The sequence below is a fragment of the Plecotus auritus genome (assembly GCF_963455305.1).
Source record: "Plecotus auritus genome assembly, chromosome: X".
Classification (NCBI taxonomy): domain Eukaryota; kingdom Metazoa; phylum Chordata; class Mammalia; order Chiroptera; family Vespertilionidae; genus Plecotus; species Plecotus auritus.
In genome coordinates, this window is record NC_137784.1 from 139,578,094 (window position 1) to 139,640,545 (window position 62,452).

At 48.8% G+C, this 62,452-nt stretch overlaps 4 protein-coding genes across 6 annotated transcripts; 2 read left to right on the forward strand and 2 right to left on the reverse strand.

Moving 5' to 3' along the window:
* Nucleotides 1-1,263: 1,263 nt before the first annotated feature.
* CFP (complement factor properdin) lies at nucleotides 1,264-8,547 on the forward strand. 2 transcript variants are annotated; one of them, XM_080652901.1, is made up of 10 exons: nucleotides 1,264-1,372; nucleotides 1,573-1,635; nucleotides 1,722-1,872; nucleotides 3,556-3,731; nucleotides 4,197-4,367; nucleotides 4,499-4,690; nucleotides 5,270-5,443; nucleotides 5,695-5,886; nucleotides 6,044-6,155; nucleotides 8,305-8,547. In XM_080652901.1, exons 1-10 carry the CDS (start codon nucleotides 1,312-1,314, stop codon nucleotides 8,468-8,470), a joined length of 1,458 nt encoding a protein of 485 aa, XP_080509027.1. In that variant the 5' UTR covers nucleotides 1,264-1,311; the 3' UTR covers nucleotides 8,471-8,547. The 2 variants fall into 2 exon arrangements, with proteins under 2 accessions (XP_080509027.1, XP_080509028.1); XM_080652902.1 differs by having other exon boundaries at nucleotides 1,273-1,372; nucleotides 1,528-1,635.
* Nucleotides 8,548-12,595: 4,048 nt separating this feature from the next.
* On the forward strand, nucleotides 12,596-46,302 carry SYN1 (synapsin I). Of its 2 annotated transcripts, none has more exons than XM_080652170.1 (13): nucleotides 12,596-13,157; nucleotides 21,668-21,725; nucleotides 21,827-21,918; nucleotides 23,817-23,973; nucleotides 24,146-24,235; nucleotides 39,856-39,918; nucleotides 40,641-40,783; nucleotides 40,873-40,947; nucleotides 41,045-41,147; nucleotides 42,672-42,812; nucleotides 43,135-43,222; nucleotides 43,311-43,902; nucleotides 45,271-46,300. In XM_080652170.1, exons 1-13 carry the CDS (start codon nucleotides 12,781-12,783, stop codon nucleotides 45,296-45,298), a joined length of 2,007 nt encoding a protein of 668 aa, XP_080508296.1. In that variant the 5' UTR covers nucleotides 12,596-12,780; the 3' UTR covers nucleotides 45,299-46,300. The 2 variants fall into 2 exon arrangements, with proteins under 2 accessions (XP_080508296.1, XP_080508295.1); XM_080652169.1 differs by having other exon boundaries at nucleotides 12,653-13,157; nucleotides 45,233-46,302.
* On the reverse strand, nucleotides 30,759-34,566 carry TIMP1 (TIMP metallopeptidase inhibitor 1). The gene is given in 7 exon segments (XM_080652383.1): nucleotides 30,759-31,032; nucleotides 31,885-32,009; nucleotides 32,214-32,340; nucleotides 32,507-32,586; nucleotides 33,328-33,456; nucleotides 34,362-34,368; nucleotides 34,370-34,566. Coding segments are annotated over 7 exon segments (786 nt in total). The 5' UTR covers nucleotides 34,517-34,566; the 3' UTR covers nucleotides 30,759-30,861.
* Nucleotides 46,296-59,504, reverse strand: ARAF (A-Raf proto-oncogene, serine/threonine kinase). The gene is made up of 16 exons (XM_080652171.1): nucleotides 59,442-59,504; nucleotides 57,506-57,660; nucleotides 57,236-57,339; nucleotides 56,370-56,472; nucleotides 56,118-56,272; nucleotides 55,902-56,000; nucleotides 52,966-53,107; nucleotides 52,839-52,866; nucleotides 52,617-52,762; nucleotides 52,322-52,524; nucleotides 49,633-49,809; nucleotides 49,485-49,531; nucleotides 48,857-48,975; nucleotides 48,518-48,649; nucleotides 47,077-47,211; nucleotides 46,296-46,874 (listed from the first exon to the last, which is right to left on the reverse strand). Exons 2-16 carry the CDS (start codon nucleotides 57,599-57,601, stop codon nucleotides 46,740-46,742), a joined length of 1,821 nt encoding a protein of 606 aa, XP_080508297.1. The 5' UTR covers nucleotides 57,602-57,660; nucleotides 59,442-59,504; the 3' UTR covers nucleotides 46,296-46,739.
* Between the last annotated feature and the right edge of the window lie 2,948 nt (nucleotides 59,505-62,452).

A 62,452-nucleotide genomic window follows, 5' to 3' on the forward strand; every position in this document is an offset into this window, starting at 1 on the left:
ATATAAAAAGGGTACCTGGGGAAAGCCTCTGTGAGGGAGGCGGTGTTTATTATCTGTGTCTTTCAGAGTGTAAGCCTCTTGAAGTCCAGGATTTGGGGCTGTCATTCTCTGCTACATCCGATGCCGAGAACAGCATCTGATACCCAATAGGTGCCCAGTAAATGTTGGATAAATGTATTTAACAAACAGATCATCTACTCTATGCCAGGCACTGTGTTAAGGACTTGAAAAAACCTTAGCGCCCAATCTTTGCAACAAACCCTATGATGTAGGCTCAGGGAGGGGGAGTGTCACCTACCCAAGTTGGCTCTGCTTGAACATGACCAGGCCGGTTCCCTTCCAACCACCCCCTCCGCAGGCCCTGAAGGTGTCCCCAGCTGGGCCCCTGGGACTGGATATTTCCAATTCACTCCTGAATCTTCCCCACACTCTTGTCACTTCCCCTTCTCACTTCCCTTATGCTGAACTCCCTTCCCCATGCTGACCACAGGGGACCTCTCTTTCAGGAAAGAGGAGGGTGGGTTAAGTCAGGATGCAGAATGAAGCAATGATCTCAATGCCCACTGCACCCCGTGAAGAGGGACAACCTGAGCATGCCAGTCATTTCACCCTTGTTCACCGGTGCCATGAGGTTGATCCTGTCATGGTAGAAAGTATGCATTTTACAGGACTCAGCCCAGCCGGAGTGGCTCAGTGGTTGAGCATCGACTTATGAACCAGAAGGTCACAGTTCGATTCCAGTCAAGGCCACATGGCCGGGTTGCGGGCTTGATCCCCAGTAGGGGGTGTGCAGGAGGCAGCAGGTCAATGATTCTCTCTCATCATTGATGTTTCTCTCTCCCTCTCCCTTCCTCTCTAAAATCAATGAAAAGATATTAAAAAAAAAAAAAAGATGCCCTGACCAGTTTGGCTCAGTGGATAGAGCGTCGGCCTGCGGACTCAAGGGTCCCAGGTTCAATTCTGGTCAAGGGCATGTACCTTGGTTGTGAGCACATCCCCAGTGGGGAGTGTGCAGGGGGCAGCTGATCAATGTTTCTCTCTCATCAATGTTTCTAGCTCTCTATCCCTCTCCCTTCCTCTCTGTAAAAAATCAATAAAATATATTTAAAAAGAAGAAAGAAAGAAAGAAAGAAAGAAAGAAAGAAAGAAAGAAAGAAAGAAAGAAAGAAAGGCTCAGAGAGGTTCCAGTGACTTGCCCAAGGTTACACAACTAGGAAGTTGGTCTTGCTCCAAAGTCCAATGCTCCGTTTCCCTTCACTAGAATTTGTTCAAAGAGCATTCATTGAGTGCTGAAGGGCTGCTAGGTGGGGCATGGGGTGTGGGGACACAGTGATAAAAACAGGACTGAGACTGAGACCAGAAGTAAGGAGAGGTGAGTAGAGGAAGGTGGCTCGTAGACAGAGGTGACAAGGGAGAGGTGGGAGCTAAAAAGTCCTTCCCTCCCCCCGGCCCCACTGCTGCCCTTTGCCCTCCCAGTTCCCCTGCCCCTGGTTCCTCTTTTCCCACTGACTCCCAGTGCACATAAAGCCAGGCGGGGCTGCAGGAGTTCAGTGCACACCATGCCCACCCCAGCGCAGGCCTCCTGGCTGCTGCTGCTGCCGCCACTGCTGCTGCTTCTCACCCTGCAGGCCACAGGTGAGTGGGTGAGCCTAGCTGGCCCAGGGTGCCCGGGCCCACCAGTAACACCCCTGACCATCCCTCCTCCCTCGACCCTGGTACAGGCTCAGAGCCCGTCGTCTGCTTCACCCAGTATGAGGAGTCCTCAGGCAAGTGCAAGGGCCTCCTGAGCGGAGGTGTGCGTGTGCAAGACTGCTGTCTCAACGCTGCCTATGCCTTCCAGGAGCCTGGCAGCAATCTCTGTCAGGCGTGCAGGTGAGGGGGACCCTGGGCTTGGGGGAGGCGGGAAGGACTGTGCAGGGCGACCCTGACCTGGACTCTTTCCTTCTCTGGGGTTCCCAAAGGTAGTTCCGAGGCCCTGATCGTGACCATAGCTCTGGGTTTCTCAGCTTCTGTTCTATGGACTTTTGAGGCCAGAAAATTATTATTGGTTGGGGCGGGGCGGGGGCAGGGGGTGGGGGGGACTGACCTGTACATTGCAAGGTATTTTGCAGCAACTCTGGCCTCTAATTAGGTGCCAGTAGCAACTCCCCACAGCAGTTGGAACGACGAAAATGTCTCCAGACATTGCTGAATGTCCCCTGGGCTACAGAATCACCCCTGGTTGAGAACCACTGCTATAGCTTGCATGTATTGAGCATTTCCTGCATACTGGAAGCATGGCGGGTGGGCGGCAGCCCAGGTATTTCTGAAGGTGGCTCAAGTCCCCTAATTGTGATGACAGCTTATATTGAGTGCTTTCTATATACAGATGTGTTATGGAGGCGGGAGAGTTTGGGGGATTCTAAGGGCAGCTCCAGGCCCTAATTATGATGACAACTTCACATTCATTGAGCACTTCCGGCATAACAAATGCATTGCGGAGGCCAGGGGCAGCTGGAGGGTTTCTGAGGGTAGCTCTAGTCTCCTAATCATGATGCCAGCTTGCATGTATTAAGCGTTTACTGTATGCCAGACATATTTTCTAACTGCTTACTGTATGTCCCAGATACACTGTGAAGATGAGGAGCTTGGGTCCTAGCCGGTGTGGCACATACCTCGGTTGCAGGCTCCTCCTCGGCCTGGGCCCTGGTCGGGGCTTGCGCAGGAGGCAACCAATTGATGTGTTTCTCTCACATCGATGTTTCTCTCTGTCTTTCCCTCTCTCTTCCACTCTCTCTAAAAATCAATGGAAAAAATAGCCTCGGGTGAGGATTAAAAACAACAACAAAAAGATGAGGTGCTTGGGGATTTCTTGAAGGCAGCTCTGGGTCCCTAGTCATGTCAGCAGCTCTCATCTCCTTCACATCATCCTGTGCAGGTGTCTAAGGATAGAGCTCGGGTATTTCTTTCTTTTTTTTTTTTTTTTAATATATTTTATTGATTTTTTACACAGAGGAAGGGAGAGAGATAGAGAGTTAGAAACATCGATGAGAGAGAAACATCAATCAGCTGCCTCCTGCACAGTCCCTACTGGGTATGTGCCTGCAACCAAGGTACATGCCCTTGACCGGAATCGAACCTGGGACCCTTGAGTCCGCAGGCCGACGCGCTATCCACTGAGCCAAACCGGTCAGGGCGAGCTGGGGTATTTCTGATGGGTTCTCTGAGCTCGTTGGGATGATGGCTCCTATTGAGTACTTCCTGTTTGCACAGTGGTTGCCCAGTGGGTTTCTGGCAGCAGTTCTGGGCCCCTGGTCCTTATATTTGCTTACTGCATGCCTGGCACTGTCCTTGGGGGGCTGCCAAGGGTCTCTGATCGTGAAGGTAAATGATATCTATTAAACACTTACTGTATGCCCATTCTTCCCATTTGGTCCCCCAATATCCTTGAGGTAGGTACTCTCATTGTTTCACACATATTTCTCCCACACCCCCGCCTATGCCCGCCCACTCTCACCTGTCCTGTACACTGTCCTTGCCAGCTCACAGATGGGGCATATGTGCTTCTCTCTGCAGGTCCCCGCAGTGGTCACCATGGTCCAACTGGAGCCCCTGCTCAGTGACCTGCACTGAGGGCTCCCAGCTGCGGCACCGGCGCTGCATAGGCTGGGGGGGACAGTGCCCAGAGAAGGTGCAGCCTGGGACCCTGGAGTGGCAGCTGCAGGCCTGCGAGAACCAGCCATGCTGTCCTGGTGAGGAGGATCAGCAAGGCGGCCTGTTCCCCGGCCCTGGGAACAGTCGGGACAGAGGCCCTGAGGGCGGGATCATGCCTGACGTTTGTGAGGCTATAAGGAGGAGGCGGAGTGTGGCTGGAGGATGGTGGTAGGAGGTGAGGTCAGAGGGAGTCTTATCCTTGTGGGCCATGGTGAGGATGTTGGCTTTTATTTTGATTGACATGGGGTTATGGGCAGCGGAGAAATGTGATCTGACTTGGGTTGTGACCCCCTCGCTGTCAGGAGGAAGACACACTGTGGTGAGGGGTGAAGCAGAGGTTTCCGTGTGCAGGTGACTGCAATAGTCCAGATGGGCAACGATGATGGACCAAGTGTGACAGAGAACGTGGGGACAGGATTAGCTGATGTGGGCTACGAGAGGAAGCGAGCACCCCTGAATGACACCCCCACCTCCATCCTGTCCCCCTCTCTTCTCTCCCACAGAGATGGGCGGCTGGTCCAACTGGGGGCCCTGGACACCTTGCTCTGTCACCTGCTCCAAAGGGACCCGGACCCGTCATCGAAAATGTGATGAGCCCGCCCCCAAGTGTGGGGGCTTCTGCCCAGGAGAGGCACAGGAGTCAGAGGCCTGTGACACAAAGCAGGTCTGCCCCAGTGAGTGAGGGCAACCACAGGGCACAGATGCAGACACCCTGGGTGGCTCTGAGGGTTATGGAGGGAGCTGCCAGTACAGGAGGACTTCAGCATGCATGACCTCACTTGGCCTCTCTCTACCCTCCCCACAGCACATGGGGCCTGGGCTGCTTGGGGCCCCTGGGGCCCCTGTTCAGGCTCCTGCTATGGTGGCTCCAGTGTACCTATGGAAAGACGGAGCCGCACGTGTACTGCGCCTGAGCCCTCCACAAAGCCTCCTGGGAAGCCGTGCCCAGGGATAGCATATGAGCAGCAGGCCTGCAGCGGCCTGCCACCCTGCCCAGGTACATAGGGATAAGGCCTCTGACAACTCTGCTCTTGATTCAGACACAGATGCTCTGCCATTTCATGGGATAAATCTGAGACCGTGTGACCATGTACCTCTTTGTTTGGGGACGGCCTGCCTCAAGGGTCTAAGGCAGTGGTTCTCAACCTTTTTAATGCTGCGACCCTTTAATACAGTTCCTCATGTTGTGGTGACCCCCAACCATAAAATTATTTTCGTTGCTACTTCATAACTGTCATTTTGCTACTGTTATGAATCGTCATGTAAATATCTGTGTTTTCCGATGGTCTTAGGCGACCCTGCTAGCGGTTCTCAGGTCGCGACCCACAGGTTGACAACCGCTGCTGTAGAGCCTAAGACCATCGGAAAACACAGATATTTACATTACGATTCATAACAGTAGCAAAATAACAGTTATGAAGTAGCAACAAAAATAATTTCATGGTTGGGGGTCACCACAACATGAGGAACTGTATTAAAGGGTCGCGGCATTAGGAAGGTTGAGAACCACTGGTCTAAGGGCTGAAGCAGGGAGATTGAAGTGGCCTTTCCTCACTCCTATTCCCCCCCCCAACAGTGGCTGGAGGCTGGGGGCCATGGGGCCCAGTGAGTCCCTGCCCGGTGACCTGTGGCCTGGGCCAGACCATGGAACGACGGACATGTGATCACCCTGTGCCCAAGCACGGGGGCCCCTTCTGTGCTGGTGATGCCACGCGGACCCACGTCTGCAACACGGCCAAGGAATGCCCTGGTCAGCACCTCAAGAAGCACCATTTCCATGCCTAAGCCCCCCACCCTTCTCTGCTGCCCTGTTCCTGCTTCTAATGCCTTGGTCTTGCCTTAATGCCTCCACTCCTGGCCCTGATGCCTTAGTTGCACCTCTGATCACCCATTCCCACGACTGATCACCGCCACTCTGCCCCCCAGCACTCATTCCTTCCTTTCAGCCTCCTTGCTGTCTCCCTTCTTTGGTGAGAGCCCCTGCTACCCCTGTCTCTGCAGTGAATGGAGAGTGGGGGCCGTGGGAGGAATGGAGCACGTGCGCCCGCCCGAAGATGTCACAAATCAGATGTCAGGAGATCCAAGGCCAGCAGATTCGCTCAAGGGACTGCAACGGCCGCAAGTTAACTGGACTTCGCTGTGCCGGGAATCAAGAGGATATCCGGTACTGCTACAACATTCAGCGCTGCTTGTGTGAGTGCTCTCCAGACTGTGCTGTGAGGGTGGGCAGCCTAGGAAGCGATGGGGGTTTCTGACTCTCTGCCATGGACCCCGTGTCCCTGCAGCCTCTCTCTCACTAACCCCCTGAAACCACTAATTCTGACTCAGTAACTCCCTCTTCTCATTGCAGTGGATGGCTCATGGTCAGAGTGGAGTACCTGGGGGCTGTGCACACCCCCATGTGGACCCAGCCCCACCCGCTCCCGCAAGCGCCTCTGCAAGGCCCATCTCCCCAACTTCGCGTGAGTGAGGAGGCAGAGTATGCCTAAGAAGGGGCAATGATACCGCTATGTATGTCAGCGTTTGGGGCAGGAGAGTCAGCTATCCCCAACCAGGGCTTCTACCACTGAGCCTAAGGTGCCTTCCTTGCCCAGTGCCATTTCCCAGCTTCAGGAAGTGGGGGAAACTAAAGAAGAAGCTGAGAAAGAAGATACTGATGGGAGAGTTAGTAGCCTTTGTGCCCGTAAGTCACACATTCAGTCACTCAGCCATTCCCCCATTCACTCAGTCTTCAGTGTGTTCATTTGTTCTGCTTTGATGGGCTTTGTTCAGTCACTCATGCCTCCATTCACTCACTCCTTCAGTCACCCATGTCTCAATGGGTGGCTCAGTGTCTCACTCAATGTCTCACTGCCCCCAGATACTATAAGGCCTTTTTGGCAACAGTTGCAGACACACACATCCCAGATCCCATGGATCTCCCAAGAGATCTAGGTAGACAGGGCCCTGATAGAAGGCATATGAGGAATGCTTGGTGTGTGGGAAAGGGTCTGCCACCTCAGCCTGGGTCTAGGAAACTGATCAGGCCTCCCCTGACAGAAAGGGGTCAAGACTGTGTACGCAGATTCCTGGACACAGGTGATCAGTTACTCAAAGTGTTTCCCAATGGCCAGAGTAGCCCAGGTTTGGGAGAGGGTTAAAATACCCACGCATCCCTTCTTATTTCCACACTAGAGGCCTGGTGCATGACATTCATGCACTGGAGGGGTGCGGGGGTGGGGGGCCTCAGCCCGGCTTGTGCCCTTTCTCAGTCCAAGAGCCCTCAGGAGATGTCCGACTGCTGCAGAGGCAGGAGAGGCTCCTGCCACTGCCACTGCGCCCCGCCAGCCATCAGCCCGGCTTCTGGCTGAGCAGCGCTCCCCCTATGGGAGCACACTGACCACCAGGGGGCAGCTCTGGCGTTGAACGTCTGCCCCCTGGTGGTCAGTCAATTTGCATATTACCCTTTTATTATATAAGATAGCGTGCATCAAACTGCTAGATGAAGTGGCTTGTTCCCATCTCATGGAAGGTCTACAATCTGGAAAGTGGTCTCCAGCTGTGGGGTTTAGAGTGGGTCCTAAAGATGCATTAGGGGTGTTAAGTGGAAGCGTGAAGGACTTGACAGAGTGAGGGAATGAATGGAGAAAGGGATGATTGAGAAAATCAGGATATGAGTGAATGGAGGGCTTGCCTAGTGAGAGAAATAATCCAGGCAAAGACCATTCTGGACATGGAACTGAGTCTGGATAAAGAGGAAGAGAGACAGACATTGCCTTGGGGCAGAGATTTGGGCACAAAACAAGGCCCTGAATGCTAGAGCAAAGCATTTTTTTTTTGTTTTTCCAGTGGGCAGTGGGGAGAGAAATGTAAAGAGTTTTGGATGTAAGAGAAGGTAGCTAATGTCAACTAGTAACAATCATTGGCATTTATTAAGCACTTTGTACCAGACACCACTCTGTAACTTATTTATCCACACTCAACCCAGTTAGGTGGGTGTTTTTATTATTATTACTAGAGGCCCGGTGCACGAAATTTGTGCACTGGGGAGGGGGTGTACCTCAGCCCAGCCTGCACCCTCTCCAATCTGATATCCCTGCGGGATCGGGCCTAAACGAGCAGTCGGACATCCCTCTCACAATCCGGGACTGCTGGCTCCTAACCGCTCGCCTGCCTGCCTGCCTGATTGCCCCTAACTGCTTCTGCCTGCCAGCTTGATCACCCCCTAACTGCTCCCCTGCTGGCCTGATCGCCACCTAACTGCTCCCCTGCTGGCCTGATTGCCCCCAACTGCCCTCCCCTGCAGGCCTGGTCACCCCCAACTGCCCTTCCCTGCAGGCCTGGTCACCCCCAACTGCCCTCCCCTGCCGGCCATCTTGTGACAATGTGGGGGTGGCCATCTTGTGAGGGTCCATTTGCATATTACCTCTTTATTATATAGGAGGATTGTTGTTTCCATTATTCCCATTTTTCAGATGAGGGAAAGTGAGGCACAGGGAAGGTAAAGAAATTGCCCAATATCTCACAGTTAAAAATAGTGTTGGGCACATAGTATGCACTCAATAAGAGTTTGTCGAATGTATTCTTGCCTTCCCTGAGTGTCTCCCCTCCATTCCCCCCCTAATGCTTCAGGCCCACTATTACCATCGTGGAAGGTCAAGGTGAGAAGAATGTGACCTTCTGGGGGACACCATTGGCAAAGTGCGAGCTGCTACAGGGGCAGAGGTTGGTGGTGGAGGAGAAGCGGCCATGTCTACACGTGCCTGCCTGCAAAGACCCTGAAGATGAGAAGCTCTAACACCTCTCTTCCATTCTGACACTCTGACTTCCCAGACCTCAATAAACCAGCCTCTTCCTCAAGAATGGGGCAATAGTATCTTCTAGGTCAAAGGGCACAGCATGTCGTAGTGGCCTGTTGTGGAAAACTATATTTTCCACTGTGGCCAGTTTGGCAGGAATGAAGGCAAGTATCCATCCCTTCACTGCTGCTGAAGCCCCAGTGTCTGCCCCACACACCTACCCCCCAGTGCCTGGAGTCACCCAGCATGTCCTTCTGCAGAGCTCCATGTTATGGGTTTCCTGTTTGGCTGCTCACCCTGCCAGGCACTTTCCGATTGGCTGGTGTGCTTGTTATCCATCTCCCCGCCTCCTACAGCTCCCTAGGTTCCCACCTACCAGAGCCTCTGGGCTGGCAGATTCCACATCAATCCCAGGTAAACAGCAGCAGGCAGCAGAGGCATGGCTGGGGTGGTGCCCCGCTGCACCAGCACCTGCACCCACCCACTCCCAACAGCCCAGCTCCAAGGCTACAATTAAGGGCAACAAATAGCTCTGGAGGAGTGGGGAGGAAGTGCCTATGAAGTGCTCTAAGCTGGAGCGGGAGGGGAGAGGGGAGGGAGAGATGCTAGAGTCAGCATCTGCCAGGAGGAGCCCAAACGCAGACACATATTCCTGTTAGCATTTGTTCATTCCTTCAACACTTATTAGTGTCTACTGTATACTAGAATTAAGTCTGGGCATCCGGGGTGGAGAAGGGCTGGTAGAAGGAGAGGACATCTGAACAAGGTAACAGACTCAGAGTAGGTGACCCTTTCCTTTGAACACTTATTCAACACTTCTCAACACCTACTGTACAGTATACTAAAAATAGTCCTGGATACAGTTAGGTAGAGGAAAGAAGAGGAGTTGGAGTGATACCTGTCTCCACAGTGAAGGGAACAAACCCAGACATTAATACCCTTAGCACTTGCTTATTGATTTACCACTTATGAATGCAGGGGCCCTTGTAATGAGACAAAGCATAAGAATCATCATAATTACGGTAATAGCTAATACTTAGAGAGTACTTGCTCTGTACCTGGTAGTATTTTAAGCCTCCATAGCATGAATTCACTTACTCTACAATGAAACTATGAGTGTCACTATTATTATCCCCATTTACCAAGGAGGAAATAGACACAAAAGGTAGTGGGCTGAACATTTCTGAAGCACTATGTCAGGAGCAGAGTTTAGGACTTAGTGCTGTGAGTGGAGGGGCACCTCTGTGAAGGAGGGTTCACATGGAAGATTTGCGACACCCTGAGTATGTCAGAATACTCAGTTCTCTGGGTTGGTTTCCTCTTGTGTAAAATGGACCAGTTGATGGGTTGGGATGAAGAGAAAGTTGATAATCATCTTGGGAGGAATAAGCCAAAATGAGGGGTTCTGGTTGCTAATACAGAGTATGAGAGAGGTATGTGTTTGCAAGAAAGTGTAAGTTTGTGTGTGTGTAGTGTGAGGCACATATCTTTGTATATGTGTGATATGCAGACCTATGGGTCTGTGCAAAAATTAAGGATGTGTTGAGTGGATGTGCAGTGAATGTGAAGTTACAACCGGGTGTGCACCATAACAATGTAAGTTATAGAAGTGTGTATGTGCACGTATGCACATTAGGGCAACATGGATATGTGTGTGTGAGTTATAAACGCAGGTACACACAACAACAACAAAAGCATTATTGGAGCCACTTCTTTTAAATTCCTGCTGGAGAAGATGGAGACAGTGCAGAAGAGCCTTACCTCTGCCTCAAGGAGTTGAGATACTCCTGGGGTGAATCTTCATTCTTCTGTAAAACAATCTATTAAAAAATTAATTTCTAGAAATTGAACCACCTGGAGAAAGGGAATGATGCTGGGGTCCACAAGTACTAGGAACCTAGAAATGGGGCCCCTGGGAAGAGGCAATCTGGTGACAGATTCCCAAGGAGCCAGAAAGTTCTGTCGACCTGCAGCTACTCCTTTTCCCCAGAGAGGGCACCATATGTCCAGCACAACTTGTTTGTTCCAGTTATTGAGCAAAAAACGGGACCACATACTTCAAAATATTGAGAAATACCTGATTCCTGGGTAGTTCCCCAAAGTGGAGAAAAGGGATCTGAAATGGCAGAGAAGGCAGGCATCCAGGGGAGAGGGGCAAGGAATGGCCAAAGCAAAGGCCTGGAGGTGAGACGGAAGCTGGCTGGGATGGAGGAGGAAGTAGAGGACGGCTTGGAAATATTTGACTTGACGACTGTGGGAGCCTATTGGAAGAGGAGATGGGATCTGAGTCGTGGGGGAGGGGACTTCCTGAAGACCTTGATCAAAGATGATCTTTGAAGGGGCAGGGGACATTCCTGGCAGAAGTCATAGCACATGCAAGAGTGGAGGTTGTCTCTTCCCCACCACCCTTAGAGGTGAGTCAAGATCATTTTTAGTTTGAAGGCAGGCACTCTGATTCCAGATCCCACACCATTACTACGTTGTTTAAACAAGTCAATGAAGTAATGAATGAAGAATGGACACATGGATAAGTAGGTGATTCACCTGAAAATCCTGCAGGCAGAGGAGACTCCACATCTGCCTGTTTCTTGCCATATCTTCTACCTACCTTACTTGGTCCACCATCATCACTCACTATGGCCCATCCAGTCCCTGCTAACCTCTCCAACCCCATTTCTGCCACAATCCCCCTTGATCAATTTGTTGCAGCCACACTGGGACCTCTTTCTGGCACATTCTTAAAACGAGAAAAATGTATGGATCACATGACCCTTTAGGAATGAATTGGAATTGAGTCCCTTCGTGTGTAAAATGGAAATGATAATAACCACCCCATAGGATTGTTGTGAGGGTTGGATAAGACAATACATGTAAACAGCTCAGTTAAGCATGGGGTATAGTCAACAAATTATTCTTTTAAAATGAATTTGTACTTTCATTGTAATCAGCATCTTAATAGGGGCTGATGGACTGGCTTCCACAACCCACCTCTGTCCAGACTATACTAATAAAGGTCATTTGATCATGTGGCAAACATTTGGCACCTACTGTGTCCCTACCCTAGTTTGAATCTGCCTCTGTGGTGCAAAGGGTACTAATTATGCCAGGTGGGTATTGTGGGTTTTGGTTGTGCCCATGGCAAATGATTGGGGGTGTACGGACCCAGTGTGTGTGTAGAAGGGGATAGATGGACACATATCAGGGCTAGAGTTCAGGGAATATGTGTGTGGCTGATCTAGGTTTGTCCATCATTGTCTGTGGGTATGTGTTTTGTCTGGGTGTGCATACTTGTGTGAGTTTCCCTTATCCTCTGTGTGTTGGTGTGGTGCCTGTGTGCATGTGTAAGTGTATACGTGTGCATATATGCCCATGTGTGTTATCCTGGGCTTGTGTGTGTGTATAGATACCTAGATTGGTGTGTGTTCTCTCTCTCTATGCCTTCGTGTGTTTCCTTACTTTTGTGTGTGTCTACATGTATTCCCACATGTGTGTCATTCCCTGTGTGCCTCCAGCCTCCTCTCAGGTGTGTACCCCACCCAAGTGTCCACTTCCACCTGTCTAATGCTATCTAGGCCTCCCCCATACCTCTCTGCCTAGCTGAGCCTGTGTGTACCTGGGAAACTGATCTCCCCGCAGGCTACTCCCACCCCTCGTCGTGAGGGAGTTATTTCTCTACTTTTGTGTCGCGGGGTGTGCCTCCATTGCCACCCCCACATGCCTTCTGTGGTGACTATCAACACTGGAAACCAAGTATCTGCGGAGGGTCCTGCGTGTGGGTACGATTGGGTGTGAAGACCAGAATGAAGTGGGGTGGGGGGCTTGCCTGACCACCGACTCCGACTCTCCCAACAAGCACCCACCCCACCCCCACTTCCCAAATTGCGCATCCCCAATCGGATTGGGGGGGAAGGGAACAGGATGCGGCGTGGCGCGTGCGCACTGCCCCCTTCAGCACCGCGGACAGCGCCTTCGCCCCCGCCTGCTGGCGTGCGCCACCGCCGCCCCAGCACTGAAGGCGCGCTGACGTCACTAGTCATTCCTCCTCAAACCCCCCTTCCCCGTAGCCTTGGTCGCGTCCGTGCCACCGCCGGCCTAGCCGGACTGCACCACGCAGGGCGCGAGATAGGGAGGCACGGGCGCGACCATCCGCGCTGCGGCGGTGGCGACTCAGCGCTGCCTCAGTCTGCAGCGGGCAGCGGAAGAGTCGCGTCGTGCGTGAGAGCGCAGCTGTGCTCCTGGGCCCCGCGCGGTCCACCCCCGCGGCTCCTGACCAGACTGCTCCTAGGACCCCCTGCCCTGCGCCGCAGCCATGAACTACCTGCGGCGCCGCCTGTCCGACAGCAACTTCATGGCCAATCTGCCAAATGGGTACATGACAGACCTGCAGCGCCCGCAGCCGCCCCCACCGCCACCTGCTGCCCCCAGCCCTGCAGCCACGCCCGGTCCCGCGACTGCCACTACCGAGAGGGCCTCCTCAGCCGCCCCCGTGGCCTCTCCCGCCGCCCCTAGCCCTGGGTCCTCGGGAGGCGGTGGCTTCTTCTCGTCGCTGTCCAACGCAGTCAAGCAGACCACTGCGGCCGCCGCCGCCACCTTCAGCGAGCAGGTGGGCGGCGGCTCTGGGGGCGCAGGCCGTGGGGGCGCCGCCGCCAGGGTGCTGCTGGTCATCGACGAGCCCCACACCGACTGGTAAGCCACTGCCGCGGACGTCTCCCTGCGGGCCTGGGTCCCCAGATGGTTCCGTGACGAGCAATTATTGAGCACCACTTGCGTGCCCAGCACTTGACCCCCTCACCCAAACCCTTTTTCTTTTTTTTCTTTTCTCTCTTTTTTTTTAAAATTCAAACCCTTTTTCTTAAATTATTATGCTGGGTGCTTCCCTGTGCCCCGCCCTTACTCCCCGTCACCCCCCCCCCCACCCCCACCCCCGCCCAACCACTACCACCAAGGCCTCCTCGATCTATACAGGGAGCAGTTATCAGGCACCTGTTGTATACCTCCTTCCCAAAAGCCTTGGCTTCCATGTATCCTGTGAACATTTGAGAAACTAATGTGCCCTTGCCCCCCCCCCTCCCCTCTGCCACAACCCTCTCGCCAACGGCCTTGTCCTCTAATGAATCTTCTGAGCATTTATCATGTACCTGCAGTGTACCTCAACGGGAGCCCTTCCCCAAGGCCTTTGGCTTCCATGAATTTTGTGAACATTCATTGAGAGCTTGACATGTATCTTGTGCCCTCAACCCTTGCCCTAAGGCCTTTTCTCTAATAGATCTTGTGAGTATATATCCAGAGTGAGTTATATGCCCACCCCAGCCCTCTCCTCAAAGACCACCTCGACTATTCAGTGAACATTGATTGAGTGCCTGCTGTGTATCCCACCCCCAGCTTCTCACCAAAGGTGTTGCCTTTAATGGATCTTGTGAGCCTTTATTGAATGCCCTCTGTGTGCCCCAACCTCAGGCCCCCTCTCCAAGGGCCTATTTCTCCAAAGAATCTAGAAACCATTAATTAAGTGCTTGATGTATGCCCCATCCCCAAGCCCCTTTCTCAAAGGTATCATTTTCTTCAAATGAGTTCCATGATCATTTTTGAGCCTTCTGTGTGTGATACATCTTCAGACTCTCCCCCAAATCCTTTTCCTACAATGAATCTAGAAGGCATTTATTGAGTGTCTCTTTTATCCCCCATCCTCAAGCTACTCCTTCAAAGACCTTTCCTTTGGTAGACCCATCTAGCACTTATCAACTGCCTACTGGGTGAGCCTTCCCTAAAGACTCTTTCCTCCAGTGTATTCAGCAAGCATTTATCGAGTGTCTGCTGTTTACCCCAAACCCTTTTCCCAATGCCTTTCTTCCAGTGGCTTCAATCAGCAGGTATTGAGCACCTTCTGCATGATCCAAAGTTAGACCCTCTCGCTAAAGGCCTTTGCCTCCAATTAATACAGTAATCAGATATCTGGCACTGTGTGCACCATTTCAATCCCTCTTTCCAGAGCCCCTTATCTTTTTAGTCGCTCCTTGGAGCATTTGTGGAGCACCTGCTGTGCACTCGATTCTGTGCCTTCTCCACAAAAGTCTTTCCTCCCCGTGGATGGAGGATCAAGCTTACATAGATCAGGTTTCTGCATCCCCACTCCCCTTCCCCAAACGATTTTTCTCCAGTGATCCAGTGATGATGTGCCCATCCCTAGCCCTCCCTCCCCAAATACCTTTTCTCTGAATGGATTCAGTGTGCACTTATTCCCTGTCTGCCAGGTGCTCAATTCTAATCACCTTCCCCCAAAGGCCTTTTCCTCCAATGAGAGCGTGTATGGAGTCACTTCTGTATACTCTATGTTCACACCTCCTCCCCAAAGCCCTCTTCTTCAAGTGGATCCAGTGAGCATGTATGTGTATAGGGAGGATGTGCCTGTTGTATTTAGGGAGTACATTCCCCTTCATTACTCTTAGGATAACCTGCACCAATCATAAAGCCTCTCTCCAGGGTCCTTCATTTGATAAGTCTAGAGCCCCATTTTTAAGGGTTACCCTCTTTCCACTCCCTTCAATGTCCTTAGGATTCCCTCTCTCACTCTTAAGTCAATACCCCAAAGGGTCTTCTTTCTATTTAAGCCACTAAACGTTTATTGAGAGCCTATTATATAAAGGTCCTTCCAAATCTGGAAGTTCTGCCCCTGTCTCAAGTGCTACCCCCCAAAAAGGGTCTACTTCAGTCTAAATATATTGATTACCAGTTCTTTACTAGTTAGATAACCACACCCCCAGGAACCCTTACCCAGCAGCCTTTCTATTCAGAGCCATTTATTCATTCTATAGATATTAAATGCATAATTTTCATGTGTCAGAGTGTGGGAGGCATTTATTAAGCACTACTATATACTAGGACAACCCCTCCTTCAGTTCTTCCCTCTAATCCTAAACATAAACTAGATTCTCTATCTTTTCCTCCATTTAACGCCACAGTTCTTTAATGAGCACTTACTGTATACTTCTAAGAACTCCTTATTCAATGCCCCTTCTCCTACCCCTCTTGTAGCCCTAATTCCCCCTTTCAATAATCTTCACCCTGCCTTCCGCACTACACAATCCTGAAAGCTCTTAATGTGCACCGACTATATTCTGGCCAGGTCCCCTCCCCTACTTAGTAACCATCTTCTCAACTGCCCCTTTCCCCAATGAATCCAAAAGTCAGTTATTAATCTCTTACTGTATTCTGTTCAAACAACCACATTCCCATCCCTGCAGCAGGCCCTCCCAGTCTTTTCTCCAACAATCCATAAAGCATTTGTTGAACACATGGTATAATTCCTTCACCAACACCCACTCACACAGATGCCATCTTTCTGGCTAAATTTGCTCCATTGACGTCAGCAAACCTTCATGAGGCCCCTTCTGAATATTGCTAACCACCCTCCTTCAGACTTCCCTTCTCCACTCTGACCCTTCAGACAGGTGCTTTGCTGCTTTTTTCTTCATTCCAGCAAGCACTTATTAATTACCTACTGAATACTGACAAGACCTTTCCCCTTTCCATAATCACAACTCTAGTGTTTCTCTTTTTTTCTTCTAATTTGTCCAGCAAACATTTATTGAGAACCTGCTGAATTCAGTGAAAGATTCTTCTCTTCCCCTTCTGCATCCCAGAACCACCTCCCCTTTATCCCAGCAGCTGCTGTGGTCTTTTCTTCCAGTCAATCTAGCAAATATTTATTTGGTATCTACCATAGGTGGAGCAGAATGAATAAAGGGAGAGACCCTGTGTACACCAGGCTCAGTGTGAGGAACAGAGACCTCTGCATCACCAACTTGGAGACATTCATGCACGTTTTAGGGATCTCAGCCTGGAATAAAGGAGGAATTGTGCAAACTCTACGGGATTATACACCTAAGTACAGTCTGACACCTTTCCCGCCCAACTTCACCACTCTCATTCTTTTTTGGGTCTTGAGTCCTCCGTGATTTAAAGTTGAGACTCATCTACTTTTTAGAAATAATTTAGTTCAGTGTTTTCCAAACTGTGGGCCACCTATTTATTGGCTTGTGACCAGCATTTCATTTGCTTCATGAAGTAGGATAAATTAAAATAGAAAATAAAAGAGTATATTGCACATAGTAAGTGGAATTATTATTTAGTAAAACTGTTACTCCAATAAGAAATATAATCAATAATATATGCCACATATTATATATGACATATACTATATAATACATTTATTATATAATGGGTTTATAGTATATAATGCATATATGTGTGTGCTTTTCTTCATGAAATGAAATAAAATAGAATAGGAAATTTCAGACTCCATTGCACAGAGTAAAGATAATTATTTACTGAAACTTTCATTCTAATTATCCTATATAATAAAAGCCTAATATTCAAATCGACTGAACAGTGGAACAACTGGTTGCTGTGATGCGTACTGACCACCAGGGGGCAGACGCTCAATGCAGGAGCTGCCCCCAGCCTGCAGGCCCCAGGCCAGCCAAGGCAGGTGCCAGTGGGCAACCCCCGCCCCCGCCATTGCCCCTCCGGTTGCCCCACAGATCGGCCCTAATCGCCGGCCAGGCCTAGGGACCCTACCCATGCAGGAATTTCATGCACTGGGCCTCTAGTATATGTATATTTAAACACATTCTAGATACATCTACACATAATATGTAATATGCCATATATTGTATGTTATATATTATATAAGACATCCTATTTTATGTTTGCTATATAACATATTATATGTGTCTTATATAATATGTATTACATATATAGGGTGGGTTATTATGTAAATATTTATATAATGGGTTATATAAACTATATTTCTTATCATGGCTCCTTTTATGTGACTTCCCTAGAAGTAGATCTTGAGGCTGAGATCTGCGTGCAGATTTCTTGGGGAGAGCTCTGAGGAACAACACCTGTTACGGGGGAGGTGTAGGGGAAGCAAGAGTTGGCAGAGGGAAAGGTTGAGCTATGATGCAGCCATGATAGAGGCCTCAGACGATCCTCTGGGAAGCTCTGGAGCTGGGAGGACACTCCAGAGTTACCCCAATGGAATTGGGGGTAGCCATGGTTCTGAATTCCCGCATCAGTCCGTCATTGACCACAGGCTGTCCCCTGGGAGGAGGAACAATCTTGGGGAAGGCAAATTCGTGCTACAGAGGGCAATTCCCAGGGCGGGACAGCACTGTGAGGCTTCAACAACAGCTGTTCCCAGAAGCTGGGGGATAGATGTGAAGGCCTGAGGAGAGGGGGGTGAGGATCTGGATGGAGCACACAGTCTACCCTTTGTACTACTCAGATTCACTTGCTTCTTAGAGTAAGTTCACCCCATCTGAGAACAGCATTTCCAGGATTGTAACTGACCTTGTTTTCTGGGAGAAACCTGAAAGAGCATGGTGGGTGGGATGAAATGCAGCTTCCACTGCCACAGTTGATAAATGCAGCATAAATAAATGATGTGCATTGTCTTCTTCTAAATTCCCCTCACCCTCAGATGGAACCTCTCTTGGTCTTGGTGGCTTACCTGGTGCATGATCCATTCCCTCATCCTTGAGAGATCTCTGAGCCCTTGGTCCCCATGCTCTCCTCAGGCTGTGGCTGCTATACTTGTCCCTTTGCCATCAAAGTTGAGCAAAGAATACCAACAGATACCCAAGCAGATCATCTGGGTTGCTCCATGCCCCCACTGTAACACCAGCCCTGCCCCTTCTGGTGATCAGGGTCATGTACCCCTGCCCAGATAGTGACTCCTCTTCATATCCATTGGCATGCAAAACCTGAAGTGTCCAGGTAGCACTCATGACTTAGAATGTAATGGGATTCTTGCTGTGTTCCCTGGTAGTAGTGTCCCGGCTTAGAGAACCAGGACCTCTAACCTTGCAGAGCTCTGAAGGAACAGGAGACACACATTCCAAAAGTGGATCGCTGAGATTGATGGTAAGCTGGGCCACTCCTACTTTCACCTCTGGGTTCCCAGACCCATGTATTTTACCTGTTAGAAACACAGCACAAACAGTGGCCATTGATTTAGGGTGCACACTGGGTTTTGGATGATGGTGCCCCATTCGTGCACGGTATCACCTCCAAGCTGGGGTCTTAGCTGTGGCTGCAAGAAGTTGTTCCATAACTCTATGAGGCCAGCAGCTTCTGGGTGCTGCGGTATATAGGTCATCTGTTGAGTCCATGGTCATGGGCCCACTTTTGCACCTCCTTTCATGGTTGATGTAATGTTTTGCGGGATCCAATACTGTGTAAGCCCTTGAACAGTGATGCTGTCTCAGGTCCTGCAGTCAGGAAAGGCAAACCCATACATAGAATATTCTAGTCAAAATTCATCATTACTCTTTCCAGGGTGGAAGAGACCACAAAGTAGCTGATTGGTCTTCTTGAGGGATGCTGCCATGTCAGGGATTCAATATTGGTCTCTGTTGCTGGCAGGTTGAATATACTGCAGTAATTCTGTAGGCCCTCACATACAGCCTCTATCTCTGTTCCTCTTGCCACTTTGTACATGTGCTCATGTGCCAGCGCTAGGGCGACTGATTCAAGAGGCTGGCTGACATCATCTGGCTGACTCATTCCGTCTACCTGATTGCTTAGTGCCACTTCTGTGGCAGATGCTGTCTGGTGGGTGTTAACACACAATACAGAGATCTTTTCTCCTCTTTCCACTTCATCTCCACTCCCATATGTCCACCCACATTTTTGTGTCCTAGACCTCCTTGTTCTAATCTTTCAATATATTTCTTTCAAAGCCTCTGGCAAAGCAGCCAAGCCATTCACCATCAGTGAATATATATTCTAATCTTTGGCCACTTCTCTTTCCCCAAAAAGTAGACGGCCAAGTGTACAGCTCACAGCTTTGCCCATTGGGAGCTCTGCCACTTGTTTTCAAGACCACTCTGAGTGGGACTATGGTGCAGCCACTGTCCATTTTTGTCTTCCACCCACATACCAAGGCAACCTATTTGTGAAGCAAGCTCAGACTTTTTCTTCCTTCATCCACTGGTTGGATAAAGGAGTCCCCTTAGTGAGCTGAGGGAGGCAGTAGCAACAAGGTGGATGACATGGGCATCTGGCTTACCTGCTCAGGCAGCTTGCTTGGTTTTGCCTGGGCTCAATCCTGGCTGCTGGACCCGTCTGACTGTATTACTTGGCAGGCCTGGCAGGATCTAGCTTATAATGGACACTTCTGGGTACACAGTTACTTGGTACCTCATGGTCAAGTAACTGTGTAACAGGGCCCAATATTACACCAAGATTTGTTTCTCAAAAGGCGTGTAATTCTATGCTGCAGATGGCATGGCCTTGCTCCAGAGCCCCAGGGGCCTCCCGCTCGAGCTTCTCTTAAGCTCCACACTGTATCTTTTTCCACTGTTGACACCTCTGGTGTCATAGGATCTGATGGTTCGTATGGCCTGAGTGGCAGGACTGCTTGCATCACAGCCGGGAGCTGCTGCCGAGCACTTGGAGTCAACACAGCCTGTCAGGGGCTATCTGTGCTCTCCCCCTGACAAATGATGGTTTCGCATTGCCTGCTAGCTGCCAGGTGACTCAGCTCCAGAATAGCATTCGATTCTTTGTTGTTTGACGTCTCTGGCCCACTGTTTTAGGTTGGGTTCTCTGGAAACAGGTTTGGAAGTAGAAATTTGCATGTAGGAAGCTCATTGCAGAGTGCCTTTGGGATCAACACTTGTAAGGAGGACAGGGTTGGGCAGACAAGAGAAGTTGGTCCATGATGTGGTTGCTTCCGAGGCCTAAGCTGGTCCTAGGGGGAGCTCTGGGGCTGGTAATGGTCCTTCAGAGTCAGCCTATATTGAGGCAAACAGGCGGCCTTTGTACTCACTCAGACCAGATATAAGCCATGTGCTGCCCAAAGTAGGTATAACCTTGGCTAAGGCAGTTCCCTGTAACAAAGATAGTTCCCAGTTGGACACAGCCATGAGCTGTCAACAACTGAGATTCAGGGAGCATTGGCCCTGAAGAGAAGATCTGAGCAGAGTACCCACTATACTGACGGTGAAAAATAAAAAGGTTTGAAAAATAGTAATATAGTTTGCACTTGTCAACATTTTATTTTAAAAAATGCACATATCTAAAAAAGATTCTCTTCCAGCACTTGTGAGGGGTCATTGTCAGCAATGGAGGGTGTGTGTGTGTGTGTGTGTGTGTGAGAGAGAGAGAGAGAGAGAGAGAGAGAGAGAGAGAGAGAGAGAGAGAGAGAAATAACTGTGTTACTGTGTTTGAGGTCTTTGGGTATGTCATTCAAGGCACAAGGGCCTGTTGCATTGTGTGTATGTGTTAGAGACCCTGATTGTGTGCATGTCAATGACCCCAGGAGTGACTTCTCCCCTTGTCTCACTTGTATAAAAAATTGATTGGGGATAAGCTTCTGTCTGTGGAGAAGCTTATCAGGTAGGAAATCCTGGGACTGGGGGAAGAGGCCACTGGAAACTTAGCCCAGCTGGGGATGGGCATAGGGACAGTGACATAGCAGTTCATGATGTGCCTACTGCTGCTCCTACCCCTCTTCCCTCCTGTGGTTTCTACTCATCCTCAGTTGAATTCTTCCCCACCCCACCGTAGCAGTCTCAGCTTCTGTGGAACCACCATCAGCCTGCACCCCTCAATCTGCTCCTTCTTTTCTGATACCTGTGCCCACCCATGGCTGTTCTGTCCTTCACGGCACGCGGCCATACATGGTGAATCACTCCTCCTTGGGAAAGGGCCAGAGAACAGAGAGATGCTTCAGGCTGTATAAGCAGACACAGCCACTGAGCCATACCCAGGCACACTTCATCTATTTGTACTCCCCAAGGTTCTCTGCCATTATAAACTCCATGCAATTTCAAAGTATGTTACAGTTTACAAAGCACTCCTTATTTTTTGAAGCTTTCCAAAAACATTTATGATAGTAGTGTGACAGGCAGACCATACTTTAAGAAATATCTGCTCTCTGGGGTTTAAGGACTTCTTTAAAAATTTGCAGTGTTCTTTGACATTTATACACCTTCATGAGGAATACTTTATTGTTTCTTTATTGTTCACAAAGCACTGTTTGAGTTTTCAAAGTATTTCAACCATCATAACAATCACTTTATGGTTTCTCTAGAGACGCGGCAGGGGCAAAGGGGTCAAAGGACTGGCCTGGGTTTTGTCTTCCTGAGATTTGAGCATTGATGGATGTGCTCTGATTTCCTCTACAGGGCGAAATACTTCAAAGGGAAAAAGCTCCATGGAGAAATTGACATTAAAGTAGAACAGGTTAGTTGGGACAGGCGGACCTGGGGATCAACTGTCCAGATTGCAAACTGAGTGGTCATTTTTGTATGATATAAATGAATCACTGATTTTTTCCTTTCCAGGCTGAATTCTCTGATCTCAATCTCGTGGCTCACGCCAATGGTGGGTTCTCTGTGGACATGGAAGTTCTTCGGAATGGGGTGAAGGTGATGAGGTGAGTATAAGAAGGGTACCTTGGTGTTATGGGAGAGGTATAAGGACTCCCTTACATCTGAGGGAGAATCTTCACCTCTTCACCCATCCTGCTGTGAGCAAGAACGTAGGCACATTGCAATAGACAAGCTATGGACACAACTTAAGTGTCCATTGATGGACAAATGGATAAAGAAGATGTGAGATGCGCGCGCGCGCGCACACACACACACACACACACACACACACACACACACAGGAATATTATTTAGCCATGAGAGAGAAGGAAATCCTGCCATTTATGACCACATACTAGTATATGGACCTTGAGGACATTATATTAAGTGAAATAAATCAGAGAGAGAAAGACAAGTACCATGTGATATCACTTACATGTGAAATCTAAAAGAGCCAAACTCATAAAAACAGTAAAATGGTGATTAGTAGTGGCTGGGGGCTGGGAGAATAGGAGAGATGTTGGTTAATGGTACAAACTTGCAACTGGTAGATAAGTCTTGGAGATCTAATGAACAGTGAAGTGATTATAGGCAACAATGTTGTATCATAATCATCAAACATTCTAAGAAACTAGATCTCAATTATTCTACCACAAAAATGCAAGTATAATTATGTGGCACGATAGATGTGCTAACTAATGCTGCAATGACAATCACATTATAATATATAAATGTATCAAATTAACACATCAGTTGTACACCTTAAATTTCCACAAAGCTATCTGTCAAATATATTTCCATAAAAAAAAAAAAAACCTTAAGCACAGAATGTGGGAGATAGCTTCTCTTCTGAAGAAGCGTCAAGTATTCCAGCAGACCACAGACCAACTTTTCAATTATTGACTCAAAATTTATTTCTTGAGCATCCACTGTATAGCAGGTGCTGCTCTCAACATTTTACATTGAACAGACATTTATTGAGCACCCTTTGTGCACAGGCACTGTTCTACATGCTGAGGACCTGGCAGTGAACAAAACAGACACCCCCGAAGACCAAAAAACCCACAAAACCTCTCTGCCCTCATGAAGCTTACATTCTACTGAGGGATGCACACAATAAACAAATTACTTTAAAAATGTAAAAGTGCTAAGAAAAATACTGAGTGGCCAGATTATTATGATCTCTGAATGCATAATAATATGGCCACTCAGTGTGTGTGTGTGTGTGTGTGTGTGTGTGTGTGTGTGTGTGTGTGTGTGTGTATTTTAGAGGCCCAGTGCATGAATTCGTGCATGGGTGGGGTCCAGCCAGCCTGGCCAGGGGGAGGGGACATGGGCAGTTGGCCGGCCTGCCTGCTGGTTGAACTCCTGGTCGAGGGGACAATTTGCATATTAGCCTTTTATTATATAGGATATACACTGAGTGGCCAGATTATTATGCGTTCAGAGATCATCATCATCTGGCCACTCAGTGTATATAGCAGCAAAGGGATTGTTGGCTGGTGGAGGAGTCTGAAATTTGGATAAGGTGGACTACTAGGTTAAGAGACATTTGAGGAAGACCCAAAGGAGTTGAAGTAGAGCTACATGCAGGTATCTAGGGAGAAAATGTTTCAGGCAGAGTGAACACCTGTGTAAAGCCCCTGAGGCTGGAATTTATTCTGGGCAGCATCCTTTGAGAACAGCTAGTGGTCTGGGACACTGTGACCAGGGAGCTGTCAGAGCTGAGTAGGTGAGCTGGAAGCTGACCTGGTGAGGAGGGGAGCAGGTAGGAAAGGCTTAAAGGGGTCACCAGATGAGGAAAGGGTGCTTGCTGGGGGAAGAACAGCTTGTGCATGTGTGCTGAGGTGAGAAACCACTTCACAATTGTTAGGAGCTGTGGAAATATGGAAACTTGCTATTTATTGTAAGGGTGTTGGGAAGCTTCTGGGGGATCCTCAACACTCCTACCCCTGCACCCCAGGTCTCTGAAGCCGGACTTTGTGCTGATTCGTCAGCATGCCTTCAGCATGGCAAGGAATGGAGACCACCGCAGTTTGGTCATTGGGCTGCAGTATGCTGGAATCCCCAGTGTTAACTCTTTGCATTCTGTCTACAACTTCTGTGACAAGCCCTGGGTGGTAAGTGACAAGAAGGGTGTTATTGGCAGAGGGACTATCTCATGCATGCATGCGGGAGCTCAAAAATACTGTGATTTGGGGGAACTGAGGGAGTTTGGAAGCTTGGAACCTCCAGCTTGGAGACTCCCTCCAGGAGAAGGACTTGCTGACTTGTCTTTCTTGGATCTCATAGTTTGCCCAGATGGTTCGACTGCACAAGAAGCTGGGGACAGAGGAATTCCCTCTAATCGATCAGACCTTCTACCCCAATCACAAAGAGATGGTGAGTCTGGGGGAAGTAGAGTGGGCAAGAGGGGAAAGCATCATGCCTACTACAATAGTTGCCAATGGATGTGTACCAATGGTACACTATCAGAGAGTATTACTGGGTGGCATGTGCTGTGGAGAGTGAAATGCTTTGGGAAGGGTTTATTAATACAGTGAATTTACTTATGTGGTTACAAGTGTGATTTGTATCATTGATCCTGTTATGTATAGTATCTATGCTCACCAGTACTAAAAATGGATTTCTAGCCCTAACCAGTTTGCTCAGTGGATGGAGCGTCCACCTGCGGATTCAAGGGTCCCAGGTTCGATTCTGGTCAAGGGCATGTACCTTGGTTGCAGGCACACACTCAGTAGGGAGTGTGCAGGAGGCAGCTGATCGATGTTTCTCTCTCATCGATGTTTCTAACTCTCTATCCCTCTCCCTTCCTCTCTGTAAAAAATCAATAAAAATATTTTTTAAAATAGATTTCTAATATAAACTGACAGAACTAATATAATGAATCAGATTATATTACATATAGAACTTAAGTCATTGTTTCTAACATTATCAAATATTTCTCTTGATATAAATGTTATCAATATTTCAAATTACGATTGGCAATAAAAATTATCAGTAGCAATGTTATACATTAGATTGTTTACAAATAGCAATTGAATTGTTTTTGCTATTATCATAAAATATAATCATTAATATTACAAATTATCACCAACACTGAAAATTATTGTTACTGATGTAAATCATTAATACCAAGGTTATGAATTAAATTATAGTTCCTAATAGAAATTGAATAATTATAACTAGTATAATCAAAGATTATAACTATCATTACAATTATCAATATTACAAATTATGCTCTAATATTAATTATAAGTTCCTGTTTTGAATTACATTATATTTAATGGTAGAAATTATATTATCATTACTACTACATCAAATATTATAACTAGCATTACAATTTATTACCAATGTCACAAATTTGGATTATCAATACAAGTGATTAGTACCTATGTTGTGAAGTGTTATAATTACTAAAATATATTAAACTATTAGTAAAACATTGTAAAATATTATTACAAATTATTGGCAATGTTACAAATTAAGATTACTAATATAAGTTATGAGTAACTATGTTTTGAATTATAGTTTAGTTACTAATAGAAATAATTATTAATATGGTTAAATTCTAATTGTTATAAATAATTACTAATATTAAAGTTATGATTACTAATATAAATTATGAGTACCATAATTATGAATCAACTTTTAGTTACAAATAGAAATTGAATCACCATTATGAACGCTATCAAACTTTAAAGCTAATTTTTAAAAATTTAATGTTGCCCGGCTGGTGTGGCTCAATGATTGAATGTCAACCTATGAACCAGGAGGTCACGGTTTGATTCCCAGTCAGGGCATATGGCTGGTGTGCATGAGGCAGCCAATCAATGATTCTCATCATTGATGTTTATAGCTCTCTGTCCCTCTCTATTCCTCTCTGAAATCAATAAAAATATATTTTTAAAAATTTTTAAATGTTACAAATTATTTTTACTTATGTAAATAATCATTACTAGTTTTCTGAATTAAATTACAATTAAATATCAATATTGAGCCAACATTGACAACTTGGTTAAATAATATTGGTACTACTATTAAACATTTTTTTTGTAGAAGCTCATTTTATTTATTTGACAGGTACTATTAAACATTCTTACCAGTATTACAAATTATGGTCACTGATATAAATTCACAGTATTGTAAATTAAATTTACTTACAGATGAAGATCAAATCATTAGTTCTAAGCAAATCCAATTTATCACCATGATAATTTCACATTCTTTGAGAGATAGTATAGCTGACTGTGACTAAGAGTGTGGACTCTGTAGCCAGAATTTCTGTATTGGAAACATAGCTACACAACTAATTAGCTTCCTAAGATAGGAAACATCATTTAAATGCTTTGTGCCTCAGTTTACCCATCTGCAAAATGTGGGTAATAATAATTTCTGAATCATAGAGTTAGTATGGTAATTAAATTATTCAACGAGTGAAAGCAATTGGAACAGTGCATGTGTCATATATTAACTGTAAGTTGAGCATTCCTGGGCCAAATCCTACCTGATCTGATATACAATCTGTTTTTTTAAATATATTTTATTGATTTTTTTACAGAGAGGAAGGGAGAGGGATAGAGTTAGAAACATTGATGAGAGAGAAACATCGATCAGCTGCCTCCTGCACACCCCCTACTGGGTATGTGCCCGCAACCAAGGTACATGCCCTTGACCGGAATCAAACCTGGGACCCTTGAGTCCACAGGCCGATACTCTATCCACTGAGCCATACCAGTTAGGGCTGATATACAATCTTTTTACATGTTGTAGGATTCAGTTTGTTAGTATTTTGTTGAGAATTATGGTATCAATAATCATAATTTGTTTATGATGCATTTAGAGGTAGATCTCTATGAGTTTATCTTACTTGAAGTTCAGTGCATTTCTTGGATTTATAGATTAATTTTTTAATAAAATTTGGGAGGTTTTCAGCCATTATTCCTTGCAAGATTCTTTTTTTTAAAATATATTTTTATTGATTTCAGAGAGGAAGGAAGAGGGAGAGAGAGATAGAAACATCAATGATGAGAGAGAATTATTGAACAACTGCCTCCTGCACGCTCCCCACTGGGGATCAAGCCTGCAACCCAGGCATATGCCCTTGACCAGAATCGAACCTGGGACCGACCCTACAGTCCTCAGGCCGACGCTCTATCCACTGAGCCAAATCGACTAGGGCTCAGTTGCCCTATTTTAAATTCACTGATTCTTTCCTCTGGCAGCTCAAATCTACTGTTGAGCTCCTTATTTTCATTTACATTATTATTATATTTTTCAATTCCAGAATTCTATTATTTATCATTTCTATCTCTATTTATTAAAACACCATTCTTATACTTTTGTTTAGTTCTTTAGACATGGTTTTCTTTAGCTCTTTAAAAATATTCTAAATGCTGATTTGTAGTCTGTCAATTAATTCCAACATCTGGGCGTCCTTAGGGACATTGTCTACTGACTTCTTTATTTTTCTGTATTTGGGGCATATTTTATTGCTTCTTTGCATGTCTCATAAAATTTTGTTGAAAACTTAACATTTTAAATAATATAATGTAACAAGTCTGGAAATCAGATTCTTCTCCATCCCCAGGGTTTGTTTTTGTTGTTCTTTGTGGGGTTTTTTTTAGTGATGTTTCTGAACTAATTCTGTAAATTGTGTATTCTTTGGAATATATAGCCACTGAAGTATCTGCTTCATTGATTTAGTGGCCAGCTAATGATTGGACAGGCATTTCTTTAAAAACCTAGAGCCAGTAAGTCTCCAAGCTTTTGCTGATGGGCTCTGTGTGCAGGTTGGTGCATGCCTTCAATGCTCAGGCAGGCGATTTACAGCCTTGCCTTAGCCTTTACATCAGGAGTGGGGAATGTCTGGCCCACGGGCCATGAAATCATTTGGTCTGGCCCTGCCAAGGCATTAAGGGTGAGTTAATTAAATGTTTGGCCAAATATAGCAAGCTAATTTTTAAGTTTATAATTTTACATGGCTTGCTAATGGTGTTATACACTGAATGGCCAGATTATTATGATCTCTGAACGCATAATAATCTGGCCACTCAGTGTATATCTATATAATAAAAGGCTAATATGCAAATTGTCCACTTGACCAGGAGTTTGACCAGCAGGCAAGCCGGCCAACCACCCATGTCCCCTCCCCCTGGCCAGGCTGGCCAGACTCCACCCATGAACGAATTCATGCACCGGGCCTCTAATATATATATATACACGCTGAGTGGCCAGATTATTATGCATTCAGAGATCATAATAATCTGGCCACTCAGTGTAAATATCCAAATGGCTGTTGGCAGAAAAAAAGGTTCCCCACCCCAAGTTTACATACTGCTTGTGCAGAGCCTTGAGGTCAGCCAGAGATCCTGGGCATGCACACAGCCTTATGCATATGTGTGCCTTTCTAGATTGCCAGAAAGAGCTTTTCAAAGTCTCCTATGGAGCTCTCATTGCCCATCTTTTCTGTTGGGTTTTTTTTTGGTCAGCTTGTTGTTTGTTATAACTGTAATCACTGCCTCAAGCACCTGCTATATTAAACAGTTGCTGCCGATGGTTTCTAAAAAGCAGCTTCAGGCAAAGCTGTTCACACCAGGTAAACTCTGAGTCAGATCAGATAGACAAGTCGTGCGAGTGGCGTTTTCTAGGAAAGTGAAAGTTCAAATATAGTTGTCTGAGAATGGAACTTTGAAGGGACCCCAACCCTGTTCTGCCTCCTCCTGGGGTTTCTAGGCTGCTGGTTTACATCAGGATTGCAAGGCTCTTGATGTTCAAGGCTGTTGTGGAAGTGGGGAGATGGGAACAGGGAAAGTTCATACGGATAAAACGTACTGTTCTTAATGAGATCCAGACATTCTTTTAATTGTTATGCACTTTGGGCAATTTTAAAAAGTTCTGGAAAAAATTAAATTTGATATTTTTTGCCAGTATTCTCATTGCTTTGTGGAGGAGAGGATTTTTATAGGCCCCTGCTCTCACCTTTCCACTGACATCACCTCCAAGCATATCTTGTTCTTTCCCAGACTCAGCCCTAGGATAATGGTATTTCAAAGGCAAGATACGGCAGCTAGATGTACTCGTTGCTACTGGAATGTCCTTGCACCTAGGCTCCCTCATTGTACAGAGCCAGGAAACTGATAGTAAAGTTCATATGGAAATACAAGCCAGGAAAAAGCTGAAGCTGGGGGCAGGGGATTAGTTGTACCAGCCTACAAAAAGGCGAATGCTTCTGCCAGCAAATATGTATTGGATGAAGCTTTTCTAATTTAAACAGTATAATGCTGACACATAACTAGACAGACTGAGAGACTAAAGAAGGAAAAATTAAAAGTCTAGATATAGATCCATTTGCATATGGAAATTTAGTGGGGGCTGTACAGTGTAATTGGGTTTGGTTCTCAGATTTTACCTATACTGGCATAGGAGGAATCCAGGACTGGTTAGCGAGACGCAGGTGTCAGTCATTATTCATAAAATGAAAGGGCTGTTCTTATAGAAATCTGAGGTGGGGGAGAGATGTTTCAACATAAGGGGGAATATATTGGAAGCTGTTCCAGCAGGAATGTGTCAATCAATAGGGGCTCTATGTATGGGTGGGCTTTATGAGTGGAATCAAACAGAAATCAGGAATTGAACTGGCAACCCTTTAGTGCATGGACAACGCCCCACCAACTGAGCCACCGGCTAGAGCGGGAGCTGCCAAACTCTTGCAGGCAGCTGAGACAATAATGTCACAGCCGCAAGGGCCAAACCAGGGCTTAGGCTCTTCCCTTACAGTTGTATTCCATCAGTGAAGGCTGCCATTCATCCCTTTTGGTAGCCAGGGTTCAGATTCCCCCCAAGGCACAACCAAGGTGTACATGTTGACACAGAAATTGTTACTGCAAGGATGTCCCCTGTGTAAGGAGATAACGACTGGGTTCTCCAAATCCACCAATCCCGATCTGGGACATACCTTGGGCCCTGGGGGAACCTCCAGGAATACAAAAAGACAGGGCCACAGAGGATCCAGGGGCCATGCTTGGAGATCCAGAATACCTGGGAGGATACCTGGGTTCTTATTGGCAGGAGCAGTTTGTGAAGAAGGTGTGGGCTGAAGTACTTGGTTGGTTCTGATTTTGAACCCTTACCTGTACTTCACTGTTGTCAAAGTTGGTCAGAGAAGTGAGGGAAGGAGCGGTAGGAGAAGGGGGAGAAGGGGATTTCCAGATCATACATTCTGTTCATCTTTCCTATTCCCCAAACAACCACTTTCCAAGGAATCTCCCATGGGCCATGGGGGGGAGCGGTTGCAGGGGGAAGGCTGCCTCTTCTCCCAGCGTTCCTGGCTGGGTTATGTGGGGGGTGGGAGTCTAGGACCCCTGGGACTTTCCCCTTTTACTTCAGTCAGACTCACAGTACAAAACCTAATGGTTAGGACAGTAACACCCACAGGTTTGGATGGGGCATGACATCCTCCCTGGGTGACATCAGGACAATGCCTGAGGTGAGGAGGAGATCTGTTAGCTAATTGATAGGGCATTTGTCAATTAGGTTGTTGACTGGAGGGATTTGTGAACAGGGGAATTTGCCAGAGGTAGTGATTTGTCAGCAGTGGGTAATTTATGAACTAGAGAGCCCTATGCAAATAGGATTTATAAATTAGTCTAGTAAAATGCTCTAAAATATTGACTAAAGAGATTATCCAGTAAGCTGTGGTTGATGATGCGGGTTAAATTACTGACATTGCAGCTCACCAATGCTAATGCCAATGTAGAGAATTATTAGCAATACCTCAAATTTTATGGAAAATTTAAAAGCCAACATTTTGCAGCCCTCGTCCCCTCAGCATTGGTCCCAGGGTGCTCCCACCAGGTCATCAGTGACATGGGTTTGTTCCCAGACACTACACAGCGACACTGCCTGCTGAGTGGTAGGACTTTATTTCACTGTCTTGAAGAGAGCAAGACAGAAGTGGGAAAGGAAGTGAATACTGTGTAGGTTTCAGCTTCTGCTGGGGGCAGGATTCAGGCGCTCCGGGGCCGCAGGGACTGCCAGTTGCACATCCCTGGCTTCTGTGGCAGGCAGGCAAGGTGGCGGCTCTGAAAGCCCTTGTCAGAGCCGGTAAGCAGCTGGTCCGTCCACAAACAGTGATTATTACTCTGCAGTTTGCAGGGAATGGATGAGCAGGGAAATACCTGGAAGAGGGGAGGGAGGCACATCTCTGAGGACTTCTCCTCCCCTACAGAGCAGAACTTTCTTCTCCTAAGCATTCAACATTGAGCTGCTCAAGAGACATCATGCCACTCCACCTGGATACAGACTCAAGAACAGTTCCTCCCATTGGGGGAACAGTCATTGGACTCGGTGAGGTGACAGTAATCCAGAGAAAGGATCAGTTTCTTCGTGGTTGGGGACAGTTGCAGGGATCAGTCAGATGGGTCTCCTGAGAACTGTTCCATAGGATAGGGAACAATTGGCAGTACCAGGGAACAGCTGGAAAGTGAAGAACTTAAGCATAGGAAGGAGCTGTGGGACTCTCAGATACAGTCACTGAATCATAGGACATTCAGAGACATCAGGGAACAGTCCTGGAATAGTCAAATGGGCAATGTAACTTGCCCTCGTGTGTGTAACTGTCACAGTTGAAGAGCAACAATCGTATGTGCTGGGGAAGAGTCAGTGAGTTGGGGAACAGCACTTTGGGTTCTTGGAGAACATTCTAGGAAACTAAGAAACAATCCCGGGGAGGGGGGAGGGGGGAGGTTAGGAACAAACATCAGGACTACAGAAGAGTCACAAGGGAACGTTAGAGGAACAGGAAGCAGCCACAACAGTGAATCCCCAGGTATGAGGCACACGGGGCAAAGGAGTCACCAGAATGTCCAGAAGGACAGTCTCAGGTTTGGGAGAAGAGCAGGAAAGATCAGAGACAGCACAAGGGGGTTTTGGGGAGCAGCCATAGGGAAAAGTAATAGCCTGACCGAGCAAGAAACAAGCCATGAGTTTAGGAAAGAGCTCCAGGTGGCAGGCAGGGCCCAAACACTTACTGTGCATTCCTCACAACCAGCACTGTAGAGCTTGGTGAAGCCCCGTCGCTGAGCGGAGCTCAGACTGTTCCAGGGGACCACGAAACTGCAGGTGGTGATATGCAGGTGCCCGTTCCACAGTTGTCCTGGGGGAGGAGGGAACAACAGGCAGCTCCTGATTGGCTGGGCTCATGCAGGTGACGCCTGATTGGCGTCCCTGGAGCACAGACCCGGCTGGGGGCCTTCTGATAGGCCGAAATTGGGGCGGTCCTTATTTCAACTGGGACCCTTCCTTCAGAGCCCCGCCCCTTCAGGGTGCCAAGGCCCAGGACCAGGGGGCGGAGCCTCACCAGCGATGAGAAACTCCTGGCTGCGGTTCTGAGACTGGTGAAAGTATCCGCAGACGCTCTCCATGGCTGGGGTGTGGACGAACTGGATGTCAGGGACATCCCCCAAGGCGTTGAACCCTTTGAACATCTGTGGATGCATGAGGAGGACTCTTTTACTGACATGATCCTCCCACTCCACACATATAGCATCCTGAGATCACAGCTAACTTCCTCGCCAACCATGGCCAGAAGCTTTTTTATTTTTACTGGGAGGAAGATGTTAGGAACTCCTGAGGAAGGGGCAGGAGGAATACCTTGGTCATCTTAATCTCATAACGCTGATATAAAGTTGTCTGGTTGACTTCTGCTGTCCCTATGAACTTGGCCTTGATGACTGCATGGAGGAGAGGGGGGGAAAAACAAGTCAAATGGACTGCGTGAGCTAATAAAAATAAAACAATTACAATAGTCATACTAGCAAAGCACATACTTAAATAGGGGTTGCTGGATGCCAGACAACCCACTAAGAAATTTACACATTTGTTAGCTGATTTGCCCATATAGTGAGTGCCTACTTTTTGCCAGGCTCTGCTCTAAGCCTTTTTCATATATTCACCATGAGCTCATTCACTCAATGAATATTTTGGAGCACCTGCAGAGTGTCAGGCACTGTTCTGGGTGTTAGGGACACAACAGTGAACAAAACATAGAAATCCCTTCCCTTGTGGAGTTCACATGCTAGCCAGGAAGAGACAGACGAAACACAAGCAAACTAGATAGATTTGTGGAGTGTCGGAGGTATGATGTATGATGGGCAACTTCAGAACTGGGTAAGGGGGAGCAGGAGTACTAGGGGACAGGGGTTAAAATGTTGGGAAAGTAACATTTGAGGCAGTCACACATATGGATACCTGGGGGGGAAGGGTGTACCTGGCAGAGGGAACAGCCAGTGCAAAGGCCCTGAGGAGGGACTGGGCCTGGAGTAATCAAGGAATTGAGTGAGGATGCCATGTGTCCAAAGAAGAGTCAGGGCAGGGCTGAGTGGAATTGTTCTAAAGGTGAGCACCATCCTGAACCCCACTGGACTGAGAGGGAAACCAAAACACAGTATGTGAGCAGAGTCGGGTATACTCACCGAGGTCAGAGTTGCAGAAGGCCATCTGTGGGTGGGATGGGGCACAGGTGCAGGCCCTGCTAGGGGCTGTCAGACACAGCAACAACAGGATGCCGGAGGCCAGGGATTCGAAGGCGGCCATGATGGATTCTGGAGGGGTGGAGAGGAGGGGTCAGGGGGCCTCCCGCCCAGCAGATCCAATCCGGAGACCTGAGCAGGCCTCTCACCCCATCCTGCCCTCCCCCCAGCAGCATGGACGGGCATTAGTCTGCCACACTTGGGCTAGACGGGTTGGGGAGTTTGGGGATTTTAAGGAGATGGGTATTTGAGAGCCCAGAGGATTTTCGGGGAATTGGGAGAGTTTCAGAGTTGTGGAGTTTGAGCGATTTAGGGGACAGGATAAGTGGCAGAGATTATGGGGTTGTGGTGTTTGGGAGAAAAGGAGACCGGTGGAGTTTGAAGACTTGGGGGGTTAGGGAAGTCGGAAAGTGGAGGAGTTGGGGTGAGGAATTTGGAGTTTGGGGAACTATAGGAATTTGGGAGTTTGGGGTTGTGCATATTGGGAGATAGAGGAGGCGGAGGAAGCCGAGGAGGCCTGGGAGTTGAGGGAAGCTGAGGAATTTGGAGGAGGTTGGGGGTTTAAGGATTTGGAGCAGTTCTGGGGGGGGCTTAAGAGGGTGGGAGTGCCGGGGGATTTGGGAGCAGAGGAAGTTTTGAGGTTTAGGGAGTTGAGGACTTAGGAGTCTAGAGTATTGGGGGAGTTTGGGGAGGTTCAGAAGTTTGGGGGTGGGAGACTTGGGGGACAATGAGGGAATTTAGGGGAGTTGGCCGCTTGCGAGGCATCTGTGATATAAGGGGTTCATGAGCTTGGCGGATTTAGGATAGATATCGGGAGTTTGGAGAAGTTCCAGTCCCCCACACCCACCCTCTCCCCCTAGACCAGTCCAGGGTCCCGATGGCTGAGTGCCTGCCGTTAGGGCTGAGCAGCGAGGTGTTCAGCGGCAGGAAAGCTCTGCCCAGGCCCAGGCCTTGCGGCCGCCCAGCCCCCTACCTACCTCTGATGTAGCCTCTCTAGACGCTGGGTCTGCGGCGATGGCGGCAGGGCCTGAGCAGCGGAGGATAAATGTCCACGCCAGGGGCGGGGGCGGGGGTGGCTGTGGCAGTCGTGCGGAAACCACAGGCCTCCAAGCTTCCTGGATGCATTACTCATCCGCCCACCGTCAGTGGTGGCCAAGGGGCGGGTCGAGGGCTGCCGAAAAGGAGCTTCACCCTCCTCCTCTCCCTCCCCCTAGGCCTCGCCCTTGTCACCCCCCTCCCCCATCTCCAAGTCCTGTCCCAATCCTAACCGGAGGCCTCCACGGAATGCTTAGAGTTAAGATTCCCCCAATGCAACTCTCCACAGTCTACCCATTCACCCACAGGTCGCAAACGCCCCATGGCTGAAGCCCGAATTAGTTCATTTTCGTCAATAAACATGTCTTGTGCAGATACTGTATACCGAGCACACACAAAAATTCGTCTCTGGTAGATCCAACAAACTGGTGAGGAGTGAGGGAAGCAGAGAGGAGACAAGTAGAAGCAGTGGAAGGAGATGAGGCAGGTGAGTGGAGGAGGAATACAGTGTGGAGTAACTGAGGCACAGAGATTAAGTGACTTATTCAAGATCACAATAAGTGGCAGAACTGGCATTTGAACTCAGGTGGCCTGGAGCCAGAGCCTGGATCTTAACCCTGCTCAAAAAAAACACAGGCAAATAGCATTTATATAGCACCAACTGTGTACCAGGCACTCAGCATAATTTATCTCCCTTAAAGCTCACAATTTTTGCCACAGCATGCGTGGACCAACTTTTTGACTCGAGGGCCACAATGGGTTCTTAAACTGGACCGGAGGGCCGGAACAAAAGCATGGATGGAGTGTTTGTGTGAACTAATATAAATTCAAAGTAAAGGAGTGGAGGGGAGAGCAAGAGAACGGATAGAACAGCCGGCTCCGGCCCGCGGGCCGTAGTTTGCCCACGGCTGAGGGTATTATGCTAAGTGAAATAAGCCAGAGAAACAGAAATACCTTATGATTTCATTTATATGTGGAATCTAAAACACCAACCAAAAAAACCCCCACACAAAATAAAATAGAAATACACTGAGTGGCCAGATTATGATGATCTCTGAACACATAATAATCTGGCCACTCAGTGTATATCCTATATAATAAAAGGCTAATATGCAAATTGTCCCCTCAACCAGGAGTTCGACCAGCAGGCAGGCCAGCCAACCACCCATGTCCCCTCCCCCTGGCCAGGCTGGCCGGACCCCACCCATGCACGAATTCATGCACTGGGCCTCTAATATATATATATATATATATATATATATATATATATATATATATACACACACACACACACACACACACACACACACACACACTGAGTGGCCAGATTATTATGTGTTCAGAGATCATAATAATCTGGCCACTCAGTTATACTCATAGATGCAGAGAACAAACTGGTGGTTGCCAGAGGGGGCATGGGGTGGGTGAAATAGATGAAGAGGATTAAGAAGTACAGACTTCTAGTTATAAAATAAGTAAATCATGGGAATGCAATGTACAGCACAGGGGAATATAGTCAATAGTATTGTAATAACTTTGTATGGTGACAGATGCTAACTAGAATTTTCATGATTATTTCATAATGTATAAAATTATTGAGCCACTATAGTGTATATCTGAAACTAATATAATATTATATGTCAACTATAATTCAACTTTTTAAAAATATAGTTCTTTTATTGATTTCAGAGAGGAAGGGAGAGGGAGAGAGAGAAACATCAATGATGAAAGTCATTGATTGGCTGCCTCAAGCATGTCCCCCACTGGGGATTGAGCCTGCAACCCAGGCATGTGCCCTTGGCCAGAATCGAACCCAGGACCCTTCAGTCCACAGGCCAACGCTCTATCCACTGAGCCAAACCAGCTAGGGCTATCATTCAACTTTTAAAAGCTCATAATAAGCCTCTGAGATGGGTACCAGTATTATTCCCATTTTACAGATGAGGAAAAATTAGGAATAGAGGAACTGAAGGACTTTCACAGGATCACAGGGGATGGCTGGGATTGGATTTACGCCAGCTGGCCCCAGGATCTCAATCCAGGTTTAGCAAGCGGGAAGGTGATGGTTAATTAATGAGCCCTGGGGTGGGGAGTTGAATGGTGGTGAAAGAGGCCAGTGAGTGAGTCAGGAGAAAACTGATACTCTTCCATCCTGCCCTGCCCCTTCCCCATCAACCCCTCCCTGACCATGCCTCTGGTAGGTAGTGGGGTGAGACAATCCCTGCCTGCCAAATTCCAGATGTTATCTCAATCTTCCTAGGGTCCTGGGAAGGCTGATTAACAGCCTTCGTTGTTCAGGAAGGACAGACCAATAATAATGATGGTAGTCATGATAGCAGTCACTTATTGAGCATTTGCTGTATACTGTGCCCCGAAGTCTTTGTGGAAATTCTTTTATTCAGTCCCCATTACCCTCTTGCTAATTAAGCTGGATTAACTCAGGGAGATTAGCCCAATCAACAGCAACACCATCACCACAACAAAAGCTACCACCAACACTTAAAGAGTCCTTAATGGGTACCAAGCACTGTTCTAAAATCTTTGTGTAAGTACTTTATCACTCAGTCCAGATTGCCTCCTTGTTAATGTTGGCTTAACCAAGAGATGCTAAGCCAATAATAATAACAGTACCCGACACTTTTGGAGGATGCAGACTTCCTGTGTGCCAGATACTGTGCTAGGCATTTTTCCGGACATAACTCACAATATCCCTGTGAGTTAGAGACTGTTCATATTCACATTATGCAGATGAGGAAACTGAGACACACAGAGGATTGAGTGAGCTGCCCAGGAATGAGAGTGAAGAAATGTCTGTTGGGGAAACAAGAAAGAGAGGGAGGGAGGGGGACGTAAACCAGGAATTTGGAGAAGCTGATTGTGAAAGTAGGGGAGTGAGAGTGAATGAGACAGGGAGCTGAGTAAGCCAGCGGTGGAGCCAAAGGGAGAAGTGAGGGAAGGGAAAGTCTTGCTGCAGCCCCTTGCTGACTCTGGTTCTGACGCCAGCTCTGTGACTCTGAAACCTGAGTCAGCACAGTTTTGTCGACTGTCTGCATGTGAGGGGTCGTGTGGAACCAGGTTATTGTGCAGGTTTTGAAACTGGTGGGGTTTCATAAAGGGGTGTCCGGGTGTGTGACCATCTCAGGGGCTGGGTGGGGGTGGGGGCCATGGGGCCCAACTGGGTGTGCAGAACGGACACCTGGCAATCTCCACAGCACACCAAGTGCTTGGGCCTGAGTGGGCCCTTTTTACAGATCAGGAAACTGAGGCCCAAAGAGAGTCCAGTGACCTGCCAGGGGTCCCACATGGTTTTAAGAAGAGGAAACGTGCCCTAGCTGGTGTGGCTCAGTAGATAAAGTGTTGGCCTGCAGACTAAAGGATCCCGGGTTCTATTCCAGTCAAGGGCACATGCCCAGGTTGCGGGTTCGATCCCCAGTGGGGGGCGTGCAGGAGGCAGCCAATCAATGATTCCGTCTCATCATTGATGTTTCTCTCTCTCTCTCCCTCTCCCTTCCTCTCTGAAATTAATAAAAATATTTTTTAAAAAAAGAAGAAGAGGAGGAAATGCTAAGATCCAAAGCTAGGGCTCTCCAGAGGACCCCAGAGTGCAGCACTCCTCTTGTGCACATATGTGCAGGCACACTTACACGTGTCCACAGTGTTGTGTTCAGTCCCAGGCCCAGAGGAAGTAGGGGGGTTTATAAAAAGAGGAGCCTGTAAAATCTGGTGTGTGTGTGTGTGTGTGTGTGTGTGTGTGTGTGCGCGCGCGCTTGTGCACAGCTCTCTGCTGTGTCTCTGCCCAGGAGAGTTGCCTGTGAGCCTTTAGGTGGCATGTATGTGGTGTATGTATGGACCTGAGGGTTTTGTGTAGCCCTGTGTGTTTTGTGCTGCTTCTGGGAGTTGTGTGTCTGCCTCTGGAAGGCGGGTCTAGATTGCACATGTAATGGTGAACGTCTCTCCTCCCCTCTGTGAGCTGTGAGTGTGCCTGTTGTTAGGTCACCAACCGCCTCTGCAGTGTCTCCCTGCAACACTGCCTAGAGGATCCCCGCAAGCCCATCCCAACAGGGTGCCTCTCCGTGCCCCATAATGACGCCAAGCATTTGGGAAATGAGGAAGGTGGGAGTGCAGAGGGAGGGGGGCAACGTCTGAAGGTCAATCGGTCACCCAGAGCTTGCGGGCTTCCTGTGCCTGTCGGGAACTGAGAACCACTGCCGCCCCAGCCACCCCTCCCGGAATGCCATCTCTCTACCCTGTGGGGCAGCTGTCTGCACAGCAGATGGAGGGCGTGGCCCTGTGTGCATCCTACTATGATGGGGCTGGGGTCGCCCAACCTGGTCCCTGGATCCATGCACATGCCCAGGAGTGTTGTCTGTATGCTTAGGAGGGTTGTGGTATCTCTGGTTGTGTGTATGCCTCTCTGTTTTTACATATAACAAGGTATGTTGTGTCCCTAGATATACTTTTTGTGTGCCCAGGAGTGTGGTGTGGGTTTCAGCGGTTCTGTGAATACCTAGAAGTGTGTGTACCTTTCTTTGGTCCTTCTGCTTGTTGTCAGTATGCCTAGGAGTGTTGTATGTGTGTCTGTGAGTGTTGACTACATGCCCAGTTCTGTTGTGTGTGCCTCTCAGAGCTCTGTATATCTCTGGATTCTATGGTTGTGCCCTGAGGGTTGTCTTTGTGTTACATGGGTAATCTTTCACGATGTGTTTGCCCCTCTATATTGTGTGGATTTGGGTGATGGGAGGGCGCTGTGTGTGTGCCTGCACCCGAAAGTGGTGTGTGCTGCCGGGCAAGAAGGCTGGCAGAAGCTCTGGTCCCTGCCGCACACGTGAGCACCAGGCTGGCTGAATGACTGTGCGCATCTACGCAGTTGGAGGGCGAATGTGCTCCAGAGCTTGTGCTGGTTGCAGATCTCTCCATCTTGTGGGTCTCAATGTGCATGGGCATCTCTGGGTTTGGTTGTGTAGATCCGAGCTTGGAGGGTCTGTGTATGTGTCTAGGGGTTGTGTATGTGTGTGGACAAGGCTTACATACAAGGCCTGGCTGAGGGGTCCAGTTGCTACATGCTCACCACCACACCCCCATGCACACAGTCACTTCTCTATCATCCAGTTACTGTATAAATAAACTTTCCCTTTTCCAGGAAAGCCCCCTCCCACCCCCACCCCCCCCCCTTATCCCATGCATCTGCCTGGGAAAGCAGAGGCGGGAAGTCTGGGTGGGTGGAGGGAGGGACAGGCAGAAAGGGCTCTGGGTTGGATTCTGAGCTCAGGGGTGCAGTGTGATCCCCAGCTGCTGTCTGCTTATCTCTGACCTGCCTCTTCTGGGAAATGGCTCCTCATATGTGGCTCCCACCGGATGGGCTCCCCTCAACACCACCCCCACCCCTGGCAATCAGCCCTCCTGCCCTGACCATGCTCTGCCTTTCCACCCTACCAGCTCAGCAGCACAACATACCCTGTGGTTGTGAAGATGGGGCATGCACACTCCGGGATGGGCAAGGTGAGTCCCCGGGTTGGGTGTGTCCCTGTGTGTTCCTAAATGTACGTAGATGTACATTGGGTATTCAGTGCACACCGCTAATTTTGTATAATTGTGTGTCCTGGGATGTTTATCTATTTGTATCTTTTCCCTCACATTTGTAGATTTTGTTGGCCCAGTTTTCTGTCATGCACTCGGCCAGTTTATGTGTCCTGTTATTTTGTTAGTATATCTGTGTATATGCATGCCTCTGTGTTAAACACACACTGTGTAATATTTTATGTTCAAGGGTCTTGGGGTCCTGTATGCTTTCCATCCCTCTGATTTTCTCTCTGTGTATGTAGAAAGCAGACTTGTGATTTTTATGTTGGAGTGTGTCCGTGCTTCTGTTCATTTATTGTATGTACCACTGATTTTGTGTCTGTATAGATATACTGTATATATACACAATTTTGCTACAGCTTTCATGAGCTGTAATTCACATACCATACAACGTACCCATACAAGGTGACAATTCAATCATTTTTAGTATGTTCAGAGAGTGATATACACCCAACTCCATGTCTGTGCATACATGTAAAAGCCAGGAGGCCCAGAATTACGCATGCATCAAGTGCCTTGGTATGTCCACCGAATTTGTGTGTACTCAGCTCACCTGTGCCACTTGTGTGCACACCCCCGCCCTGAGGCACCCCCACTGCTGCCCCACCCTGCCAAGGCCCTGATCCCCAGCCCGCCCACAGGTCAAGGTGGAAAACCAGCATGACTTCCAGGACATCGCAAGCGTCGTAGCGCTGACCAAGACGTATGCCACTGCTGAGCCCTTCATTGACGCCAAATATGATGTGCGCGTCCAGAAGATTGGGCAGAACTACAAGGCCTACATGTGAGTGGAGAAATAGAGGCCTAGGTCCCCTGCTCTGCCCTGCGCAGTTCAGGTCCCCCTGAGTCTCTCTCCTTTCTCCTGTCTCCCAGGAGGACATCAGTGTCAGGAAACTGGAAGACCAACACGGGCTCTGCCATGCTCGAGCAGATCGCCATGTCTGACAGGTGGGTGGCCTGAACTCAGCGGGGAGGAGGAGGGAGGGTGGGACTGTGACTGCTCCAGCAAGGCACTGACAGGCTCTCTCACCCCACGTGTTGCCAGGTACAAGCTGTGGGTGGATACATGCTCAGAGATTTTTGGGGGACTGGACATCTGCGCAGTGGAAGCGCTGCATGGCAAGGACGGAAGGGATCACATCATTGAGGTGGGAGCACCCAGGGACTGGTGGGGGCACAGAGGGAGGAGCAGGCGCAGGGGAGCACCAATCCGTAAACTATGAAGCACTCCATGGCCCAGAAAGTCCTCAGTGAATGGCAAATGTTTAGGAAACTGTAAAGTACCTTTTGAACTGGGACACCCTGGCCAATGGCAAAATAGTAAATTGTCAACTGCTTTGTCAACCTGGACATCCTTAGTGAGTAGCAGAACACTTGTCAAATTATAGTGCTCTGTGAATTGAGCCCCGTTGGTGAATGGCCAAAGCACTTAATGATCTTGAAAGTGTTCTGTGAACTGACGGGTCCTTGGCAGACGGCAAAGCACGCTGTTGTAAACTAAAAGGAACTTTGTAAAGAGTACTGGTTGATACGAAATCAGTCTGTAAACTGCCAATCAAGTACCTTATAAAGTAGGACATGCTTGGTGAACAGGAAAGTGCTTTCTGAAACTATCAAAAAGGAGCTCTGGAAACTGGGAAGTTCTTGTTATTGAAACAAAGTACTCTCAAAATGCTCAAGGTCTTGGTAAACAGTGCTGCCCCTGGAACAGTAAAGCAATTTATAAACTGTAAAATGCCTTGAGAGGTTGAAGTGCTTGGTAAACAGCAGCACTTCGTACATGATGATGCAGTTTGTAAACACTGGTGCCATTTGCAAAGCACTTCCTGAATTCTAAAAACACTATATATCCCGTATGTCTCCAGGGCAAGGTGCTTTGTGAACTGCCAAGTAGGACGTAAACCACAAAGTTGCTTGTAAAGGACAGAGCACCTAGCACACTATAACGCAGGGATGGGCCAGTGTTTTCTGGAAAGGGCCAGACGGTGCACATTTTAGGCCTTGTGGGCCATATGGTAACTATGAGTTACAGCTGAGTAGGTTGAAGCTACTCAACTGCAAAAGCAGCCACAGACAACATATTTTTTTAAAAATGTGCGGCCCTAGCTGGTTTGGCTCCGTGGATAGGGTGTCGGCCTGCAAACCCAAGGGTCCCGGGTTCGATTCCCAAGGGCATGTACCTCAGTTGCAGGCTCCTGGCCAGGAGGCAACCAGTCGATGTGTTTCTCTCACATTGATCTCTCTGTCTTTTCCACTCTCTCTAAAATCAATGGAAAAATATGCTCGGGTGAGGATTTTTTTAAAAAAATCTGTGGCTGTGTTCCACTAAAACTTTGGTTTTTTGGCATAATTTTCACATTATGAAATCTTCTTTTGCTTTTTTTTTCAACCGTTAAAAAAGGTAAAACCCATCCTTAGTCAGGGCCCATACAAAAACCAGATGCTACGCGGGGTTGGGCTTGGAGGCCCTCATTTGCTAGGACAGCACCTCAGAAGCTGCCAGTACCTCCCTCGTAGGAGACAAGCCTTCCTCACACTATAAATCGGCGTCTCTCAGGCTGTAGCTTGTTTCCTTGGCAGCCGCTGTGCCCTCTGCCAACTTAAAGCACTTAGTCACTGTAGCCCTCACATGCACTTCCTCCTCTCTCCTCACTGGGTGTTTTCTTCCCCAGGTGGTGGGCTCCTCCATGCCGCTCATTGGTGACCACCAGGACGAAGACAAGCAGCTCATCGTAGAGCTCGTGGTCAATAAGATGGCCCAGGCCCTGCCCCGGCAGCGGGATGTCTCCCCTGGCAGGGGTACCCACAGCCAGGTCAGCTACTGGTGGGCAGGCCAGCCCTTGCTCCTGCTGCGTCCCAGAGCTAATCAGCAGCAGGCTAAGGGCATCACCATTACGCATGTGATCACAATTACTAGTTGCATTCAAAATTGATAAATAGCTGCTACCCTGACTTCCCTGAGTGTTTCCCTCCCCCTCCCCTGGGGGTCCCCACCCAACAACCTGATGTCCCCCTCGGCTCAGCCACAAACAGGGCGACACCCAGCACACAGGGATCCCCTGTTATTCTGATTGGCTGATGCTCCACTGGCTGGTAGCTATTTTTAACCTCTCCTGTTCCACTCCTCTACCGCAGACTCTGTCCCCAGGGGCCCTGCCCCTGGGCCGCCAGACCTCCCAGCAGCCCTCAGGGCCCCCGGCTCAGCAACGACCCCCGCCACAGGGTAAGTGAGGGGCCAACTCCCTCTCCAGCAGCCCCCTACCTCTCATTTGCTGGCTCTCACATGTGAACTCTTTTTCTCTGTCGCTCAGGTGGCCCTCCACAGCCGGGCCCAGGCCCCCAACGCCAGGGACCTCCGTTGCAGCAGCGCCCGCCCCCACAGGGCCAGCAGCACCTTTCAGGCCTTGGACCCCCAGCTGGCAGCCCCCTGCCCCAGCGCCTACCAAGTCCCACATCAGCGTCCCAGCAGCCTATGTCCCAGGCCCCACCACTGACCCAGGGTCAAGGACGCCAATCCCGGCCAGTGGCAGGAGGACCTGGGGCACCTCCAGTAGCCCGCCCGCCTGCCTCCCCATCTCCCCAGCGCCAGGCAGGCCCCCCACAGGCTACCCGTCAGACATCCGTCTCTGGTCAGGCTCCACCAAAGCCCTCAGGGGCTCCACCGGGTGGTCAGCAGCGCCAGGGCCCACCCCAGAAGCCTCCAGGCCCTACTGGCCCCACCCGCCAGGCCAGCCAGGCAGGTCCCATGCCCCGCACTGGGCCACCCACCACGCAGCAACCTCGGCCCAGCGGTCCAGCGGGGCCTGGGCGTCCCACCAAGCCACAGCTGGCCCAGAAACCTAGCCAGGATGTGCCGCCACCTGCCACGGCTGCTGCCGGGGGACCCCCGCACCCCCAACTCAAGTAAGGGGACCCCTCGGCAGCCCTTGCCTTGCTGCTCACGAAACATGCCCCTGCACCAGGAGAGCAGCCCCAGCTCTCAAGCTCCTCGGACCCAGATCCCATCCAGGGGTCCTGAGAGCTCTCTCCAGGCTGTGCCAGACCCCGCCCCCAAACGATCACCCCTTTCAGTCCACAGAGGCTCTTGCCTTCCATCCCAGGTTCTTTTCCCTCCATCTGAGAGACTTGGTGCCAGAATCCCAGAGAAACCCCACTTTCAGTTCAAAGTCTTCCCAGTATGCCCTGGGAAAGTCCCCTCCTCCAGCCCGGGCACCTGGCTGACCCTCCTTCAGTATCTCCCTGCCCACCAAGTCCTCCTCCCATCTCGGAGCCTTCCTGGCCCAACTAATCCTCCTTGACTCCTCCAAGCCCAACCTGACTCCTCCAAGCCAGTGCTCCCACCCAGTTCAGTCCTCCTATGTCACGTCACACTCTTTCCAGTCACCCCCATCCTTTTCCTACAGTGTAGGCCAGCGATTTTCAACACTTGTCATCTCATGGCACACATAAACTAATCACTAACATTCTGCGGCACCCCAAAAAATGTATTTTTTGCCAATGTGACAAAAAAAAATAGGTATAACCTTCATTCACAGGGGACAGCTATTTCGTGGCCTCTGTTGTCACTTTTGAAAAATTGGACAATCTAAGGGAAAAGAGGTTGGTCCCCTAACTACATAGTCACGTATGGCATATTTTAAAATTCTCGTAGCACACCAGTTGAAAATCGCTGGTCAGGCTACTTTCTGGTCTATCCCCAAATGCTTCTGGTCCATCTCAGTCTCCTCCCAAGTTATCACACCATCCTTTGCCTCTTCTTGTCCGTTCCAGACCTGCTCCCACCTTAGCTCAAAAGTCCTCACTGCCCCACCCAACTGCTCCCCCTTAGATTTGTCCCTCCCAGCCTGTCCTTGGTATAAGCCCCCCTCCCTCCTGGACTCCTTACCCTTGGACTGGATACCTCCCTGTCCATCTTCATCTTTCTGTCAAATTCCTCCCAGCCTACCCCAGATTTGAAGAGAAGATTCAGTCCAAGATTCTTCCCATTAATCCCAGACTTCTTTACCTTAGATCCCAGTGCTCCTGGCCTGGACCAGGGCTCCCCGAATCCCACTTGATAACCCATAAGGGTCCAGGACCATGCTGATGGGGGGTGGGGAGGGTCACAGGCACCGCCCCAGGACCAGAGGGACAGGGCTGGGGCTGGGCCTGGGGTAACATTGTGTTTCTCTCCCCCTCCTCCCTTCCTCTTCTCCCCTTCCTCCCACACCTCCTCTACCTTGTCTCTCTCTAGCAAATCCCAGTCTCTGACCAATGCCTTCAACCTTCCAGAACCAGCCCCGCCCAGGCCCAGCCTTAGCCAGGACGAGGTGAAAGCTGAGACCATCCGCAGCCTGAGGAAGTCTTTCGCCAGCCTCTTCTCCGACTGACACCCCACCCTGAGAACCCCCAATATCCCTGGGTAACCCCTCTCTGGGCCCTGAATCCACTTCTCACTTTTGGAATCTCCAACTCCCTTGAGAAGCCCTCTCCTGGTTCACCAAGGTCCTTCTTCTCACTCCTCAGAACGCCCAAGTCCCTAAGGAAACCTCACTTCTGGTCCTAACCCTATTTCTCATGTTTGGAATTCCCAAGTTCTTGGGAAGCCCATTCCTGGTCACCTCCAAATTCCTAAGGACCTCCACTCCCAAAGTATGGTTTCCTTTCCAGACGCTCCCAAACACCAGGCAACCCATTCTGGCCCTACACCACGGAGTCCCCTCCTGGAGTCCTGAAATTCCTTGACAACCATATTCCTGGTCTGAGATCTCTCAAGCACACTTGGTTCCCCACCAAAATTTCCCAAATCCTTAAGAAATCCCTACCTTTGAGCTCTCTTTATGGATCGCCCATTTCTGGAGACCCACCTCTTCAAATGCCACCACCCAGTCCCATAAGGATTGCCCTCCACCTCCCCTCCCAACTCTATTCAATACATTGGGAGCTCCTCCCACTGGTAGGACCCCTCAGTTCCCCAGGGACCCCTGCCCCACTTTCCTGCCTCTGACAGCTCTCTTTAAATATGCAAACTCCACCCATCCTCCCAGAATCCTTTGCACATGAAAGGCCAGTGGTCCCCCACTTCCCCACCTTTGCCGTGATGTCTGTGTCTGTGACTGACGTGGCCTCCTCTTGTGGCGTGCTTGGCATATGTGGTCCTCGTTCATCGTGCCGCCTGTGGTGATGTGTGCAGTGGCGCTGTTTGTGTGGTCTGCACCTTCCCCCAACCTCCACTCCTTTGCCTGGACTCAACCCCACCCCTCAGCGGCTCTGAACCCCACGAGAAGAGTCGGGAAGCAAAATAAACAAGCAAAGGCCCAGCAGAATTCTGTGCTTCTTGGTGAAGAAAGGGGGGAGTCCTTGAATGACAGGGGAGACACAGAAGGGACCCCCAAATCCACATGGGGTGCTGGGGACCCCAAAATCCAGTGGAAGGCACATCGGGCACAAATTCCAGAGAGGTTTCTGAGTGGAATCCCTGCTACAAATCCCAGCCATGGTTGATAGAGGAGCTCCCAAATTTAGAAGTATCCCCGAAGTCAAGAGAAAACCGAACTATGGATGAGGCTGTGGTCTCAGTCTTTTGGGGTCCCCCAGTTCCAGAGAAATTGGAAAACACATGGGGACCCCCTCATCTCCCAGGGCAGAAATGGGGAATCCTGAGGCAGTATCAGGGCAGAGATGGAACATTGATTGGTTGGTGAGCAAGGCTCCTTGGTGTAGAAGGCTGAGATTGGCTCCCTGGTGGCTGGGGGCAGGGCCTAAGGCACAAGGCGGGCTGCGCTGAGTAGGCAGGCGGGCAACTCATCAGCCTGGGTGCGATGCAAGGAGGGTTCGGAGGCACTCCGCTCAATCTTGGGGAGTGACCGCTGCAGCAGCTCAATCGTGGCCAGGATCTAGGGGCAGGGTGGCATGAGGAGGGGAATCCAGTCACATGGGCACCCCAATAACACCAGACCCCAGCCTTACAGGGAAGCATATACACACACATTGTATACCTCTGAGCATTGAATATGCATGGTTCACATTCACATCTCAGAGTCTTCCTGCTTCTCAGAGTCCCCTCCCCAGAGTATCCAGCCCTCCTACCCGGCCCACCTGGGGGAAGAGGGGCCGCTCCTCTCGCTGAAACTTGAGGCAATCAGACAGCAGGCGCCGCATGGCCTTGGGGCAGTTGCTGGAGATTTTGCTGAGGTCCGGGGACAGATAGCCACGGCCCACCATAAAGATAATCTGGGGGAGGAGGGAGAGAGGAATGGCTGATCTAGGGATCTGGGCTGGAAGGCTCGGAGAATTTCAGTTCTCAAGGAACTTAGAAGGCTCCTTTGGGGGATTCTGGGTATTGGGGCTCTGAGGATTGTGGTATCTTGTGACTCCAAGGATTCTGGGTCTCTGAGGCCTTGCAAGGATTCTCTGCTAGCAGAACACAGGGATTTAAGCTTGAGGAAAGTCAAGGATTTCAGGTGTCTGGGGCCCAGAGAATTATGGGTCCATAGTTTTCTAGGGGGCCTAGGGACCTGGAAAGTACTGAGTCTGAGTCTGGGTCTGGAGGGAGCTGAAGTATTCTAGCCCTCAGGAGCTTGTATTTCTGTGGGGGTCTGGGGCCTGAGGGTTATGAGTCCATGTGGCCTGTAGGACTATTGGTATCTGGAGTCTAGAGCAGTGGTTGGCAAACCGCAGCTCGCGAGCCACATGCGGCTCTTTGGCCCCTTGAGTGTGGCTCTTCCACAAAATACCACGTGCGGGCGCGCACGTACAATGCGATTGAAACTTCGTGGCCCATGCGCAGAAGTCGGTTTTCGGCTCTCCAAAGAAATTTCAATCGTTGTACTGTTGATATTTGGCTCTGTTGACTAATGAGTTTGCCGACCACTGACTAGTTATCAGTCAACAGAGCCAAATATCAACAGGACAACGATTGAAATTTCTTTTGAGAGCCAAATTTTTTAAACTTAAACTTCTTCTAACGCCACTTCTTCAAAATAGACTCGCCCAGGCCGTGGTATTTTGTGGAAGAGCCACACTCAAGGGGCCAAAGAGCCGCATGTGGCTCGCGAGCCGCAGTTTGCTGACCACGGCCCTAGAGTATTGTGGATGCCAGGACCCCAAAACCTGCCAAACACCCAAGGCCTGAATAATTGTGGGTTTCTGTACTACAGAAGCACGGAGGAATTCTGTTTCTGGGAGAAATGAGATTCCGGGCTTTGGGGACTTGCAGGACTTTGGGGAGTACACGAGCCAAAGGACTGGTAGTTGTCGAGGGGTCCAGAGGGCTTCTGGGTGTTGGGGGCCGAAGGGGTTTCTGAGCATAGGGGATTCAGAAGTTTCTGAACTTTGAGGACCCAGAGGATTGTGGCTGTGGGGGAAGGGGATTCTGGGTACAGGAGACGCAGAGGATTGTGGGAGTTCTAAGCCCAGAAAATTTGGGGTTTCTGGAGGAAATGTGGCATTCTTGGTCTGTGCAAAGGAGAAGATCTGGGGTTTCGGGGCTGAGGGGATCCCTTAGCCTGGGAAATTGCAGGTAAGGCGTGGGGCTCACCTGGTCACGGCTGCCAATGTGGCTATAAGGCAAGGAGCCGGTCATGAGCTCGTAAAGCACAACCCCGTAGGCGTAGACATCTGACTGGAAGCTGTAGGGGTTCGGGTCCTGCATCCGGATCACCTCAGCCGCCTTCGATAGGCCAGACCAGGCAGGAGAATCATGAAGGTCAGCCAGTGGCTGGCCCATAGTCCCGGATCCCACTAGCCACACTGTGTACAACTCAGAGCCACCCACATGAGGGGAAACGTGAGCATCCCTATCCCCACTCAGCACCCCATGTCCCATCCCTATAGCCCATGGACCTACATGCTCCTGGCCCAGCCTGGCCCAACTCACCATCCACAGCACAGAGCCTGAGGGCTGCTCCAAGGGCTGAGCCCCGCTCCATCTCGTCTTCACCGTGGCCAGGCCGAAGTCACCGATCTTCACTGTGAGCCCCTCATGTAGGAAGATGTCCACCGGGGTCAAGGGCCACTACAAGGACTCTCAATAGCCACACCTCTCACCCTGACTGGGAGGCTCTCATTAACACCTCCAAACCAGTCATGCCTCTAACCCTGACCAGAAGTTCCCCAATGTCAACCCACCACAACCTTGACTTGAGTGGGAGCTCCAATTAGTGCCCCTACACTTGGCCCCTTGACTTCTGAACAGGAAGCCCCTCTAAGGGGACCCATAACCATCATACCCATGACCCTGATCAGGAACTCTCTATAATGCCTTCCACAACTGCCACACAAACTCTGACCAGAGTCCCCAAGAACAGCACCTGAACAAGCCACACTCTGACTGCTGACCAGGAGACCCTACTAAAGGCTCCTCACCAGCCACAGCTCTGCCACCTGGCAAGGGCCATGTGACACATGTCCCTCCCTATTCAGCCTCAGAAGCTCCCCTCCCCCACAAGACACAGCTCTCTAAGTCCTCACCCCACCCCAGGTCTGAGACAGGGATAGATAGATACTGTTAGACTTGAGATCCCGGTGGATGATGTTCTTGGCATGGAGGTAGCTGTGGGGGTGGAAGTGGGTGGCAAATTGGCTGGGGGTTACCTCATCACCCTCCCCCAGGTTCCCCAGCCCCCTTCCTAGTCCCTAGGCCAGGAGGCTCACTCCATGCCCTGGGCAGTCTGCCGGGCCACATCAATGAGCTGGACCATGTCGAAGCGTGTGTCGGCCACATGCAGGTGGTGGTAGAGGCTGGAGCCTTCACACCACTGTGTGATGATGGCGAACCCCGGCCGGGTCATGAAGCCCATAAACAGCAAGATGTTGACGTGACGTGTCTTCCTGCAGGCAGGGAGGGAAAAGAGCAACTGTCACTCACTTTCTGAGCATTAGGAATATGCTGTTCACTGCCATCTTCTGTCATCATTTCCACCCTGCCTTTTAGGAAGCTCAGGGCCAGACCTAGTCAGATTCAATGACTCTGTGAGATATCTTTGCTGGGCTGATTCGGAGCTGGGGCTTACGTTCTGAGCTTCTTCATCCCCATCCCCCAACAAAAGCAGGAGGGATGGATGACTATCCCCAAGCCTCTGCCACCAGTAGTGTCTTAATCATCAACACCTGCCATACCTCTGACCCTGACCATTACCTGGGCCTGTGACCATTCTACAAACAAGAAAGTGGAATGCCAACTTATCAGTATTATACTATAGCCGAGTAATATTGACAAATGCCAGGTAAAAATATCAGTGATGTGATTATATCCTATTGATCACAAGAGGCTTAGCAGTAAGGAAGTTGGGCTTTGGACTCACGTGAGATCCTATGTTCCAATCCAGGCTTCCCAGGTGCTCACTGTGCAACCTCAGGACACTTACTAGTAATCTGTGTCTCATTTTCCTCAAATGTGATCATTATATTAGCTACCTTATGCAGATGTTGGGGGGAGTTAGTAAATAATCTGTAAGGCACATACAACAGCACCGAACACAAGTAAGCCCTCTGAAAATGTCATTGTCCTTGTTATTGCTCCTAGGTACCTGGCTCAACCTCACGGGAACTCTGTCACATATGAATAGATCAGCCCCAATTTAGAAGAAAACCTTCATTCCTTCTAGAAGGATTAACTGCAGCTATGGTAGCACAAGTATAAACACAGTTGACCCTTGAACAGCATAGGCTTGAACTGCACAGATCCACTTATACATGGATATTTTTCCATAAATTACCTGTGCAGTTCTTGATCTGAGGTTAGGAGTCCACGGATTCCAAGATCTGACTGTATGCACTGATCTACACCATTTTATATAAGAAATTTGAACATCTGAAGATTTTTGTATCTGTTGGGGGCGGTCCTCAGACCAATCCGCATGGGGACAACTAAGTTTGGGGAGAGTCTAAAGTTCCACACCAATTTCCAACTGTGCAGGGAGGTCGGCACCCCTTACCCCCACATTGTTCAAGGGTCAACTGTAACATCAGTGATGCTCTGCGATTTTGCCATGTCAGAGCGGGTAACAGCACATAAGCATTCTTCGTGGCAGTCATATTATGGTTAAAACATGAATGTAATGCAAATGAACAGCATGCTCAAATCTTTGCTATTTCACAGAGGAAAAAAGTTTTCTTACTATGGCATCCATTATGAGGATAAATATTAAAATAGCACAAGGGGTTAGAATATCAACTCTAACACAACTGTGCTCATCTGTCAGAGAGGAAAGCCCATGCCAGCAAGCCTTGCAGTGGTAGTAACTAGGGTGGCAAAAAGGGAACACTCAGCACAAATGGGCTAATGTAGTATTAAAGACATATTAAGTAGAGCAACTACAATAATTAATTAAACAATAATTAAATTACGGTTACGATTATAGTTAATACTGTTGACCCTCGAGCAACACATGGGTTAGGGGCACTGATCCCCCATGCAGTTGAAAATCCACGTATAATTTTCAACTCCCCAAAAGTTAACTACTAATAGCCTACTGTTGACTAGAAGTCTTACTGATAACATAAAGTTGATTGACAAATATTTTGTATGTTGTATACTATATTCTTACAATAAAATAAGCTAGAGGAAAGCAACTGTTATTAAGAAAATATGAGGAAGAGAAAATACATTTATAGTATGGTTGAAAAAAGGTCCACGTATACGTGGGCCCGTGTTGTTCAAGGGTCAACTGTAATACTATTCTTTAAATAATGGCATTATCATAATAAATTAATGACAAGAATGCAACACAATAAGCATAATACTAACGACACAGTACAAGCAGAGGAGAAAGGATGCAAGACTTCCTGGCAATGCAGTTAACTAGCATTATGCTATTCATGTAAGCGCACTCAGTGGTGTTAATGATGTCCTATGGCAGGGGTTGGGAATGTCCGGCCCTTGGGCCATATAAGGCCAGAGAAATCATTTGGTCTGGCCCTGCCAAGGCATTAGGGGTGAGTTCATGATATGTCTGACCAAATTCAGCAGGCTAATTTTCAAGTTGATAATTTTGCATGGTTCTCGAATGATGTTATCAATATCCAAATGGCCCTTGGCAGAAAAAAGGTTCCCCACCCCTGCCCATTTCACAGCAGGCAAACAAGACCCACGTTTTGGAGCCAGAGCTGTTAATTAATGTCAGTATTAACCCAGACACAAACAATCACATCATCAGAGGTCCTCTAGACATACCTGTTTCCCAGAGGGGAGAGGGACACTCTTGATACAACTTAACGTTTATGGTTGCAACGACACAAATACAGGTGATGTGCAGAAGCGCCCGGGCATGGCCTTTCCCTGGAGGTGCCAAGGCCATGCCCACTGCCCTCTCCCCACTTCCACACACACGTGCAATCTCACCTGAGCACCTGCATCTCGTTCTTGAAGGCCTGGGCCTGCTCAGCTGTGGGTTGGGCCACCTTGAGCACCTTCACAGCCACATCGCCATGCCACCGCCCGCGAAACACGGTGCCAAACGAGCCCGTCCCGATCCTCTTCAGCAGCTGCACCTCACTGGGTGGCACCTCCCAGTAATAGCCCGAGTCCCGGTACCCCAGATTCTTCTGTGGGCCACATGGGCGGCATCTCAGGGGCCTGCCCACATCCCTTATTGCTCAGCCTGTGGTGCCCCCCACAGGTTCCCCCTGGAGCTTACCACTTTCTTCTTGTCATCACCCACGGACTTCCTCTCCCGCTGTTCTGATGGGGACTTGGAATGTGGGGACTTCCTCCCCGAGGACACACTAGCCGGGCTGGGGCTCCCCCGGGGCACTCCATCACTGCCACCTCTACTACCAGCAGCTGTGGTTGTGAAGAGGATGTGAGTGGAGGCCAGTAGGGTGCAGGGGGGCTCAGGGCACAGGTAGCGGGGGCTCACCATCAGCGTTGAAACTCTGCGCAGCGAGCTGGAAGAAGGGGGACAGCAGTCAGAGAGAGGTGGAGGCCAACAGGAATGGCTCCCCCTCTGCCTTGTGGTTCCCCGTGACTGCCCCCTCGGCACCAACCTGGATGAGACTGGAGTCCAGGGGGGTTGTGGTGCTGACCATATGGACGTTGGGAGTAGACGTGGAGCGGATGCGCTGCAGGGGGGCGTTGGCCGTGGCAGGAAAGGGGAAGTGTTCAGGGTCTCGGTGCTGGGAGCTGGAGCTGCCAGGGGAGAGACTGTGAAATCACTGTCCAATGAATGGGAGGACCAGTCAAGCCGCCCCCGCTCCCGCCCCATCATAAACATGTGCTTAGCTCACACAGAGCAAACATTCACTGTTGGTACTATTATTCATTTGTTCAAGAAACACTTATTGAGTACCTGCTGTATGCCAGATACCATGCTAGGTATTGAAAAAAACTGTGGGCAAAACGAAAGTTTTTACCCTCATGGGGCTGATGTTCCAGTAGGGAAAGAGAAAAAAAAAAAAAAACAATAACAAAGAATACTTAATGTGTCTGATGGTGATAGGTACAATAAAGGAAAAAAATAAAGCAAAATAAGGAAACAGAAAGTGTCATTGGTGATGTCAGGAAGGGCTTCTCTAAGGAGGTGACATCTGAGGAAAGACCTAAAGAAGGGACAATGGGCCACACTGATAGTGCACTGACCACCAGGAGCAGCTCCTTGTTGAGTGTCTGCCCCCTGGTGGTCAGTGTGCATCATAGCGACTGGTCATTCCACCATTAGGTCGATTTGAATATTACACTTTTATTATATAGGATATGCTATATGTATATGTTATACATGTATTATACACACACACACACACACACACACACACACACACATACACTGAGTGGCCAGATTATGATGATCTCTGAACGCACAATAATCTGGCCACTCAGAGTGTGTGTGTGTGTGTGTGTGTGTGTATATATATTAGAGGCCTGGTACATGAATTCGTGCATGGGTGGGGTCCAGCCAGCCTGGCCAGGGGGAGGGGACATGGGCGGTTGGCTGGCCTGCCTGCTGGTCAAACTCCTGGTCGAGGGGACAATTTGCATATTAGCCTTTTATTATATAGGATATACACTGAGTGGCCAGATTATTATGCGTTCAGAGATCATAATAATCTGGCCACTCAGTGTATATATAACATTTCAAAAATTCTTTTTTCTTTTTCTTTTTTTTTTGTTTTTGTTTTGTTAAATCTTCAGCCGAGGATACTTTTCTATTGATTCTTAGAGAGAGTGGGTGGGAGAGGGAGGGACAGAGAGAAACATCAATGTGAGAGAGACACATATATTGGTTGCCTCCTGCATGATGGAGACTGCAACAAAGGTATGTGCCCTTGACCAGAATCAAACCCAGGACCCTCCAGTCCATGATCCGATGCTCTATCCACTGAGCCAAATCAGCTAGGGCACAAAAGTATTTTTTTAATATATATTTTTATTGATTTCAGAGAGGAAGGGAGAGGGAGATATAGAAACATCAATGATGAGAGAATCATTGATCCGCTGCCTCCTGCACACCCCACACTGGAGATGGAGCCCACAACCCAGACATGTGCCCTTGACTGGAATCGAACCCAGAACCCTTCAGCCCACAGGCCGACGCTCTATCCACTGAGCCACACCAGCTAGGGCCACAAAAGTATTTCTTAATGTTCCCTTCCACTATCTTAAAATGAAATTCATACATAATTTATCCCATAATTAAAAATAACATAATGCCTTAACTTTATTATTTTATATATTACATAAAAATATATGTTCTACAGCCCTAACCAGTTTGGCTCAGTGGCTAGAGCATCAGCCTGCAGACTGAAGGGTTCCAGGTTCGATTCCAGTCAAGGGCATGTACCTTGGTTGCGGGCACATCCCTAGTAGGAGGTGTGCAGGAGGCAGTTGATCGATGTTTCTCTCTCATCGATGTTTCTAACTCTCTATCCCTCTCCCTTCCTCTCTGTAAAAATCAATAAAATATCTAAAAAAAAAAGAAATTGATCTATTTTTTTAAATCTTTAAAAAAATATATGTTCTACATTATATATAAATCTAACACATGATACATTAACATGTACCATATAAATATAGGTGTTATAAGATATATAAGAGACATATAAATGCATATTTTATAAACTTTTGATATATTAGAGCAATAATGTATTTTGATATAGAAATACTTAACATAAAGGAGAAGTAAAAGGGAACTTAAAATAATATGTATTTCAAAATGGAAAGGCTTGAGCATAAACATACACGTTGACTGGACACATATTAATTCATTTAACTCTCACCAGAACAATATGTGGTAAAAAGTATCATTATCCCCTCTTTATAGATGAGAAATCTGAGGCCTAGAAACATTGGGTGATTTACTCAAGGTCCCAGAGCTCGATGCCCTTACCTACACTTGTAGGTGCTCAGCAAATGTTTGTCAAGTAAATGAAGAATGGCTTGTGGTTGGCATCCTCTCTCTCTCTCTCTCTCTCTCTCTCTCTCTCTCTCTCACACACACACACACACACACACCCGGCATTTTCCCCCTCTTCTTCCCTCAAGGTGCTCTCTCTCTCTCTCTCCTAAGCTCCAAGAGCCCTTCTTTTGCCTCTGTAACTTGTGTCCTGAGCCCCCACAGCCCAGATGGCTCACTTTTTCTACCTCTGTGACTTTCTTTTACTTTCTTTATCTTTTTTTTTTAATCCTCACCCAAGAAGAAGGGGGAGAGAGAGAGGGCATTGATGTGAGAAACATCGATCACTTGCCTTCCATACATGCCCCGACCAAGGATTGAATCTGCAACCCAGGTATGTGCCCTGACCAGGAATCGAACTGGCAACCTTTTGGTGCATGGGATGATGCTCCAACCAGTTGAGCTACCCAGGCAGGCTCTGCGACTTTCCAAATAAACTTTCACTTGTATTTGGAAAACAAAATGGCTTATGGTCTCCAGGAGTCTCCAGATCTTTTTATTCAGACAGCAGCCCTTCGGCTTAGGCATCCCTACCTGGAACCCTGAGGGGTTAGCGGCTCATTCAAAGGACGGTTGGAAGGAGCCTCATGCTGTCTGTAGCCTCCGGACAAATCCTGGATACTGTGGTAGTACCTTAAGGGCATTAGGGTATAGAGCAAGAGGATAAGGGTCAGCCATCTATAAGACTCTCGTGTCTGGGCATCTGTCCTCCCCACCACCGCCCCCCGACCCACCCCAGGCCAGGCTCACTGTCGGCAGTTGGTACTCATGTCAACACAGACTGTGGGGACCTTAGAGGAACAATGCTGGTGGAACTTGTAGCCACAGGTTTGGCAGCGGAAGCCATGGAACAGAAACTTAAGGCAGAAGTCACAGAACGCCAGGCTGAAGAACGTCTTCCGTACCTGTAGCCACACGGCAGGGAAGGTTGAGGCCTGGTCAAGGACCCCCCCACACACACACCCCTCCAGGGTCTGCCCCCACTATCCACCCTGCACTCACAAAATTGTGCATAGTCAGTGGGACGTCTTCAAGGACCTCAACAATGAGCTCCTCGCCATCCAGGGGGGCAATGGCTGTGTCCCAGGCAGTGACTGTCTTTCGCCTGCAGGAGGCAAGGAAGGGAGTGAGTAGGAGGGTGGACAGGGGCCCTGGGAAGGCAAGGAATCCCTGAAAGTCCCCCAAGTCGGCTATCCGTGGAGTAATACCTGACATGTCCCATTCTTATCACAGCAACTCTAGGAACTAGTTACTATCATTGCCCCACTTTACAGATGGGGAAGCTGAGGCTCAGAGGGATAAAGTGGCTTACTTGCCTAATGCCTCAGGGATTGTGAGTGGCAGGACAGTGTGAAGAGTCCTTGCTCTCACCCATAAGGTGATGAGCAAATGAGATGGTGAATGAACAACTAAGTCTCAGAAGTGCTAAGCAAGCCGAAAGAAAACGGCTGATGAGGCACTGAAACAACAAATAAAAAGCAATGTGTGAATTGAATAAAAAATTAAGGAACCCCAGAACAAAGGAATAAGTGGAAGGTCAGCGAGGCCCAACTCAGCAGACAGAATATGGGAAAGCAGAGGTCGGAGAGAGCTGACAAATTGATGAAATAGCGAAAGAACAAAATAAATGAACAAAATAGATGGAGCAGGTGAAGACTTGGGGACCAAGCAGAGGGTGTGTTGCTGACCTTACAGGCCAATGAACTAATGAAGTAATGAAACAAAAGCTGGTTGGACTCATGGATTCACTGAACTAAGGGAAGACTAATGGAGACGCCACAACCGAGTGAAGAAGGAGTCGGATGACTCTGAGGAGGGGATAGGAGACTGGGCACCCAGAGGGCGGTGTGTGTGTTTGCCACACTTACCCTTTGATGAGCCGGTAGACCACACAGCAATCCTGATTGAGACCCCGCACCTTGAGAGCCTTGTCTAGAGAGTCGTAGACACTCATGCCATCCCGGACAGTCACCTGTGTAGATAGGGGGCGGGGGGGCGGGTTAGAGCCCTATAGGGGTCTCAGCCAGCTCTCCTGTCCCTTGGCAAAACCTTCCATCCAGCCCTAGCTACCCCTCTGATCCAAGATTTACAACTGGGTCCATGTGCATCCCTGCCAGCTTTGCTCCCATCAGACTCACCACTGTGCGTTGCTTGTTGGGCAGGTACACTTTGACAGTGCCCACTGCCCGGGACGGCTCGGCCCCGTTGGCAGGGGGGCCCCGTGGTGGCTCCATGGAGCCTAGGACTTGGTCAAGATGGGCTGAGGCGGGGCTGGGCAGGTGCCATGGGGCTCCTAAAAGACAGAGAGGGAATTCAGTGGTCCAACAACGATATTGTCTGGAATCACAGTGGCAGGAGACAAAAAAAATTCAATCTCCAGGCTCCACGTCACCCCCAGTAGCCTAATTTCCACAAAGCTGTCCAAGGGAACTTAGTGACACCTTGAAGTCGGTCCAGTTCCTCCTCTGCCCAGCTCTGCCAAGGTCTCTGCATGGGGCCAGGTGGGGGTGTGATAACACAATGAGAGACAGCACACACTGTCCTGGAGGGCACAGGAGTACACAGTCTGCTGCGGACTAATGGAGGAGGCAGCACACACTGCACTGGGGTGTGCCAGATACATAATGGACATGAACTGGCTGTCCTGCCTTTTGAAAAAAATATATATTTTTATGGACTCCAGAGAGGAAGGGAGAGGGAGAGGGAGATAGAAACATCAATAATGAGAGAGAATCATGATCGGCTGCCTCCTGCACGCCTCCTACTGCGGATCAACAACCTGGGCATGTTCCCTGACGGGAATTGAACCGTGACCGCCTGGTTCATAGGTTGACGCTCCATCACTGAACCATACCAGCTGGGCTGTCCTGCCTTTTTAATGGAGAAGGGGGTTACCAGATCCTGTGCTGAAGGAAAAGTCACACACAGGGTGAAGGGGAACAAATGGGAGATGATCAGATGTTGCCCTCACTTTGGGGAAAATGGGAATTGCACCAGAGTGTTCCGAAGGGTCCTGTGGCCATCCCTAATCCCTGGGCAGTAAGGATGGTAGGCTCCCAGACACTGTTAGGTGGCTAAAGAGAGTCACCAGACTGTGACCGGAAGTTCATAGAGGATCAGCAGACACTGTGTTGAAGGAGATGTTAACAAAGGTCACTAGAGACTCGAATGGGGAGAAGAGTGGACAATGGTCATCAACAGACATTGTCAGGTGGGTAATGGTGCATCACCAGTCATTGCTGAGGTGAGGTGAATGGGGGCCCCATGGTGGCTCCATGGAGCCTAGGACTCCATGTCAGCCCTAGCTGGGTTGGCTCCGTGGATAGAGCATCAGCCTGGACTGTAGGGTCCCAGGTTGGATTCCAGTCCGGGGCATATGCCCTGGTTGCGGGCTCGGTCCCCAGTAGGGGGCGTGCAGGAGGCAGCCGATCAGTGATTCTCTCTCGTCATTGATGTTTCAATTTCTCTCTCCCTCTCTAAAAATCAATAAAAATATAAAACAAACAGACAGACAAACAAAAAAACAAAAGGATCCCTGTCAACTAATGAACGGGTCGCAGACATACTAGTATTTCTGGTGCCAATGGAAGGAAGCTAGGGTGGGTTAAGGAAGAATAATGGGAGAATCCTCAAACATTCTCCTGGTGGGTGAGACACTGATCCAGAATAATAAAGCGAGTAGTGAGCCCGTCTCCACTCACTCCCCGTTGCTGGTAAGGAATGATCATCAGATACCTTAAGGAGGTTCAGAGGGGATCCCGGTACAACAACCACAGCCCAAGACCCATTCGGCACGGCCCCGCCCACCGAGGGCCTTCCACTCTGCGCAGGCGTGCCACCACCCTCAGCGGGCGAAACCACCCCCCGCAGTCGGGCCCCCGGACTCCTGTCCACCCACCGCTAACCCCCGGCTATCGACGATGGTCTCGCCCCGGGTCAAACCACTCCTCCGGTTCCGGGTGGGGGGTGCCGGGGCCCAGGCGCAGTCACCCTGGAGCTACGCTTTCGGTCCCGGCTCTCTGTCCAAGCCCGGCGATCGCTCCAGAAACCTAACCCTGCCGGGCCCGCCCTCACCTGTCAGGCCGCAGCGGCCACCGCCGCCTCCATCTTGAGCCTGTCTTCTTGTTTCCTCGTAAAGTCCGCCTCCACCGCCCCTCGGGCTGTCACCATTGGCGCCGCAGGACTCGGCCCTCTACTCTTATTGGATCAGGGTCACGTCTGTCAAGGCAGGACCGGCGGAATGTGGATCGGGTTCCGGATTGGGCGGGGCCGCTGGAAACGTCAGGGTCCGGAGCAAATTCGCAAGGCCTGGTATGCGCAGGCGCAATCAGGAGGAAACCTGTGTGCCCTGGGCTTTAACTCCAAAGGTGCCAAGGCAGAATAAAGCAGGCCACGTTTTTGGTCACCTGGCGATGACTTTAACGTTTCCTGAATCTTTAAGTGCCCTTTTTGCTCCAGTGACCTGGAACCCTAAGTAGCCAGTTGGGATTTTCCTGGGCCTCAGTTTTACCGTCTTTGAAACGGGTGGGAAACGCACCAAATATTTGCGACGTTTTCCAATTCTGAGAGTAAAGGCCTTTGATAAGAGCCGTTCTCGAGTGTTGTCGGGCTGGGGGTGTGGCCCTAGGAGGAGCAGCCAGCTGTTCGGACAGCTTCCGTTAGGAATGGAGTTGATAAGGGTTCTGAAAGTCTGGTCATAGTTGGCCAGGTGAAGAGGGGGAGGGGAGCGTGGGCATGGAATGGGGCACAAATACGCAGCGAAATGTGTGGAGGAATTGAAGGGTAAATACAATTTCTTTAAAATGACTTTTACCTGGTGTCAAAAGTGAAAGAGACTTTCCACCCTCCCTTTTCTTAGAGCACTTCCTTAAAACGCGCGCATACACACACACACACAGACACACACACACACACACACACACACACACACACACACACACACACACAGCTGAAATTTGTAAAATTTGTTCTGTTCCTTTGAGATGTATGTAAATCTCCTTAAAGGCTCAATAGGCCTCCTGACAGTTTTATGACCCAAGAATGTTGTTCTTACTAGTAAGGGCCTTGGAGTAATCTCTTTGAAATGTAAACATCAGGGAAGATAGCGTCCCTCTCTAAGTCTCAGTAGGAGTTAGATCTAGGCGGCTGGCTCCAGATAGCTGCTTGTCAAAGATTGGGGTTTAATTTTTCCTTTGGATAAGAGCAGCTAAAACAAGTATTCATTTTATTTTATATGTAATTTGGAAACTGCTTGGAAGACACAATATTTTCTTTTTGAGAGAGAGAGAGAGGGAGGGAGGGAGGGAGGGAGGGAGGGAGGGAAGGAGAGAGAGAGAGAGAGAGAGAGAGAGAGAGAGAGAGAGATTGGTGACCAAACCTGAAACCTGGGTATGTGCCCTGACTGGGACCCTTCAGTCCACAGGCCGATGCTCTATCCACTGAGCCACACCGGTTAGAGCATTTCTTGACAACATACATGTAATGGGTTGTATCTCCCTGGCTGTATAAAAGGTGAGGGCTTTTTGTTTGTTTGTCTGTTTTTTTTCTTCTGCAAACTCTTTAGCAAATTGCTTGTGATGTGCATCTCAGCCTGGTTTAACGTTTTCAATAATAAAACCATGTCATTCCTTTCTACCTCTGGGGAGAGGATTCCCCAGGTTGGCACAAGATTTTCATTCTTTCCCCAACAGCATGAACAGCCTTTTGTATGTGAAGTGACTACAATGTCATGTTTGGAGCCACAGCATCCCTCTTTGAAGTGGGAAGGATCAGAGAAAAGTTACCAGCTGAGGGGGGCTCAACATGCTTCAACTTGTATTTGTAAAGTGCTTTCCCTACCTGTAAGGAGAGAAAGACAGAAGTTCTGCTTACTGGCCTGTCATACAACCTCCATTTCCCATAGCCCCTTTTCTATTCTATCTGCACCACTCAGTGGCTAAAATTAAAAAGACTGACAATAAATAGCACGCAATGATGAGAATGCGAAGCAACTGGAACTTACATGGATTGCTACTGTGAGTGTAGAATTGTACAACAATGGGATCATGGAATACTACCGTGAACCTAAAATTAAAAGGTCAAGATGAGAGGCAACAAGGATTTTTTGAGATCCAAAGAATAGCTATTTAGAAAGTAGTTATTCAAGCAGAAACTCAAATAATGTTCAGATTAGGAGGTAAGGCAAGGGGTATTTATGAGAAAGGGAAGAGGGACAAATACCTCAATAGAAAGAAGGCATTTTTATAAGTGCAAATAAGCTAACAGTGTGATGCTAATTCTAAAGAATTTTTTAAAATATAAGGTAGCCCTAACTGGTTTGGCTCAGTGGATAGAGCGTCGGCCTGCAGACTGAAGGGTCCCAGGTTCGATTCCAGTCAAGGGCATGTACCTCGGTTGCGGGCACATCCCCAGTAGGGGGTGTGCAGGAGGCAGCTGATTGATGTTCTTTTCTCATCGATGTTTCTAACTCTCTATCCCTCTCCCTTCCTCTCTGTAAAAATCAATAAAATATATATATTTTAAAAAATAATAAATAAAATATAAGGTAATATATTGACATAAGAGTAGGGAAGGATTTCTTTATTATTATTTTTTAATACTCACCACCCAGCTGAGGTATGTGCCCTTGACCAGAATCAAACCCGGGACCCTTCGGACCACAGCCAATGCTCTATCCACCAAGCCAAACCAGCTAGGGCTCAAGAATGTTTTTAATTGTCAGTCCATTAGTCTTAACATCTGCTTTCTTGTCATCTTTGCAGTTGTTTGAGAGACAATGCTGCTTTAGGTCTAGTCCAAAGGTTATTTTGCCCAGTTCACACATTCCAAAGGTTTGAGAAATAAGACATGGAGGGCAGTTTCTTTGGGATGGAAGCTCTGACTCCCTTTTAAAGTGGCTCCATTTATATTATGTTTTACACTACCGAGCAACAAAAGGGAACAAACAGCTTCATGGGTCTATGAATCTTACAGACAACAGGTGGAGTGCAAGGAGCCAGACACAAAAGGGAAATACTGTATTATTCCATTTGTATGAAATTCCAAACCAGGCAAAACCAATCTGTAGTGAGGGAAATCAGACTGAT

Excerpts from the sequence above, each read along its gene's own strand:
- CFP (XM_080652902.1), top strand. The coding sequence starts at position 1,312 with ATGGGGTGTGGGGACACAGTGATAAAAACAGGACTGAGACTGAGACCA. Across the intron at positions 1,636-1,721 it reads TCTCACCCTGCAGGCCACAG|GCTCAGAGCCCGTCGTCTGC; the intron begins GTGAGTGGGTGA and ends ACCCTGGTACAG. Across the intron at positions 5,887-6,043 it reads CAACATTCAGCGCTGCTTGT|TGGATGGCTCATGGTCAGAG; the intron begins GTGAGTGCTCTC and ends TTCTCATTGCAG.
- SYN1 (XM_080652169.1), top strand. The coding sequence starts at position 12,781 with ATGAACTACCTGCGGCGCCGCCTGTCCGACAGCAACTTCATGGCCAAT. Across the intron at positions 21,919-23,816 it reads AATGGGGTGAAGGTGATGAG|GTCTCTGAAGCCGGACTTTG; the intron begins GTGAGTATAAGA and ends CCTGCACCCCAG. Across the intron at positions 40,784-40,872 it reads CAGAACTACAAGGCCTACAT|GAGGACATCAGTGTCAGGAA; the intron begins GTGAGTGGAGAA and ends CCTGTCTCCCAG.
- ARAF (XM_080652171.1), bottom strand. The coding sequence starts at position 57,601 with ATGGAGCCACCACGGGGCCCCCCTGCCAACGGGGCCGAGCCGTCCCGG. Across the intron at positions 48,650-48,856 it reads CAGGCTCTGTGCTGTGGATG|GCGGCTGAGGTGATCCGGAT; the intron begins GTGAGTTGGGCC and ends GGCCTATCGAAG. Across the intron at positions 47,212-48,517 it reads ACATTGGCAGCCGTGACCAG|ATTATCTTTATGGTGGGCCG; the intron begins GTGAGCCCCACG and ends CTCCTCCCCCAG.